The sequence below is a fragment of the Arachis ipaensis genome, chromosome B5 (genome assembly GCF_059453495.1).
Source record: "Arachis ipaensis isolate K30076 ecotype BB chromosome B5, ASM5945349v1, whole genome shotgun sequence".
NCBI lineage: Eukaryota > Viridiplantae > Streptophyta > Magnoliopsida > Fabales > Fabaceae > Arachis > Arachis ipaensis.
Window position 1 is genome coordinate 37,986,641 of NC_142440.1, and position 71,714 is coordinate 38,058,354.

Genomic DNA, 71,714 nt, shown 5'->3' on the forward strand with positions numbered 1-71,714 from the left:
TTCTTGAAATTGATACCCTGAATGTCATATTGGCTCAGAACAAAATATTGACTCAGCAAGTCAATATGATTTCTCAGAGTCTGAATGGATTGCAAGCTGCATCCAACAGTACTAAAGAAGCATCTTCTGAAGAAGAAGCTTATGATCCTGAGAACCCTGCAATAGCAGAGGTGAATTACATGGGAGAACCCTATGGAAACACCTATAATCCTTCATGGAGAAATCATACAAATTTCTCATGGAAGGACCAACAGAAGCCTCAACAAGACTTCAATAATAATGGTAGAAGAAATAGGTTTAGCAATAGTAAGCCTTTTCCATCATCTTCTCAGCAACAAACAGAGAATTCTGAACAGAGCCATTCTGGCCTGGCAACCATAGTCTTTGATCTATCTAAGACCACACTAAGTTTCATGAATAAAACTAGGTCCTCCATTAGAAATTTGGAGGCACAGGTGGGTCAGCTGAGTAAGAAGATTACTGAAACTCCTCCAAGTACTCTCCCAAGCAATACAGAAGAAAATCCCAAGAGAGAGTGCAAGGCCATAACCTTACTTGGTGTGACCAAATACCCAGAGGAGGAGGAGGACGTAAATCCTAGTGAGGAAGACCTAATGGGACGTCCTCTGGACATAAAGGAGTTTCCATTTGAGGAACCAAAGGAATCTGAGGCTCATACAGAGACCATAAAGATCCCATTGAACTTCCTTCTACCATTCATGAGCTCTGATGAATATTCTTCCTCTGAAGAGGATGAAGATACCATTTAAGAGCATGTTGCTAAATATCTAGGAGCAATCATGAAGATGAATGCCAAGTTATTTGGTACTGAGACTTGGGAGGATGAACCCCCTTGTTAACCAATGAACTGAATGCATTAATGAGGCAGACATTACCTCAGAAGAAACCGGATCCCAAAAAATTCTTCATACCTTGTACCATAGGCACCATGACCTTTGCGAAGGCTCTGTGTGACCTGGGGTCAGGTATAAACCTCATGCCACTCTCTGTAATGGAGAAACTGGGAATCTTTGAGGTACAAGCTGCAAGAATCTTACTAGAGATGGCAGACAAATCCATAAAACAGGCTTATAGACTAGTTGAGGACGTCGTAGTGAAGGTAAAAAGCCTTTACATCCCTGCTGATTTCATAATCCTAGACACTGGGAAGGATGAGGATGAATCCATCATCCTTGCCAGACCCTTCCTGGCCACAGCAAAAGCAGTGATTGTTGTTGACAGAGGAGAGTTGATCCTTCAGTTGAATGAGGACTACCTTGTATTCAGAACTCAAGGTTCTCCTTCTGTAACCATGGAGAGGAAGAATGAAAAGCTTCTCTCGGTACAGAGTCAAACAAAACCCCCACATTCAAACTCTAAGTTTGGTGTTGGGAGGCCACAACCAAACTCTAAGTTTGGTGTTGGGAGGCCACAACCAAACTCTAAGTTTGGTATTGAGAGGCCCCAACATTGCTCTGATTTTCTGTGAGGCTCCATGAGAGCTTACTGTCAAGCTATTGACATTAAAGAAGCGCTTGTTGGGAGGCAACACAATGTTATTTAATTATATCTATTTATTTTCCATTGCTATTCTATGTTTTCTTTAGGTTGATGATCATGTGAAGTCACAAAAACAACTGAAAAATCAAAAATAAAATGAAAAACAGCATTGAAAATAGCTCACCCTGGAGGAAGAGCTTACTGGCGTTTAAACGCCAGTAAGAAGCATCAAACTGGCGTTTAACACCAGAAAGAAGCATCAAGCTGGCGTTAAACGCCAGAAATAAGCACCAGACTGGCGTTTAACACCAGAATAGAGCATGGAATTGGCGTTTAATGCCAAGAATGGGAGAAAAGCTAGCGTTAAACGCCAGAAACAAGCAGCAAGCTGGCGTTTAACGTCAGACATGCATTCTAAGGGCGTTTTGCACGCTTAAATGGAGCAGGGATGCTAAGTCCTTGACCCCTCTGGATTCGTGGACCCCACAGGATCCCCACCTATGCCACCACTTCTTCTCTCCTCTTCACACCTTTTCATAACACTCTTCCCCAAATACCCCTCATCAATCACCTCCATACATCTTCCCCAAATACCCTTAACCACTCACATCCATCCACTCCTCCCCATAAACCCCACCTACCTCCAAAATTCAAATTCTTTTCCCTCCCAAACCCAACCCTAATTGCCGAAACCTACCCTTCCCCCCACCCCTATATAAATCCCTCAACACTATTCCATTTTCACACATTACAACCACCACTTCTCCCCCTTGGCCGAAGACACATTCTCCCTCCATCTCCTTAATTTTCTTCTTCTTCTACTACTTTCTTTCTTCTTTTGCTCGAGGACGAGCAAACATTCTAAGTTTGGTGTGGTAAAAGCGTTGCTTTTTGTTTTTCCATAACCATTTATGGCACCTAAGGCCAGAGAAACCTCTAGAAAGAGGAAAAGAAAGGCAAAAGCTTCCACCTCTGAGTCATGGAAGATAGAGAGATTCATCTCAAAGGTCCATCAAGACCACTTCTATGAAGCTGTGGCCAAGTCATCTGTACCCTATGCAATTCAGCTGGAATTATCATAGAGGGAGACATCCTCATTGAAGAGGACAAACCCATCACTAAAAAGAGGATGGAGCAAACAAGAAAGCCCACTCATGGACCTCAACAAGAGCATGAGGAAATTCCTCATCATGAAATCCCTGAGATGCCTCAAGGGATGCACTTTCCTCCACAAAACTATTGGGAGCAAATTAACACCTCCCTAGGAGAATTAAGTTCCAACATGGGACAACTAAGGGTGGAGCACCAAGAGCATTCCATCCTCCTCCATGAAATTAGAGAAGATCCAAGAGTTATGAGGGAGGAGCAACAAAGACAAGGAAGAGACATAGAGGAACTCAAGAACACCATTGGTTCTTCAAGAGGAAGAAGACGCCACCCTCACTAAGGTGGACCCGTTCCTTAATCTCCTTGTTCTTATTTTTCTGTTTTTCATTTACTATGCTCTATGTTTATTTGTGTTTATGTCTTTATTACATGATCATTAGTATTTAAGTGTCTATGTCTTAAAGCTATGAATGTCCTATGAATCCATCACCTTTCTTAAATGAAAAATATTCTAATTACAAAAGAACAAGAAGTACATGAATTTCGAATTCATCCTTGAAATTATTTTAATTATTTTGATATGGTGACAATACTTTTTATTTTCTGAATGAATGCTTGAACAGTGCATATGTCTTTTGAATTTGTTGTTTATGAATGTTAAAATTGTTGGCTCTTGAAGAATAATGAAAAAGGAGAAATGTTATTTGATAATCTGAAAAATCATATAATTGATTCTTGAAGCAAGAAAAAGCAGTGAAGAACAAAGCTTGCAGAAAAAAAAATAGAAAAAGAAAGAAAAAATTGGCGAAAAAAAAAGAAAAATAATAATAAAGAAAAAGAAAAAGCAAGCAGAAAAAGTCAATAGCCTTTAAAACCAAAAGGAAAGGGTAATAAAAAGTATCCAAGGCTTTGAGCATCAGTGGATAGGAGGGCCCAAAAGGAATAAAATCCTGGCCTAAGCGGCTGAACCAAGCTGTCCCTAACCATGTGCTTGTGGCGTGAAGGTGTCAAGTTAAAAGCTTGAGACTGAGCTGTTAAAGTCGTGATCCAAAGCAAAAAAAAGAGTGTGCTTAAGAACCCTGGACAACTTTAATTGGGGACTCCAGCAAAGCTGAGTCACAATCTGAAAAGGTTCACCCAGTTATGTGTCTGTGGCATTTATGTATCCGGTGGTAATACTGAAAAACAAAGTGCTTAGGGCCACAGCCAAGACTCATAAAGTAGCTGTGTTCAAGAATCAACATACTGAACTAGGAGAATCAATAACACTATCTGAATTCTGAGTTCCTATAGATGCCAATCATTCTGAACTTCAAGGGATAAAGTGAGATGCTAAAATTGTTCAGAGGCAAAAAGCTACTAGTCCCGCTCATCTAATTGAAGCTAAGTTTCATTGATATTTTGGGATTTATAGTATATTCTCTTCTTTTTATCCTACTTGATTTTCAGTTGCTTGGGGACAAGCAACAATTTAAGTTTGGTGTTGTGATGAGCGGATAATTTATACGCTTTTTGGCATTGTTTTTACATAGTTTTCAATATGATTTAGTTAGTTTTTAATATATTTTTATTAGTTTTTAAATAAAAATCACATTTCTTGACTTTACTATGAGTTTGTGTGTTTTTCTGTGTTTTCAGGTAATTTCTGGCTGAAATTGAGGGACTTCAGCAAAAATCTTATTCAGAGGCTGAAGAAGGACTGCATATGTTGTTGGATTCTGACCTCCCTGCACTCGAAGTAGATTTTCTGGAGCTACAGAAACCCAATTGGTGCGCTCTCAACTGCGTTGGAAAGTAGACATCCAGGGCTTTTCAGAAATATATAATAATCCATACTTTGCCCGAGTTTAGATGACGCAAACTGGTGTTTAACACCAGCTTCCTGCCCTATTCTGGCGTTAAACGCCAGAAACAAGTTGCAAAGCAGAGTTAAACGCCAAAAACAAGTTACAAACTAGTGTTTAACTCCAAGGAAGACCTCTACACGTGAAAGCTTCAATACTCAGCCTAAGCACACACCAAGTGGGCCTGGAAGTAGATTTCTGCATCAATTACTTAATTCTGTAACCCTAGTAACTAGTTTAGTATAAATAGAACTTTTTACTATTGTACTAGGGGTCTTTTTCCCTATTTTCGAATTCATATGCCATTTGGGGAGGCTGGCCATTCGGCCATACCTAGACCTTGTTCTTATGTATTTTCAACGGTGGAGTTTCTACACACCATAGATTAAAGTGTGGAGCTCTGCTGTTCCTCGAGTATTAATGCAAAGTACTATTGTTCTTCTATTCAATTCATGCTTATTCTTATTCTAAGATATTCATTCACACACAAGAACATGATGAATGTGATGATTATGTGACACTCATCACCATTCTCACTTATGAACGCGTGATTGACAACCACTTTCATTCTACATGAAAACAAGCTAGAGTGTGTATCTCTTGGATTCCTGGTCCACGACACATGGTTGCCTCTCCTGACAACAGAGCCTTCCATTCTGTGAGATCAGGGTCTTCGTGGTATAAGCTAGAATCAATTGGCAGCATTCTTGAGATCTGGAAAGTCTAAACCTTGTCTGTGGTATTCCGAGTAAGATCTGGGATGGGATGACTGTGACGAGCTTCAAACTCGCGACTGTAGGGCATAGTGACAGACGCAAAAGGATAGTAAATCCTATTCCTACATGATCGAGAACCAACAATTGATTAGCCATGCGGGAAACCGTAGAGGACCATTTTCACTGAGAGGACGGGAAGTAGCCATTGACAACGGTGACACCCAACATACAGCTTGCCATAGAAAGGAGTATGAAGGATTAGATGAAGGCAGTAAGAAAGCAGAGATTCAGAAGGAACAACGCATCTCTATACGCTTATCTGAAATTCTTATCAATGAATTACATAAGTATCTCTATCTTTATTTTACGTTTTATTTATCTTTTAATTATTAAAACTCTATAACCATTTGAATCCGCCTGACTGAGATTTACAAGGTGACCATAGCTTGCTTCAAGCCGACAATCTCCGTGGGATCGACCCTTACTCACGTAAGGTTTATTACTTGGACGACCCAGTGCACTTGCTGGTTAGTTGTGCGAAGTTGTGAAGAAGAGTGATATTACAATTGTGCGTACCAAGTTGTTGGTGCCATTGAGATCACAATTTCGTTCACCAAGTTTTTGGCGCCGTTGCCGGGGATTGTTCGAGTTTGGACAACTGACGGTTCATCTTGTTGCTCAGATTAGGTAATTTTATTTTATTTTTAAGTTTTTTATTTCTTATTTTCGAAAAATACAAAAAAATTTAATAAAATCATAAAAACCAAAAATTTGATGTTTCTTGTTTGAGTCTAGTGTCAATTTTTAAGTTTGGTGTCAATTGCATATTTTTTATTTTCATAAAAAATTTTCTAAAACTCATGCATAATGTTCTTCATGATCTTCAAGTTGTTCTTGATGATCTTCTTTGTTTGATCTTTGCATTTTCATATTTTGTGTCTTTTCTTGTTTTTCATATGCATTTTCAATTTGTTAGTGTGTAAACATTAAAAATTTTTAGGTTTGGCGTCTTGCATGTTTTTCTTTTCTTGAAAATTTTTCAAAATAAGTTCTTGATGTTCATCATGATCTTAACATTCATAGTGTTCTTGCATGCATTAGTTGTTTTGATTCATGATCTTTATCTTTTGCTTCAAATTGGTGTTTTTCTCTCTCCTCATTAAAAATTCAAAAATAATAAAAAAATATCTTTCCCTTTTTTCTCTCATATTTTCGAAAATTTGGTTTGACTTAGTCAAAAAGTTTTTAAAATTTAATTGTTTCTTATGAGTCAAGTCAAATTTTCAATTCAAAAATTCTATCTTTTTCAAAAATCAAATCTTTTTCATTTTTTCATTCATATTTTCGAAAATTTCAAGTTGATTTTCAAAAATCTTTTTCTTATTTTGTTTCATAATTTCAAAATCTTTACTAACAATTAATGTGATTGATTCAAAAATTTTAAAGATTGTTACATGCCTATTAAGAAAGGTTCAATCTTTAAATTTTAGAATCATATCTTTTAGTTTCTTGTTAGTCAAGTAATCAATTTCAATTTTCAAAATCAAATCTTTTTAATTTTCAATTCAAATCTTTTTCAAAATAATTTTCAATCATATCTTTTTCAATTCCAATCATATCTTTTTCAAAATCAATTTCAAAATCTTTTCTAACTTCTCACCCTTTCAAATTTGATTTTCAAATCTTTTTCAATTAACTACTTGACTTTTTGGTTTATTTTTAAAAGTTTTCTATTTCAATCATATCTTTTTCAAAACCACCTAACTAACTTTTTTCTCACCAATTTTTGAAAACCCTTCCCCTCTTTTTCAAAATTCCTTTTTAATTAACTAATTGTTTTAAATTTTAATTTAATTTAATTTTTTTTTTAATTTTTGAATTCTAACTAATAATTAAAATAAAAACAAAAATATTTTCCTTTTATTTTAATTTAAATTTCAAATTCTTCATCTTCTCACTCCTTCCTCTATTCTTCTCTTCTTCTACTCACATAAAGGAATCTCTATACTGTGACATAGAGGATTCCTCTTCTTTTCTGTTTTCTTCTTTTTCATATGAGCAAAAGCAAGGATAAGAACATTCTTGTTGAAGCTGATCCAGAACCTGAAAGGACTCTAAAGAGGAAGCTAAGACAAGCTAAAGTACAACACTCTGGAGAGGACCTGACAGAAATTTTCGAAAAAGAAGGTGACATGGCCGAACCTAATAACAATGGTGGAGATGCAAGGAAGATGCTTGGTGACTTTATTGCACCCTCTTCCAACTTCTATGGAAGAAGCATATCAATTCCTGCAATTGGAGCAAACAACTTTGAGCTTAAGCCTCAATTAGTTTCTCTAATGCAGCAGAATTGCAAGTTCCATGGACTTCCAATGGAAGATCCTCATAAGTTTTTAGCTGAATTCTTGCAAATCTGTGACACTGTCAAGACCAATGGAGTTAATCCCGAGGTCTACAGGCTTATGCTTTTCCCTTTTGCTGTAAGAGACAAAGCTAGAACATGGTTGGATTCACAACCTAAGGATAGCCTGAACTCTTGGGATAAGCTGGTCAGTGCTTTTCTGGCCAAATTCTTTCCACCTCAAAAGATGAGAAAGCTTAGAGTAGAAATCCAAACCTTTAGACAGAAGGAAGGAGAGTCCCTCTATGAAGCCTGGGAAAGATATAAGCAACTGATCAAAAGGTGTCCTACTGACATGCTTCCAGAATGGAGCATCATATGTATATTCTATGATGGTCTGTCTGAGTTGTCAAAAATGTCATTGGACCATTCTGCAGGAGGATCTCTTCACGTGAAAACCCTGCAGAAGCTCAGGAACTCATTGAAATGGTTGCAAATAACCAGTTCATGTACACCTCTGAGAGGAGTCCTGTGAACAATGGGACGCCTCAGAAGAAGGAAATTCTTGAAATTGATACCCTGAATGCCATATTGGCTCAGAACAAAATATTGACTCAGCAAGTCAATATGATTTCTCAGAGTTTGAATGGATTGCAAGCTGCATCCAACAGTACTAAAGAAGCATCTTCTGAAGAAGAAGCTTATGATCCTGAGAACCCTGCAATAGCAGAGGTGAATTACATGGGAGAACCCTATGGAAACACCTATAATCCTTCATGGAGAAATCATCCAAATTTCTCATGGAAGGACCAACAAAAGCCTCAACAAGGCTTCAATAATAATGGTGGAAGAAATAGGTTTAGCAATAGCAAGCCTTTTCCATCATCTTCTCAGCAACAGACAGAGAATTCTGAACAGAGCCATTCTGGCCTGGCAACCATAGTCTCTGATCTATCCAAGACCACACTAAGTTTCATGAATGAAATTAGGTCCTCCATTAGAAATTGGGAGGCACGGGTGGGTCAGCTGAGTAAGAAGATTACTAAAACTCCTCCCAGTACTCTCCCAAGCAATACAGAAGAAAATTCCAAAAGAGAGTGCAAGGCCATAACCTTACTTGGTGTGACCGAATACCCAGAGGAGGAGGAGGACGTGAATCCTAGTGAGGAAGACCTCATGGGACGTCCTCTGGACAAAAAGGAGTTTCCATTTGAGGAACCAAAGGAATCTGAGGCTCATACAGAGACCATAAAGATCCCATTGAACTTCCTTCTGCCATTCATGAGCTCTGATAAATATTCTTCCTCTGAAGAAGATGAAGATACCATTGAAGAGCATGTTGCTAAATATCTAGGAGCAATCATGAAGCTGAATGCCAAGTTATTTGGTACTGAGACTTGGGAGGATAAACCTCCGTTGTTAACCAATGAATTGAATGCATTAATGAGGCAGACATTACCTCAGAAGAAACCGGATCCTGGAAAATTCTTCATACCTTGTACCATAGGCACCATGACCTTTGAGAAGGCTCTGTGTGACCTGGGGTCAGGGATAAACCTCATGCCACTCTCTGTAATGGAGAAACTAGGAATCTTTGAGGTACAAGCTGCAAGAATCTCACTAGAGATGGCAGATAAATCCATGAAATAGGCTTATAGACTAGTAGAGGACGTGCTAGTGAAGGTTGAAAGCCTTTACATCCCTGCTGATTTCATAATCCTAGACACTGGGAAGGATGAGGATGAATCCATCATCCTTGGCAGACCCTTCCTGGCCACAGCAAAAGCAGTGATTGATATTGACAGAGGAGAGTTAGTCCTTCAGTTGAATGAGGACTACCTTGTATTCAGAACTCAAGGTTCTCCTTCTGTAACCATGGAGAGGAAGCATGAAAAGCTTCTCTCAGTACAGAGTCAAACAAAACCCCCACATTCAAACTCTAAGTTTGGTGTTGGGAGGCCACAACCAAACTCTAAGTTTGGTGTTGAGAGGCCCTAACATTGCTTTGATTTTCTGTGAGGCACCATGAGAGCTCACTGTCAAGCTATTGACATTAAAGAAGTGCTTGTTGGGAGGCAACCCAATGTTATTTAATTATATCTATTTATTTTCAATTGCTATTCTATGTTTTCTTTAGGTTGATGATCATGTGAAGTCACAAAAATAACTGAAAAATAAAAAATAAAATGAAAAACAGCATTGAAAACAGCTCACCTTGGAGGAAGAGCTTACTGGCGTTTAAATGCCAGTAAGAAGCATCAAACTGGCGTTTAACGCCAGAAAGAAGCATCAAGCTGGCGTTAAACGCCAGAAACAAGCACCAGACAGGCGTTTAACGCCAGAACAGAGCATGGAATTGGCGTTTAACGCCAAGAATGGGAGAAAAGCTGGCGTTAAACGCCAGAAACAAGCAGCAAGCTGGCGTTTAACGCTAGACATGCATTCTAAGGGCGTTTTGCACGCTTAAATGGAGCAGGGATGCTAAGTCCTTGACCCCTCTAGATCTATGGACCCCACAGGATCCCCACCTACCCCACCTCTTCTTCTCTCCTTTTCACACCTTTTCATAACACTCTTCCCCAAATACCCCTCACCAATCACCTCCATTCCTCTTCCCCAAATACCCTTAACCACTCACATCCATCCACTCCTCCCCATAAACCCCACCTACCTCCAAAATTCAAATTATTTTCCCTCCCAAACCCAACCCTAATGGCCGAAACATACCATTCTCCCCACCCCTATATAAATCCCTCAACACTATTCCATTTTCACACATTACAACCACCACTTCTCCCCCTTGGCCGAATACACCTTCTCCCTCCATCTTCTCAATTTTCTTCTTCTTCTACTACTTTCTTTCTTCTTTTTCTTGAGGACGAGCAAATATTCTAAGTTTGGTGTGGTAAAAGCATTGCTTTTTGTTTTTTCATAACCATTTATGGCACCTAAAGCCAGAGAAACCTCTAGAAAGAGGAAAAGGAAGGCAAAAGCTTCCACCTCTGAGTCATGGGAGATGGAGAGATTCATCTCAAAGGTCCATCAAGACCACTTCTATGAAGTTGTGGCCAAGTCATCTGTACCCTATGCAATTCAGCTGGAATTATCATAGAGGGAGACATCCTCATTGAAGAGGACAAACCCATCACTAAAAAGAGGATGGAGCAAACAAGAGAGCCCACTCATGGACCTCAACAAGAGCATGAGGAAATTCGTCATCATGAAATCCCTGAGATGCCTCAAGGGATGCACTTTCCTCCACAAAACTATTGGGAGCAAATTAACACCTCCCTAGGAGAATTAAGTTCCAACATGGGACAACTAAGGGTGGAGCACCAAGAGCATTCCAACCTCCTCCATGAAATTAGAGAAGATCCAAGAGTTATGAGGGAGGAGCAACAAAGCCAAGGAAGAGACATAGAGGAGCTCAAGAACACCATTGGTTCTTCAAGAGGAAGAAGACGCCACCCTCACTAAGGTGGACCCGTTCCTTAATCTCCTTGTTCTTATTTTTCTGTTTTTCATTTACTATGCTCTATGTTTATTTGTGTTTATGTCTTTATTACATGATCATTAGTATTTAAGTGTCTATGTCTTAAAGCTATGAATGTCCTATGAATCCATCACCTTTCTTAAATGAAAAATATTTTAATTACAAAAGAACAAGAAGTACATGAATTTCGAATTCATCCTTGAAATTATTTTAATTATTTTGATATGGTGACAATACTTTTTATTTTCTGAATGAATGCTTGAACAGTGCATATGTCTTTTGAATTTGTTGTTTATGAATGTTAAAATTGTTGGCTCTTGAAGAATAATGAAAAAGGAGAAATGTTATTTGATAATCTGAAAAATCATATAATTGATTCTTGAAGCAAGAAAAAGCAGTGAAGACCAAAGCTTGCAGAAAAAAAAAAAGAAAAAGAAAGAAAAAATTGGCGAAAAAAAAAGAAAAACAATAATAAAGAAAAAGAAAAAGCAAGCAGAAAAAGTCAATAGCCCTTAAAACCAAAAGGCAATGGTAATAAAAAGGATCCAAGGCTTTGAGCATCAGTGGATAGGAGGGCCCAAAAGGAATAAAATCCTGGCCTAAGCGGCTGAACCAAGCTGTCCCTAACCATGTGCTTGTGGCGTGAAGGTGTCAAGTTAAAAGCTTGAGACTGAGCGGTTAAAGTCGTGATCCAAAGCAAAAAAAAAAGTGTGCTTAAGAACCCTGAACACCTCTAATTGGGGACTCTAGCAAAGCTGAGTCACAATCTAAAAAGGTTCACCCAGTTATGTGTCTGTGGCATTTATGTATTCGGTGGCAATACTGGAAAACAAAGTGCTTAGGGCGACGGCCAAGACTCATAAAGTAGCTGTGTTCAAAAATCAACATACTGAACTAGGAGAATCAATAACACTATCTGAATTCTGAGTTCCTATAGATGCCAATCATTCTGAACTTCAAGGGATAAAGTGAGATGCCAAAACTGTTCAGAGGCAAAAAGCTACTAGTCCCGCTCATCTAATTGAAGCTAAGTTTCATTGATATTTTGGGATTTATAGTATATTCTCTTCTTTTTATCCTACTTATTTTTCAGTTGCTTGGGGACAAGCAACAATTTAAGTTTGATGCTGTGATGAGCGGATAATTTATAAGCTTTTTGGCATTGTTTTTACATAGTTTTCAATATGATTTAGTTAGTTTTTAATATATTTTTATTATTTTTTAAATAAAAATCACATTTCTTAACTTTACTATGAGTTTGTGTGTTTTTCTGTGATTTCAGGTAATTTCTGGCTGAAATTGAGGGACTTGAGCAAAAATCTGATTCAGAGGCTGAAGAAGGACTGCAGATGCTGTTGGATTCTGACCTCCCTGCACTCGAAGTATATTTTCTGGAGCTACATGAACCCAATTGGCGCGCTCTTAACTGCGTTGGAAAGTAGACATCCAGAGCTTTCCAGAAATATATAATAGTCCATACTTTGCCTGAGTTTAGACGACGCAAACTGGCATTTAACGCCAGCTTCCTGCCCTATTCTGGCGTTAAACGCCAGAAACAAGTTGCAAAGCAGAGTTAAACGCCAAAAACAAGTTACAAACTGGCGTTTAACTCCAAGGAAGACCTCTACACATGAAAGCTTTAATGCTCAGCCCAAGCACACACCAAGTGGGTCCGGAAGTGGATTTTTGCATCAATTACTTAATTCTGTAACCCTAGTAACTAGTTTAGTATAAATAGAACTTTTTACTATTGTACTAGGGGTCTTTTTCCCTATTTTCGAATTCATATGCCATTTGGGGAGGCTGGCCATTTGGCCATGCCGAGACCTTGTTCTTATGTATTTTCAACGGTGGAGTTTCTACACACCATAGATTAAGGTGTGGAGCTCTGCTGTTCCTCGAGTATTAATGCAAAGTACTATTGTTCTTCTATTCAATTCATGCTTATTCTTATTCTAAGATATTCATTCTCACACAAGAACATGATGAATGTGATGATTATGTGACACTCATCACTATTCTCACTTATGAACGTGTGATTGACAACCACTTCCGTTCTACATGAAAACAAGCTAGAGTGTGTATCTCTTGGATTCCTGGTCTACGACGCATGGTTGCCTCTCCTGACAACAGAGCCTTCCATTCTGTGAGATCAGAGTCTTCGTGGTATAAGCTAGAATCAATTGGCAGCATTCTTGAGATCCGAAAAGTCTAAACCTTGTCTGTGGTATTCCGAGTAGGATCTGGGATGGGATGACTGTGATGAGCTTCAAACTCGCGACTGTAGGGTGTAGTGACAGATGCAAAAGGATAGTAAATCCTATTCCTACACGATCGAGAACCAACAGCTGATTAGCCATGCGGGAAACCGTAGAGGACCATTTTCACTGAGAGGACGGGAAGTAGCCATTGACAACAGTGACACCCAACATACAGCTTGCCATAGAAAGAAGTATGAAGGATTGGATGAAGGCAGTAGGAAAGCAGAGATTCAGAAGGAACAACGCATCTCCATACGCTTATCTGAAATTCTTACCAATGAATTACATAAGTATCTCTATCTTTATTTTACGTTTTATTTATCTTTTAATTATTAAAACTCTATAACCATTTGAATCCGCCTGATTGAGATTTATAAGGTGACCATAGCTTGCTTCAAGCCGACAATCTCCGTGAGATCGACCCTTACTCATGTAAGGTTTATTACTTGGACGACCCAGTGCACTTGCTAGTTAGTTGTGCCTAGTTGTGAAGAAGAGTGATATTACAATTGTGCGTACCATGTTGTTGGCGCCATTGAGATCACAATTTCGTGCACCAGTAACCTTCCCATCATAGTCATTATTCGGTCCACGTATATATGACTGCAGAACTTGTTTATTAAGAATGGTCGAGAAGCATTTGCTTAACTTAGTCAGGGTAATATGTTTTCACAGTACCTAACAAAAAAATTTAGAAAAATATGTCGAAGATCAAAAGCATCTGCAGGAAGCATCAAGCTAATGGCCTGTGGGGCCTCCTGTGGAGCATCGTATGGTAACACATGTAACAGGTGAGCGTCACACTGTGACATGAAATGACTGTGGCACATTCGGCACCATCGGGTAAAATAGGCTCGCGAAGGGCGTAGGTCTGTCGTGGGTAACACTATCACCTATCGCAGAGGCTCGAAACGGTCTCTCCATGAAGAGTACCACAATGCAAGCTCAGTTGGCCACCATTTATTCTCTAAACTGAAGGTCAAGGTAAGTAGCCCGTCAATATTTACCGGTGCCTCAGATATATGCTGTTCACTTTAAACTGTTGAACAACTCAATCTGGGTGATGGAACTCAATGAAATAAAAACAAACCAAAGCCACCACTGCAGTATATGTTAGCCTTTCTTTGTTGCTATGCACCTGCTGAGGAATGATATCATGCAAAGGTTGTATGTTATAAGGTGTCCACCGGAACTACAAAAAATATGCACATATAAATTAGTTGTGAGTATAAATAAATAGAATTTACTAAGTACTTTATATGTAAACCTAAATACCCTATCATAAGGGACCAAGTCAAATTGCTACCTTTAGTGCAATAGTTTCTGACCCATGTCATCTCTATGCAACTACAAAAAATGTATTGTAAATATAAAGACATACCTCACAGCCAATGAAAAATCTACCACGTCCCTACCTTCAAGGCACCAATCTAGGAATCTGTGGTAAATTCAAGAAAGCATAAGTAGGATGCATCCAGCCAAATCACCCATCTCTGAATTGATAGCCATGCACAAAGAATGGTAGGTCCAAGCGAGCATAGTAGAACTCCACAAGTACTACTTGCATCTCTCGAAATTAGCAATCAATGGGATCCATCTAACATATATGGTGATGCTAGATTTTTCTGTCATTAGTAGCCCGCTGATCAATCTGAGTATGTAACAACACACATACTGTTGGAGTACATCTGGTTTAGCATTAGCAGACATTTGTCTTAGGCGATCCTTTAACCACATCATCTTAATGGTGAAAGACTCGCGTGACAATGCTTCAAGTGCCTCTGCAACCATCTCTTATATCTCACGACTATAATAAGTCTGAAAATCACGACTGCAACCACCTATCAGCTCCCTATGTGTCTACAAGCCAAGGTGATAAGTAACATCTTGAAGGATGATGGTACACTCACCCGATGGCATGTGAAATGAATGGGTCTCTGGATGCCATCGCACGACAAAGACTGACAGGAGCGAGTTGTCGAAGTGAAAATCTCTAACTCGAGCTACATGGACGAAACTAGTCTCCTCCAAATAAGACAACAATGCATCAGACGGTCCTTCCACTCCCGAGTCCATATTTCTCCTCAGAAATAGAACCCGTCGACTCTATGTAATTTCGACATCAAGCTCAATTTAAATCACCACTAAAAATAATACATATTATCTAAAGTACCTCTAAAACTCTGTCAACCATAAATCACCATTCATTTCAATCATAATAAACTACAACAATTAGCCTAAATCCAAAGATTTCTACGTCAAATTTTAACCAATACTACTAATAACATCTATTATGTAAAATATCTCTAAAAATTTATTACTCATAAATAAACGTTTATCTCATTTCATAATAATTACATGTAGACTAAATCCAAAGATTTCTACATTAAATTTAAAAGTCTCCCTCATTTATATATTTATAAATGAGGAGTGCTACACATACAAGTCATTTTTGTTTACAAGTCTTACAAGTTGGACCTAACACGCGCGTTATTGAACCATCTTCGTTTCCTTTTTTACGAAAAAGAAGAAGAAGAGACATAGAGAAAGAAGAAGAAGAAGAGGCACAAAAAAAACGTGAAAACGGCGTGAATATAAATGACTTGTATGATTTGTATGGAAAAGCGTTCTCTCTTTGCCTTCGATCTCCTTCTGTTTTTTTTTTTATTTTCATGGTTTCTGAAATCAAGCTTTGAAATTGTTTTGAAGATGATGGAATTTCAAAAATACACCCGAACGATTACAAAAATACACCCAAACGATTACAGAAATACATCTAAATGATTACAAAAATACACTCAAACAGTTACAGAAATAAACCAAACGATTACAGAAATACACCCAAAGGATTTAAGAAATACACCCAAAGGATTTAAGAAATACACCCAATATAGGGGGAGATAGTATATTTCTTCTTGAAATCTTTTAATGTTTTGCTGGTTAAGGATTAGGCACATGACAGAGACAATCTAGAAAAAAATCTAGAAAAACAGTAAAACAGTACCTTGAATAATGTTTCTTCGTTTTTTCTGGTGATTTTGATGAAGGAGAAAGAGAAAACGAAAAGAGGAGAAGAAATTTCAATAAAAAAAGAGGGAGGAAGAGGTGGTGTTGATGACGAAGATAACGAGAGAGAAAAATTACGAAAAAGAAGAAAAAGAGACACGGAGAAAGAGGAAGAGGAAGAGGAAGAGGAAGCAAGGAGAAAGAAGAAGAAAAAGAGGCACAAAAAAAACGTGAAACGGCATGAATATAAATGACTTGTATGACTTGTATTGAAAATCACTTGTATGTGGAGAATTACTCTTTATAAATATATATTTTCTAATATATTAAAATTATCCTAAACTTATAACTACTAACTGACCAACTAACAACTATAATATAATAAACAAAAAATTAATTTAAATTCTAACCTGATAATCAAGTTTTTTCACTAAAATAAAATAAAAAATTATTATTTCCCCAAACACCATTTTTAAACTTTAATTCTCCAAATACGATTTTTTTTTTTGCATTTGGGCAAGTTCGCCGCATCTCGGGCGAACTCTATAAAAATTAGCAAGTTTGCCTTACCCCGGTGAACTTTATAAATTTTATTTCACTTCAAGAGTACACAAGAGTATACAGGAATAAGTCGTATTTTATTTTTGAGAAATAGTTATTTTTTTAATTTATAAATAAAAATTTCTTGTTAAATATGGTATTCCAGTGTACCTGTGTATTTTTGAAGACGATGATCATGGTTGCCATTGTTAAATATAGCTTTTTTTTTAATTTATAATTAAAAAATCCTTGAAGAATCCATGCTTGTTGTCTATGTATTTTTGTATATTCCTATATACTGTTTGGAGATATATATACTATTTTTAGAGACAATGATATGGATTAAAAACGTGGATTTTGAAAATTTTGAATGAAATTTGCTGGGGTAAGGTATAGAGTTCCCTGGGGTGCGGTGAACTTACTCTAAAAAGATAAAAGTGTATTAAGCAAATTAAAGTTAAAAAATGGGGTTTGAGAAAATAATAATTTTTTTTATTTTATTTCAGAAAAAACCCTGATAATCAATATGGCCCGCAATATGTTTGCCTTCATTCAAATAGTTAATGTTGTTACTCCGAATCAGGAACTTTTTAATTTTAATGTGGAGAGAGAGTTGGTGTATAGCAGAATTATGAAGGTATATGCATGGTGTTTTACCAGGGTATAAGGATTGTGCAAGACAAATCGGACCGTCCGATTGGAGGTACTGAAAACTCTGGGTCTGATTTGTGTATTGGCAGAAAACCTTGGGTCCGATTTGTGTACTGACAGAAAACCCTGAGTCCGATTTGTGTATCCACTCTCTCCAATGAAATCGGATGGTCCGATTTCTCCCCACTAAAACAAAAAATTGAACGCCGTCACAATCGTGTATATCTCCCCAATACTCTATAACTCAGCATAATTCACATATTAACCTCATATAAAAAAAATTAGCCGCCGAATCATTGTGACAAAAGCGTTTTTCCTCGTGTTTGCTTTTTTTTTTCTATTTCTTTCTCTCTCTTTTTGTCTCAATTCTAACAAGTTTTAAACTAAACAAATGATTTGAATATAATGCGCAATTGCTTTTGTTTTATAGTGTGGTTTCTCTTATTTCGCAGACAATATTTGTGTAATTGCTTTGTTTTTCTGTTGTGTAAATTTTGACAGTGAAATAGTCTCGGTTTACAAAATTATTAGTGAATGTTTAAATGGCTAAAGTTTTTTTATAACATTTAAAAGCAGTGTTATCAGAATTGGACCGACTCGTCCGATCGGACCGGAAACCCGGTGAACCGACTGGGTTAAAACTCGAACCGGTTCGTTGCATTTTTTTTTTTTGCCCCTTTCCCCAACGAAACTACGTCGTTTTGGCTTTCTGAAGGGAAAAAAGTGAAACCTAAAAGCTACCCTCTCCCTCTTCGAGCAGCAGCAGCCCCCATCCCCCTACCTCTCTCTCAATCTCACTCAAGAAGGAGAGCCTCTGACTCTCACACTCCCAAAAAAGCACCGCCCACCGCCACCGCCACCGCCACCGCCACCGCCACCGCCACCGCCGGGCTACTCTGCTTCGTCTCGTGACTCTCGCGTCGGCCCCTGTGCATCTCCTTCCTGGCTCGTCGCCTCCTCTGCGTGACAGCGTCTCGCGTCGTCGTCGTCGTCGTCATCGTCGCGCCCTCGTCCGGCGTGGCTCACCGTCGCTGCTGCCTTCCCCTTTCCAGACTCTGCTTCGCCGTCCTTGGTCTACCTCTTCTCAGGTATATTTTTTAATTTTATTTATTTATTCAGTTATTAACTTATTGCCTCATTGGGCTATAATTTGATTAACTGAAGAACTGATTAATGATGTTGATTAACTGAATCTGTCGATTCTGTAAGGGTTTTACAATGTATGATAAGAAACGTTGAGATGAGAACTAACCAGACCTGTAACTTATCAAACCAATTTCTAACCAATTTCTACTTATCAACCTTACTTTTCTTGTTTTGGAGTCAAGCTATTCTGCTGTGTACTAACAGATTCTTTATTGTTGTTGATTGTATTTGGTTGATTGTAATTTTGTTGATTCAGGCAGATTATTCAACAGTGTAATATATTGTTGTTTTATATTATTGTTGTTCTAGATGGTTTCATCAAATACACCATCAGAAACACCATCCTCCCAAATTTTGTTGGCAGATCATTCAAATTTTATTGATACATTGTAATATATGTAGGTTTAGTGGTTGATTGATGCTTTTGTTTTTCTGATTATTAGTGTTTAGGGTTGATTTGTTGCTGATTGATGCAATTTTTAAAATTTACATTTACAACGCAGAAGTGACTACAGATATTATCTAATTCATTTATATTTACATTTACCTAAACCCTAAACTCTAATATTACAGTCGAGTCTGTAGATGTTTTTATATCATTCTTTTTAATATTGTGCCTGTTAGCTTGTTGAATAGACGAGGATGAGTCGTGATAGCCAAAATGAAATAGTGCACATAAGAAAGTGTATTATTTAATCCTTGGAACTTAGGGTTTGGAAATCAGATGAATGGGAGGTTCAAGGGTTCAAGTGATTTCTTGCCAATGAGATGATTATTAAGAACCATCTAGGTAATTGTTTTCGTGCTGTGTCCAACACTGCAAAATTTAGAATTGAAGGCTTGAAGGGATTTATGCAGATTCAGGAAAGAGAAATATAGGTATTAAGGAAAACAATCTGAGCGATATGTAGGCAAGTAAGCAATTATTCGGGATAAAATTTAAACTAAATGGATTGAAAAAGATGACAGGTTATCTGAGGTTGCTTGGGTCTACACCTTAGAATTTCTTATGGTTAATTGGCATCAGGTTATGGATTTTAATTTTCATTTTTATTATCCTGATGATAATACCTTTGCGTGTTGCAAGTTTGTGTATTTGTATGGAAATATTTGAGTTTATCAAATGACGTCGTTCCAGGGAAGCACAACTGCACAAGTTCCTTTCTTCTTCATAGCTCGCAGCCGCTGTTCCTGCAACTTCTTGTTTACACGCGCTGCCGTCAACTCCATTGCCAAACCACTGGAATCAAAAGTCCCCTTTAAAACCCCAATCCAAAGATGCAGCACGATGAGGTTATATGGCACGTTATCAGGCACAACCATTGTAGTTTCATGGCCAAGTAAAGAAACACTACCATTCTCTGCTTCAATTATTTTCATTACTCTCACGGTTCTTTCTCCTTGTTTTTGTCAAAAGTTCCAAATTTTCACAGTTTTTTGGTTTATTTTTCTTTTTGTGTAGAATTACGACGGGGAATTTTTGTAGAAACCCTTACAATGTTACTGGACTTTGCAATCGAAGCTCATGCCCCTTAGCTAACAGTCGCTATGCTACTATACGAGAGGAAAATGGTAACTTTGCTCATAAACCATATTTGCTTTTTATTAAGCTCTTCTTTTTTATTTGTTCTCTTGGATTTTTTAAATTTATTGTTTGGTGAGTTTTTTTTCTTGAAATTAGTGCATAGTGAACGATATTATGCTTGTGGGGTTTGTGATTGTCAAGCATATTCTAAGCTGATGTTAAACTTTGTTTCCTTTGGAAAGAATCACTATATTACTATAAGAAGATGGCATATTAAGACCATGCTTTACAGCGAGTTTGATATGATACCTTGATGTGGAACTTGTTTTCCATATTTCAATATAGTATAGGAGGTTAATTTTGATGCATTGAGAATGTAAAGGTTTTTTGCACAATGAATCCATCATATTAGTTTATTTTGCATGATTATTCAAGTAGTAGTGGGTGTGGGACTTGAACCATATTTTGTGATATAGTCATGTGATAGAATGATAGTATAAGTTTTGGACCGTTTGTGCATCAAAATTAAATTCATAGGGTAGGAGAAATTGATTCTGGTTGGTGCATAGTGTGTCAGTTATTAAATGGTGACCTTGCAATAAGTTGAGTTTGGTGCGAATATGTAGATAGTAATGGAATTATGTTGGGTACTGCAGGTGTGTTTTACCTTTACATGAAAACTATAGAAAGAGCTCATATGCCAAACAAGTTGTGGGAAAGAGTTAAGCTGCCAAGGAATTATGAAAAGGCACTTGAAGTCATTGACAAACATCTGGTACTGCAGATCCATGCGTGTTTTTGTTTGAAAATTTGAATATTCGATGTTTTTACTCGTACTTTTCAGAATTGGTTGTCTCACCTTTTTGCATTGACTCATTGATAGATGTATTGGCCTAAGCTTCTTATACACAAAACAAAGCAACGATTGACCAAAATGACCCAGATGCGGATACGCATGAGGAAACTTGCGTTGAAGACAAGGTATGAACTATGAAGTTGAATTGTTTGTTGTTTATTGTCTTTTAATGTGAAGGAATGCTTAATTTCTCCATAGTAAGGTCATCTCTTTGGTGCTCTAAATTGTTTATTAATTGATTTCTGCTTGTGGTTTGGAAGATATAGGGTCAGTTTGGATTGGCTTTTGAAAAAAGTACTTATTTTTTTCATCTTTTTTAAAAAGATCTTTTTTTAATAGACAAAAGCTATTTCACATTTGGATAGGTTTTTTTTTAAATTGTTTTCAAGTATTAAAAACGTCTTTTGCTTGTTTTTTTTTTAAAGCAAGGTATTAGAAAAAGCAAATAATTTTCTTTTTTTAATAAAAGTACTTCTTTAAAAAGATGTTAAAATTGAATAAAAGTACTTTTTAAACTCAAAAAAGCGAATCCAAACCAACACAAATTATGATTAGTCAAGATCTGTATGTGGGAGGAAAACATATAATTAGTTATGATTTATGAAGAAATGAAATTTTGTTGGAATGAATTTACCATTTAAATTCAATCTTGTGGACATATCAATTAAATCTGAGTGACGAAGATTGTCTACTAACAGTGAGTTTGGGTACGCATTATAGAATAATGAAATTGTATTTGATTCTGAGGCTTCATTTAGATCCAAGCTATCAATATAGTCTGATATATATGTTTAAGCAGACATAAAGTATGTGTGTGTTTTTTTGTTTTTAATTTAAAAAAAACTGTGTGGGGGTGTGTTTTTTTTTTTTTTTTTTTTTTTTGGGGGGGGGGTGTAGATGACATATCTCAAGCCCTCAGGGTTAGTGTATCACAGACCAAATTTATGGCATGTTTGATTTTTGTTTGAACTACTGGACATCATTGTGGAAACCAGATAAGCGAAATAGATGTTTGGCTGCTACCAACATGCTTAATTCTGTGTTACAATCTCATATAGTGTCTGGAGTCTACCCCACCTGTTTCCACCCCAGGAGAGGTTATGATAGGATAGGATATACAAGTTTGATAATCATTGAAGATGTGAGAAACTTGAAATATACTTGTGCATATATGCAGCTTGTGTCTTCCTTGGGCTAATATTGTTTGTGATTATAGGGATTCATCAGATTTTTCTAATTGATCTGTTTTCCTACAATTACAAAATTACATACATATAACAAATTTTCTTCTCCTTCATCAATTATTTATTTATTTTTTTGTGTGCTCTCGTTGAAAGTTAATTTCAGTTTCTCCATATTACTGATCTAATTTATCATGTTTATAATGGTTGTCTTAAAGGGAGAAAATAATGACAACTCCAAGGAAGGAGATAAAGAGAGAGGCTAGAAGACAAGAGAAGGCTGAAAAGGCAGCTTTGTTAGAAAAGGTTATAGTTAATACTAGTCTTTTCTGTACACATGAATTTTGTGTTGTATTTGGTTACCTCACCAGTGCTTATATTTTACTTAGTCTATTGAGAAAGAGCTACTGGAGCGCCTTCAAAAAGGAGTTTATCAACAAAGTGACATTTACAATTATCCTATTGAACAATACAATAAAGTTCTTGATATGGACAACCTTCAACCTGCTGAGGAAGAGGAGGAGGTATGCATCTGCATTTTCTATTGTCATATATGTTTCATGCAAAACTGTTTGAAATTTTACTTGAACAATATGTTGTCTTGTATTTAATTTCTTTTTTCGTTTTTGGTTATTAAACAGGAAGCAGAGATAGAGTATGTGGAAGGTTATGATGAACTTGAAGAGGAAGATGACATGGAGGATTTTGTTAATTTTAGAATTGATGATGCTGGTGATGATGACAATGATGAAAATGGTAAGGATTAGACAGTTCAGTTTAGAGAATAGATCTTAAAGCAATTTCAAAAAATATTCTTTAATGGAAAGAAATTTTTATTTTGCATTGTTCAAACCCAGTTGCATGGATTTTGGATATGATATGATTGTGTGATGGTTGCAACCTATTCACCTAGTGATTTCAGCAAAATATATTTCTCAATGTTTAATTGAGACCCGAAAACCAAGTCATATATAAATCCAATACCAATATGCAGAATTACAAGAGTGATAAGAAAGTTTAGGAAGTTGTAGAGAAGTATTTGTGGGGTTTTCTATGTTATATGTATAAAGTACGGTGAAGGGATAGTGGGATACAGAGAAGTAAAGATGTGAACTAACCGGAAGTAGAATTGGAGGATATATTCAGGAACAAAACTGAGCTATACGACATTTGAGGCATGAGCAATGTCATACCAACCTCCCTCATATAGTCACCAAATAGTCTCTCAGCTTGGAGTTGGTTATTTTGGCTGAGACCTTTGCCCATTTCTACTACTTGTGAATCTACAGCTGTGTTCCTCAGTATTTTGCTGGTTGTTTCTGTTATTGCCCTTTTGTATCACAACAGATTGATATTTTAGCGAGTCAAGTGATTCATTTCACCTGAGCTGGATAAACATCATAATCACACATATCAGAGAGTGGTATTTTCTCATCAAATATACTGTAATTTTGAGGCCATTTGTTGTACATTCCAACATATTTGTTGGCTTCTAGCAAATAAAATAAAATAAATGTCATATAAGTTACCATGATACAATACATTTCTTTTGTGACTAGTGTTTATTATTTTTCTTATATGTTGGAGGTGAAAAGTTGTGCATGTGGAGTTGGAGCTCTGTGGTTGAGTTTAGAAAAATGAAATGAACTAGGAAATGAACGCATTTGAAAATCAAAAGCATAACAGTTTTCTAATGCAGCTGGAAGCTCTGAAGATGAAGAGGCAGAAGCAGCTGCTCAGAGAAGGGTGAAACGGAAGAATAAGTTAGCTTCAATGAAATCTGAGAAGGATTCTGTTGATCTTAAATCAAAGAAGGCAAAGGTCCTTGTTGAGGTAAATATATATTGCTCCCTTCAATTGCTAAAATGATATCATTTCTCTTTTAAACGCTGGTTTTTGTTCTGATAAGAATTAATTTCTGTAAACGAAAACTTGTCCAGAAGTTAACCACTTCTTAATGGTGCTTTAGGGTATAGGGATTCCAAAATTAATAAATAGATGATGCCATAGACTAGATCTTTTATTGATCTGCCTGTATGTATATACTCAATGTTTGCAGAATGCATAATTTTCCTTAAGATTTTGGGATTGAAAAAAGAATTGAATGCTCCACTTAAGGAAACTATTTACAAAACCCAATTGCTTCAGCTTTCAGCTTTATGTTATTTGTACTTCCGTTATCCATGTACTAACAATGATTTGTGATTGGTCAAATCCTTACTCGTACAATCCTACTCGTGATTGATATATAAACTTCTGTGATTGATATATAAACTTCTGGTTATGTTTTGCTTATAACAAGAACATACCAATTGTGTTTCTTTGCAACCTGATATTACAACCATGATTTCTCATTTCAGGTTGAGCGTGATGATGCCGATGAAAGACAAAGGGAGGTATCAGTACGGTAGTTGCACTTGGTGACTCGGCACTGGTCATTCATAGGAGAGGAAAGGAGAGGTGCGATAGGAGAAACAAAATTTTGGTTCAGTTTTATTAGTTTGTTTTGTACCCAGACGAGAAGAAAGCGCAGAAATTCATTTTTCTTTTTTATTTTTAATTTTATTTCCAACTTTTGAAGGGCAGTGTTGTCAAATTTCATAACACGAGTCTAGGTTGGTTGGAAATTGGAATGGCATGGAGCTTCAGCATCTCAATCCAATGTTGGTCTCCGTTATATGACGGGGAGTAATGGTGTACTAGAATCTTGGATAACATGTAACGTGGTGTTTGACTGTTTGCTATATTTAGATCCCTTAATACTATGTACCAAAACAAAGCTGAGACTCCTTAAGGTAAGACATGTTATATTTTACTAATATGAATGAATACAAACTCTCTTGGAAAAGTATTTGATGGAGTTATCCATAATAGTTCCATTTGATGAAACTATCAAAAATATTTAAAAAAATGTCTCAATTCATTTATCTGTATTTATTAATAACAATATTTTTGAAAACCGCATATGGGCTCTACTACGTCCTTAACTCATGGAATCCCTCTGCCTCCGCAGACTCCTCCAACTTCCCTACTTGGGAGGGAGTTTGTGACGAGGTATCCAAAAACGTAACTGCCATCATCCTCGACCGCCTCTGCCTAGGCTGCGAGCTCAAGTTTCATACTCTTACTCTGCAATTTTAGCCTCTCTGGTAACCAACTCACCGGTCGCCTATCTGCCTCCTTCTACGCCCACCACTTCGATCTCTCACAGATCTTCTACAGCCGCATCTTGCACGGATCAATGATCTAGGGGCCTTGTCAATGTCCAGCTCTCCCTTAACCACTTTAAGGGTGGCTTTCCCAGCACTCTCCAAAACCTCCCCGACTCAGGGTCCTCCATTTACACTCAATTGAACGCTGGGATGACATAGCTGACGTTCTCGTTGCCGTTTACTATGTAGAACATGTTGATTTGAGCGCACGGTAGCATCTCCTTTTTCGCGGAGAATGCTCTTCAGTCTTCTATTGCTAACGCCCTTCATTTCTTGAACCTCAACGGTAATGGGCCTTTCTTCGGTGGGGAATCCAATTAGCTATTTGGAACTTGTAACTGATGGATTTGGGAATAACTCCATCACAGAAAAGCTTCCCTCTTTCGGACTGTCGTTGGGTGTGGATCACCCTCTTTTGGAGTTTAAAATTAGAGAAAAGGACAAATAAGTTCCTGACCTTTTAACCCGCGGACATTTTCGTCCCTGATCATTGAAAAATACTTTTAAATCCCTGACCTTCACAAAAATTAGACGGATGAGTCCCTCCGTCCAAATGCCTCCGTTGAGTCACGGAAAAGTCTGACGTGGCTCCCGTTCTGATGACTTGGCATCATAGATACACACGTGGACTGATGAGTCAACAGGATAGTTTCAAAAATTGGACAAATAAGTCCCTCAACCCTAAAACTACGTCGTTTCTCGTTTGGCCCTAAATGGCCCATTCTTCTTCCTACTCCTCTTCTGTAAGGGCCCGCTTCGAGAAGATGATTAGAGAAGCTCAGGACCCTGTCTGCACCGCCCTTGAGGCCGCCGATGGCGGGGCCAACTTCAAGGAGGACGTTTGGTCCAGGCTCGGCGGCGGTGGCGGCATCATATTACTAATGTTGTCTGTCATATAGCTCAAAATCTTACTTATGCCAATTTCTAAGGTTATTGTCTTGCAAATAAATATCTACATAAATTTGCTGCTACTGACTGTGTAACCCTGTTGCATTCTACAGATGCTCCCGGAGCACCTAGGCAGTGGTGGTTTGGCCGGGGGGAGGGGGAGGGGGAGGGGGGGGCTGACTTGACTCTTGCTTACATTTTTTAGGAGGATGTTAAACACTTCCATTCGGTATATTCTCAATGCAAAAATATTAGTTCATGACATTTTTGTGATTTAGATTTAGAATTTTAGGGAGAAAACAAGTCAAGTAAAACACTAATGAACCATAGTTCTGCTGTTTTAAAATGGCACTTCACATTCATGTATTGCTTCTTATGTTTTTTTTTATAGATAGATTTGAAGTGTTGGATGGGTTTACCTGAATCTGATTCCTATAGCTAGTTTCTTTTCGTAAATAAGGCATTTAAAACAACCTTCTTTAGTAGGTTAAAAGAAAAAAGAGTGAGCTTATTGTTGTTGAAACAAGAGCAACTTGGAGGGCTGCCAATGACTTATACTCAGGTAAATGAGAATCTCTTCAAGTGAATCAATTACTAGATTTAGGCTTTGTAGGATATGCTTACACTTGGTCTAACAATCAGATTGGGGAAGTAAATATTCAAGAAAGGCTAGATAGAGCAGTGGCAATAATAAATTGGAAGGAAGCATTCCTAGAAGGAGTGGTAAAGCATTTTCAAAGATACAGATCAAACGATTGTCCAATCCTAATCGATGTTCATGGGGAGAGCTTAAAAAAGAAGAAGCCATATATTTTCAGATTCGAAGAATGTGGCTTAGAGACTCTGAATGCAAAGAGATTATCAAAAGAAGCTGGGCTGTGAACTATGATCAGATTGAAGAGAAACTAGGAAAGTGCAGCAAAGCATTGCAAGAATGGAGAAAATAGAAATTGGGGAGCTTCCGAAACAAATAAAGGAAAACAAGAACTCATATGACAACTTACATCTCACTCACAAATTGAAGAAACAATTCTGAATTTGAAAAGGGCACAGGCAGACTTAGACGAACTCTTCTATCAAGAAGAGATTAAATGGGCCCAAAGATCTCGTGCGAACTTGTTGAAAGCGGGGAACAAGAACACTCGATTCTTTCATCAGCAGGCATCTCAACAAAGAAGGAATAAAACTGAAAGAATCACTGATGATGAAGGGAATCTCTATAAAGAAGACGAGAAACAGAGTATATGGTTCTCCCTCTTCGACAGCGAATGCACACCGGAACCTTCTCAGTCTGGATGGTGGTTTTTTTGGAGAGAGAAACAGAGTATTCCTGCGTTTAATCTTTGGTCTTCCTTAGGGTTTAATGTAATTCTATAAAAGCTCTGTGGGTGTAATAGGCATTGTACACAAGGAAAGAGATGAGAATGTATATAAGGGGCAGCACACAAAACGACGTCGTTTTGAGTGACAGGGACTTATGTGTCCCTTTTTCAAAAGCTCCATCCCACTAACGTGTCACGTGGGAACGCCGTTAAGCCAGGTAAGCATAGGGGGAGCCAGGTCAGTCTTTTCCGTTGGGTCTGACGGTGGCTTATGAACGGAGGGATTGATCCGTCTAATTTTTAGGGACGTCAGGGACTTAAAAGTATTTTCCAATGGTTAGGAACAAAAATGTCTGCGGATTAAAAGTTCAGGGACTAATTTACCCTTTTCTCTTAAAATTAACTTTCAGAAGTTGGTGATTATTAATAAATATAAGAAAGTGAGGTGGGACAATCCTGTAATTATTTTTGTAGTTCATCAAATAAAACTCTCACATGCAACTCCATCAAATATTTTGCCAACTCTCTTTATCCAACAAGCAGAATATTTATATCCCCGAGTAGTCTTTTTGTATATGGTTAGGAAATTATTTTATAAGATATTGTTGTAAGAGGAAGTTACTATATTTTACAAGATTACGTTTATGTTATATAACTTTTATCTTTTTCTACAATTTCTTTGTAGCAATGAGGATGTAGTACCGTAACAATTTAAGTAATACGGTTTTTTTCTTATGAGGATCTTTTATTGAGCAATCTTATATCGCCAGTAAATAATATCATTTTTTACTAACATTTTTTACTAACATTTGCATTTATATTTACCAGAGTTTGCACACATGAATCAATACAGTTTGCATTTACATTTTTCAGAATTTACATACATAAATTAGTAAAATTTCATTTGTTAAACTTCAACTACTATTGAAGAATTTGAGATTTCGAGATAAAGGAAGCTCTAAAGCGGATGAAAAATAGTAGGGCAATAGAACCGATAATATTTCGATTGAAGTTTGGAAGGGCCTTGGAGAGAAAGACATCAGTTAGTTAACCAAGATTTTTAATGAGATTTTTAAGGTAAAAAAAGATGTTAGATGAGTGGAAAAAAAGCACCTTGATACATGTTTTGAGGGTTACCTGAAACGGTGATTTGGGCTGGAATGTGAGGTCCAGGTCCCTTTGAGTGGCAGCGTCCGATCTTTTTGGATGCTGAGGTGCCACCTGTCTGAATTCCTCGTGAGGAGGTGGGGGTGGTACCTGCAAGAGATTCCGATGCTTAAGTTAGTAAGGTCTTTAAGCAGGTTTTTAGTAGATTGGAGCATGAATTATACCTAGGGGGTACCAGTGTATTTATAGTAGAGTAGATAACCACCTTTGTTGGGTAGTTCTATCTTTTCTGATAGATAAGCGTTCCCTTTATCTTGGGAGTTTGTTGGGATTCTCCTTCTGGATGAGGTAGAGATTTAAGGGGGCAGTTACTTGTTTAGTCAAGTAGAGCTGCACCTTTATGTCGATGTCTGACCTCTTTAAAGAGGTCGGGCTTGTCATGAAGTCCACTTTTATTGGTAGGCCTTTTTGCGTCATTGGGCCTGACTTTTATTTGTTGGGTCAGGGTATGAACAGTGCCCTTGCTTGAGTCCGTTCCTTTTACAGGTCGGGCTCAAGAATTCTGTGGCTGTTGTTAGGGAGGTCAAGTCTCGATCTTGTCGGTGATACCCAACTTTGTTTGAATTTTTGAACGTTGGGGTTTTAATGACCGTCGAATTCTGTGCAGTGGTTTGCTCTTGGGGATTCGCGCTCTTTAAAGAGGGGTAAAAGAGCCGTTTCTGATTCGTTGTTCCTAACAAAGGGGAGTTTTTGGCCCCTCTTCTTCTTTTTGTTTGTTTCTGAGAAGCTGTTTTGCTTTCTTCTTTACCAAAGTATTCTCTGTGTCATTTCATCCGGTTCTGTTTCTTTGAGATTTCTCAATCTTGGCGACTTGAAGGGTTATCTGTTCTTGTCGGCGTGAAGAGGATTGTTCGCGTTTTGTTGTTCTTTAGACGCGCTCTTCCTTTCTTCCTTACGGTCTTCTTCAAGGTTGGTTCCTTTTCTTTTTCCTCAGGCTTATCCTTTTTGATTGCACGCGACTTGCTTTGTTGTTGGCTTTGCTTTGACTATTTTTTCATTTTTGTTGTTTTCGGAGGAGGCTTTATGAGCCGTATTTGAAAGAAAGTGTTTTGCTGCTTAAAATATTTGAAAAGGGCTTAATTCTTTTCTTGAAAGGGTCATTGTGTGTGCTATTATAACTGTTGTTGTTTTTTATGTGCTGTATTGCCCCTAATGGTGCCGTTTTTGACATAGTGTCGTGTCGAGAGGGCGCCATTTGGTTGCTGTGTAGAAAATATTTTCGTGAGAATAGCTTTTCCTTTATTTAGTTGTTTTGCCCGACTTGCATTAGCCAAGCTCCGACTTCTATTAGTGTCTGCCTGCTTTATTTTGCACTGTGTAGGTGTAGTGTTTATGTATTGCAAGGTCATTTTGAACATGCCAACTAAGGTTCCTCCTGATCTTCGGGCCTGGGTAGATAGCGTTGTTCTTAGTTGTGTCCCTGTGATTGACAGAGAGTATTGTGACATGTTTCGTAGGTACCATAGCATTTGTGAGAATAGAGAGGATGAGAGAAACTATGCTTTAGAACCACCCAACCCTGAGGAGAGGGTTTGCTTTCCCCCTATTGTAGAGTCCGAGAAGCCCTTCTTTTATGCCTATGACTGTTTCTTTACTAGGCTAGGTGTCCAACTTTCTTTTACTGACTTCGAGATGGAGGTCTTACGATCTTCCAATCTTGCCCCTTTTCAGCTGCACTCGAATTCTTGGGCCTTTATGAAAATGTTTCAGCTCTTGTGTCAAGGATTGGATGTTCATCCTGCTTTGAATATTTTCTTCTACCTTTTTGTATCCACCAAACCGTATAGTTCAACCAAGAAGTCGGGGTGGATATCTTTCTGAGTTGTACAAGGTCGGAAGGCGTTTTCCATCTTTGACTACTCCTTTCACGACTTTAAAAACAACTTCTTTAAGGTCAAGGGTATGGTGGGTGTCCGACCTTTCTTCTTGTCTGAGAACCAGGAAAGCTTGTTCCCTTTGTATTGATAGAACAACTTTGAGATTTTGATCTTTCTAACTTAGATGATTTAGAAAGGGGGTAGTAGACTTCATTCTGGGTACCTGGGGTCAAGATCCTCATTTGGACACAAAGAGGTATTTGGGAGATCCTAGCCTTCTGAAGTCGGACCTTGGTAATGCCTCTTCCCTTGCCTTTTAATTTATTCTCGTTTATTAGATGTTGATTTGAATCATATCATGTTTTGTTATTGCAGAGGTTATAGCTCCTAAATCTGCTATGAAGTTTCTTCGGAACACCAAAAAGATGATGGTGGCTCGGAACCTCCAGCTGCAAAAGGAGGTCGGAGAGTGTCCTTCACAGCAGAAGATTGGTAATTCTACCCGATCTTCGCCACGGAAGAGGTCGGGGTCGAGTCCTTCTGATCCGAAAATTATTATCCCGGCCCCCTTTTCCCAGCTTATCTCTTTAGACTCTACTCCTTCGTCTCCTTCGTCCATAGAATCACCTCCCAAAAAATAGAAACTTGATGAAGAAGAGAGCATCTATACCAAGAATTTTGATGCTTTGGCCTGGGGAGAGGAGAACCTCATCCCTCATCATCGCATGAGTGTGGACGATGTGGCGATCCAGAATCATCTCCAGATCTTGGCTTGTGGGGGTCTCCGTCTCATTGGAGTCTGCTCTCAACATTCTAAGGAGTTGCAGAGTTCTCAAATTCAAGCTACTTCTGGGGCTCTGGTAGCTGCCCGAGCCGACGTGGAGAGGCTGAGTGAAATCAAAGTGGAGTTGGAGAAAGAGAGGGACACCTTGAAGGCTGACTTGGAAAGAGCTCGGGAGAGGACGAACAAGTCAGAAGTAGCTGCTGCATTGGCCGAGGAGAAAGCCAAGAAATACCAAGAAAGCTATACTAGGGTCTTTGGAGAGAGGCTGGCTCAGGAGAAGGAACTGAAGAAATTGAAGGAGGAGTTGGCCGGGTTCCAGGAGACGGCTGCCTTCGGTATGGATGAAATGTTTGAGAACCTTGAAGCCCAAGTTGAGGTTTTGGCTCTGACCTCGATCTATGCTTTTTAGTATGGATAATATAGTGGTGGAAGGGAAGATCGTTCCTGCAGTCGATTCAGAGGATGAGAAGATGCCTACCCAGGATCTGAAGTCTTCTGGAGCTTGGGCCGGTCTGTCTTCCACCTTGGGACCTCCAATAGCTCTGACTTCCTCCCTGGGAGCCTCACCTGAAGATATTGTTGTTGAGGCCTCCTTTGTTGCTGTATCGGCCGTTCCTGTTTCCGTGCTACCTTCTTCTCCCAAAAGGGATGAAGCTACTAGTGAGAAACTTAACCCCCTTTTTGGCAAGGAGCCTTGAGTTCTCTTCAAATCTCTTTTGTTATTTTGTAGTAGCCCGACCTGTAGGCTTTCAAAACAATCTGGTTTGTAGCGGTTGGCAGTTTCGTGAGCACTTTTCTTCTATTGTTTAGTTGTTTGTTTCAGAACCTTTATTAAGCAATGTCCAGAACTCTTTTATGTAGTACCTTTTTGCCTTAGTAATGCACATTGTGCTTTAATTCTTGAGTTTTTGTTTGTTAATTTCCTTTAATAGGCCCGACTTCAAGTAGTCGGTCTTTGCTAAGTTACTTTTGCAACTCCTTTTTTGTTCCGACCTGTTTTGGGGTCACTTTGTACGAGTTAGTTATATAACTTCTTACATTTACTTGTACCTCGTCGCTTTATCTTACCTAGGTCGGTTAATTATTTTTACAGTTTGTCGAGCATAGGTTAATGCGTTTGAGATAGGAAACTTTAAAAAAGAAATAGATCAAGAATCTTTTATTATCGTTTAGAGAATTCCTTTACAGAGCTATATACTAAAAGCTTTGGTACCCCTAGTCCTTGTACTAGTACCTGATGATAGGACTTTTGTGTGGTTTAGAATTCACAAATGGATTCTCGTTGCAAGTATAGTTTCTAAACCAACAATAATCCTTTCATGCAAAAATTTGTTTGTCACTAAAACAAACCCCTAAAATCTATAAACCGAAGTATTTAAACATCGGGTCGTTCTCCCTAGGAATTGCAATAAAGTGTCCTTGTTATTGGTTATGGAGTATGTTTTGGGATTTTTGGGATAAGAGACATGAAATGTAAATAGCAATGAAAATAAACTAATAACTAAAAAGTTCTTGGCAAAGGTTGGTGGTCAAGGATCTCTATCCTTATCACTAACCACAACATGAGAATTTGTAAGGATCAATCCCACTAAGTCATCCCCTAACTAATAGTAGAGGAAAGTCAAGTGAGCTATATCAATCCAAGTCCATAAGTCCTAGTTCTCCACCAAGTCAATTAGTGAGATCTAGTGTTAATGGCTCCCAGTCGTCAATCACTTGGACATTAGTAACTCAAGAGTTCCTAAGTTACCTTCCCAAGCCAAGAGCATAAAATTCTACTCTAAAATCCAACCAAACATTTCATCAAACACTTGGAAGGCATAAAAGGAAAGCATAGTAAAATTGCAAGGAAAGTAAATCTACACTACTCAATTGCAAGAAATTAAACAACAACTAATCAAATCAACAATAAAGGAACATGAATCATAAATTACATTAAAGAAAAATAGAAGAAACAAAAGTGCATGAATATAAAAGTAAAAACTTACAAGAATTAAATGCTAAACTAGAGAGAAAAAAGGTAGAAGAAGAAGAATTACAAAAGAAAAAGTAAATCAAAGCATGAATTAAACCTAGATCTAAGAATTTCTAATCTAGATCTAAAACCTAATCCTAATCCTAGAGAGAAGTGAGAGCTTCTCTCTCTAGAAACTAACTCTAACTACTTCTAAAACTTAAACTATGACTAATGATCAAAAGTATATTTCCCTTCAATCCTTGGCTTAAATAGCATTAGAAATGAGTTGGATTGGGCCCACAAGGCTTCTAAAATCGCTGGCCACGAGTTGCAATTAGTGAATCACGTGGCAACATCGGCGCGTACGCGTACTGTGCGCGTGCGCGCCCTTATCCACGAAGCAACTATGGCAAATCTTATATCATTTCGAAGCCCCGAATGTTAGCTTTCCAACGCAACTGAAACCGCATCATTTGGATCTCTGTAGCTCAAGTTATGGTTGATTGAGTGCGAAGAGGTCGGCTTGACAGCTTTTGCGATTCCTTCATTTCTTCATGAGTTCTCCATTTTTACATGCTTTTCCTTCATTTCCTTGATCCAATCTTTGCCTCCTAAATCTGAAATCACTTAACAAACATATCAAGGCACCTAATAGAATCAAGGTAAATTAAATTTAGCTATTGTAAGACCTAAAAAGCATGTTTTCACTCTTAAGCACAATTAAAGGAGAAGTTATAAAACCATGTTATTTCATTGGATAAATGTGGGTAAAATGTCATAAAATCCCCTAGAATCAATACAAGATAAACCCTACAAATGGAGTTTATCAGTGCCTCATTAAAAAACCCTTATTTCTTGGAAAAAAGAGTGCACCTAGGTACAAGACTTTTAGCTGTAGTATCTTTTTAGGTTACAAGCGTGCCAAGACCTCGGGAGCTCCCGTTCTTGGAGGTCGCACACCTTATACGAACCTTTACTTAGAACCTCTATTATCTTGTAAGGCCCCTTCCAGTTGGCAGCTAGCTTCCCTTCACCCGACTTCTGTCTTCCAATGTCGTTCCGAATCAAGATGAGGTCATTGATGGTGAACCTCCTTTTGTTGTAAAATAGAACTCTATGTGATTTTTCAGCTATTTTTATAGGGATTACTGCTTTCATTCTGTATGCGAGTCGGAAGGGTGTTTCTTCCGTTGTGGAATGTGGAGTAGTTCGATAAGCCCACAAGACTTGAGGGAGCTCGTCAGCCCAAACTCCTTTCGCGTCTTGTAATCAACGCTTTAACCCAGCCAATATGACTTTGTTGGTAGCTTCAGCTTGTCCGTTGGCTTGGGGGTGCTCTACGGACATGAACTGGTGCTTGATTTTCAAGTCGGACACCAGGTTTCTGAAGGTCGAGTCGGTAAATTGGGTTCTATTATCCGTGGTGATGGAACGGGAAATTCCAAACCTTGTGACTATGTTTTTATACAAAAATTTCTGACTTCTTTGAGTAGTGATGGTCGCCAATGGTTCTGTCTCAATCCACTTAGTAAAATAGTCAACCCCTACTATGAGGTACTTGACTTGGCCTGGGGCTTGGGAGAATGGTCCAAGTAGATCCAACTCCCATTTAGCAAATAGCCAAGGTGAGGTAACGCTGATGAGTTCCTCAGGAGGTGCTACATGAAAATTGGCATGTTTTTGGCAAGGTAAGCATGTTTTGACGAACTCGGCCGCTTCTTTTTGTAAGTCGGCCAGAAGAAGCCAACTCGAATTACTTTTTTAGCTAGTGACCGACCGCCTAAGTGATTTCTACATATACCACTATGTACGTCCTCTAAGACTTCTTTCGTGCTGGAGGTCTTAAGAGGGGTGTTGAAATCCCTCTTTTGTATAAGATATTGTGAAATAAGATATAGTTTTGTGCCTCCTTTATAAGCCCTTTAACCTCCTTTTCATCTTTGGAGAGCAAGTCGAATTTGAGGTAACTAACTATGGGAGCCATCTATCCTAGGTGTTGATTGTGTATGGTCAACACTTCTTCTTCCTTTGATATGGATGGCTTTTGCAGGGTTTCCTGAATGATACTTCTATTATTGCCTCCTGGTTTGGTGCTGGCTAGTTTTGATAGGGCATTAGCTCAGGAATTATATTTCCGAGTTATATGTCGGATATTATTTTTAGAAAAGTGTGTCAGCTGTTCTCGTGTTTCATCCAGGTACTTCTTCATAGTGGAGTCTTTAGTTTAGTAGCTGTCATTAATTTGTGAAGTTATTACTTGCAAGTCACTGAACACTACTACCTTCTCTGCCTCCACTTTAGCCAACTTTAAGCTAGCAAATAGAGTTTCATATTCTGTCTGATTATTACAAACTTAACAAATGATCCATATTCATATGACGCCACTAAGATGACACAAAAAAAAAGTGGATTCTTATATTGGCACGAGGTCTACAAGCAAAGCTTTAATGTGCTCTTTCATTACTCCTCCTGCATGTGTATAGCTATTTTCATCTTTGTACATCACAGCCATGTATCTTGCTAAGTTGACCACACGCACCAGAAAAGGCATTGGAATTTGAGTTGGCCTAAGACATTCCTCGTTAATATCCTTCCAAGCATCTGTTACTCTTTTTTGTGATTCTTGAATAGCTTCTTCTCTTGATACACCATGTTCTTTCATATAACATTCTAGAACTGAGACAACATGTCCTCTTTCTTGTTCAAACTGATCAAACAAGATGTTTGTGATTTATTTGCTTAAGTACTTTTATATGACAAATTAAGAATAAGATGAAAAGATTGAAAAAATTAAATTACTCTAATTCATTGAAATTAAATTCCAGAGTAAACACTCATATTGATTCCTAAAATATTTTAAATCAAACACTTTAACCCTCAACAAATTTTCATTTACTTTTAGGTTATCAAAATGAATTGGTCTTTCTAAAGACTAATTATTTGTCTCATAATAGTATTTGTTGAGAATCTTATTATATTATATTAAAAAACTTATTAGAAATTTTATTTGTCCAATATACACATTAAATTAAATATTTTGTTATAAGTTATAGAAAAATTAATCTGTCTTTTAAAGATAATTTATTAATTTTAAAAACCTTTTAAAATGATAAAAATTTATTCAAGATTAAAATATCTAATTTAAAATTTGTTCGGAACCAATTTAGGTGTTATACTGTAAATTCAATTACGCGCATGCAGTCTAATTCTTGTATACTATTTATGTTGTGCATATATAATACCTCATTGGAGACAATGTCGTCCATGATCCTGCAAATAATGGAAGAAGCTTTAACTATTTTGGGTTCACTAGCAACCCATTTGAAAATATATTCTGTGGCACTATCTTCCATGGCTATATAAGAAGCAGTTGTAAGCAATGGGTAAGTGCATGATATGGTTGATGTATGGATGTACTCCTCTGTTGTGGGTGTATAATTGTTGTTGAACCATCTCGCCTCACCCATGTAGGCTTCGACTACTTTTTTAAACTGCCACATCAAACCAATTCTATATTTGGTACTTTGAATTACAATCTGTAATGTGTTTTAATGTGATGGATGATGCATTTGCAGGATAAACATTAACTTTTATGTATATAATCCAAAATAGCGGATATTCCACCAAAAATAGCCTTCAATTATTAAATCGTTAAACTATTATCTAAATTTGTTAACAATAAAAATACTCACAATAAAAGTAACAAAAGGTTTCATCTTTCAAAATAGCGGCGGTTTGCAACGGCCACAAATCCAAACCACCACAACATAGATATAGTAGTGGTTATGCCAATGCCACGAATCCCTTTGCATGCAGACGACATTAAGATTGACAGTCAAGCAAATGTTATGAAATCGTTTAGTAGCAATTTAAAACCATCGCAAAACATAAAAATCGTAGCTATTCCTCATGTTCCTTGTAGTGAAAATAGGATAATATAACAAGAATATAAAATTCTTTTTACAAGTAACAAATGACTTTTGTATTTGATAAATTGTTTGTGTATTTGTTTTGAAAATTTGTTAGAATATTTAGACAACTATTTAAAACATGCATACAAAATCTTCGATCTTTATATTTTTTTCTTGTAAAAACATTTTTTGTAATTTATGAAAAAATTGCAAAAAAAATAATTTTCATTTATTGTAAAATACAAATTTTAAAGATAAAAATATTTAATTTTCTAATCATTTTTACAAATAACTACATCAAAATTCAATCTCTAAAATCTTTTTTAAAAATATTTATTTAATAGTTCGGTATTTTTTTCGTATTTTAAAATATTTTGAGAATATTTTTGTTATTAACAAATTTAAAAGGTGCTTTATTTTGTCAGCAATTTGTGTTCAAGATCATTTTTTGTGGTTTAATAGAAAATAACAAAAACAAATAATGATATTTGACATGTATGTTTTCTATTTAAATTCAATTAGGGACGGAGTCAACTTTTTTCAATTAATTTATTTAAATTTTAAATTCTAAACTCTGAACTCCCCAAAAAAAACTAAAAAATAAGTTTACAATAAAAATAAATTAATATTAACCAATTAAAAATTAATTATCTATAATTATTTGTTAAGAGGGAGGATAGCATTATTAGTTTATTACCAGTATATTTATAAAATAAGTTTGACGATACACGGTTTTGTGAACTTTTCTTATTATATATGAACCTTTTTCCTTTTTTTTCTTTTTTTGTGAATTTCTACCTTTCATGCCTAAATAAAAAAAGAAAGTAAAATTTTAAATTGAGATAGATTTAAGAGCAACTTATAAATTAAATATATCAATCTTTTTAAGGTTAGGTGATATTATGTATATCATATTTTTGATTGATCATAGTTATATTGATATCATTTTTTTTAACAAATTAAAATATTGCAAATGTTTAGTATAATATATCACGCCTCTTTCATCAAAAGAATAAAAAATCATAATGTCACCTGAATCTCAAAGATGTGAGTCTCATCATATATATATTTATAAAATACAAACATGGATATTCGATATATTATCACAAATAATTAACATTTTATAAATCAGGTAATATCGTAAGTTATGTTTGGTTGACGTTAAAGAATATCAATGTCGTATTAGTTTGAATGTTTGATATAGTTGAATGACGTGGTTTAATTTCTAATCAATTTAAGTTGAGAACACAACCAGTTTATTGTCAAACAGCAAAAGGAAAAAATGATACATACTTGTTTTTGGTAATAATCAGTACAATATACTCGCCCTTCTTTCTCCATTTCTTCTGCCATTTCTTCATAAAACTTCAAGAGAGAACTATATGATAATCTCATGTATTCTGGAAGATCATCCAAGCAACTAATATCCCACCTAAGATCATGAAATATTTTTATCTCAAACTTTTCAACTTGAATGAGATGAGACTAGTAGTATATTCAGTATCAAGGTAAAGTATATTTTCTATTCCTAATGTTTATAATTTTCTTTTATAAGACTTTAATTTTAGTATTTAATTTTATTCATTTTTATCTTTAACATTTTCAATTCATTTAACTTTGTTTATTTGAATCAAAATTATCCCTAAATATTTTTATTTAGCCCCAATCATTTTAGATAGAGTTAATATTGTATTTTTGACACAAATAAAAAATATTATAGACAAACTGAATAAAATTAAATATTAAAAATATTTTAAAAAATTCACGAACATTAAAAATAAAATTAAACCATATTTTACTATTCTTTATAATTATATCTAAATCAAAACATATATACTCTAAATATATATATACAGTTAGGTATTTACTAGTAAAATTATTTTTTTAATTATTTTAAAAGATTTAAAATTTAAAATTTAATTTTTAAAATTTTAGGATAGTCGACTATATATAGCAATCACTAGAGGGTGACCGGTGGCAGCAATGTCAGAAGATGGTCAACAATAAAAAAATGAAATTGTAGTAGTATGTTAAGATTGTTAAAAAAAAGAAGAAAAAAAAATAGTAAGAAGACATTGTGAATACAAAGATGATTTTTTTTTTTATTTTTTTTATAAAAAGGTTCATTCAAATTGACTAGCAAAAATTGATTTCCTAATTAATCTTTTTGTCACTGAAGTTCTCTAATGATAAAAATTGATATCCTACCTCTCAATTGCCTGAGTGAAAAGTTCTAGTTCATCAATTGTTCCATATGCATCATATGTATCATCAATGATTGATAACATGCCGAGTGTTTTTGTCATTATTTTTCTTGCTTGAGAAAATTGGGGCTCAAAGTAAACACCCAAACTCCAATAGTAGCATTCCACAATCCTATCTCGCACAAATGGTAGTTTCCTAGGTACATCCAACTCCTTCCACCACCTGAAAATTAAAAAAAAAATAGCGTATTTCAATAAGGAGTAGTATTAGATTCCTGAAAACTAATTTAATTAATTAATTAATAATAATATAATGCATAATAAATAGAAGAGTTTATGGTTAAGGAGCTTACTTGCAAATATTTCCGGCTTCCATTTGGTACAAGTTTTGTAGGAAATTGAAATCCAATTTTGCTAGAGAGAGTATAATTTTATCATGGGTAGGATCTAGTTCATAAATTGAAATATATTTTCGTGCCTCAAACCTAGGCAAGCCATGGTGGAGAGGTTGACTTAAGCCACGATTGACTTTTGCTGAAAGAGAAGTGCTCAATTGGGTTGTAATGGATTTAAGGTGAATCGAAGTGAATACAAGAGCTTCATCTAATATGTCTTCTCCATGAATCCTAAGATGTGAAGCTTCATATAAGCTTAAGAGTCCCTCAACATCTGTGACAAGTTTTTCATTGAAATTTCCATGCACATCCTTAAACCTTTTGAACACATCTGAGAGGTTTTATTGAATAACCACAAGGTTGAGAAATCATTATTAGAGGTGATAAATCAACTACAAAAATTAAGGAGGAGTTCATAGCATAGAACATAAAGTATATAATTTAGTTTTTGTTATAAATATATTGTATATTGAACACAAATTTTTTGTGTCAGTTATTGGCTACTAGCTAATAGATAGAAGAATTATCCAATAACTAATTGAAACTGGCCTGGGTAATAATTTAGAAAAATGCTTTCAAAAATAATTTGCCAAAAGAAAATCTACCAAAATTCAGTGGCAAAAAAATAATACTATATGGTTATATATATGGAGCTTATGAAAAAGTTTGATAATGCTGCTGTAATTAAGTTTGATATTTTATCATAACATGTTTACTTATTTGGTTGTTAAATATTTGATTATTTTAATAACTGATTATTTTATTAAAAAGTTGTGTAAAATAATATGGAAAGATATAAAATTAATTTTTAATATTTATAGAATATTTTTGTAATTCACAGTGCTACTAAGTAACTAACACTATTTAGCCAATTTAATTTTCAACCAACAACTAATGAGACCTGCTAGTAAAATAATTAGAGACAGATGCAGAAACATTCAAATTTAATGTCTCTCGCACCTTCTCTCTCATCTATATAAAATAAAAAAATATATCCCTAATCTAATCTTGAGCACATCAAATAAAAAGCAATGACTGAAATTTTAATTTTAGTATTCATTTAATATATAATTGGGAGCAAATGTACGCATGAAAAATGTATATGAAATTGTGATGAATAAAAAAAAAAGGAAAATGAAATGAAAATGAAAAAAAAGATGTATGTATGCGAAATGTATGTGAAATTGTGATAAAGAAAAATTAGAAAATGAGAACGAAATGAAAATGAAGAAAAAAAAATATAACTGCGATGGAAGATGGTGAATACAAAGCAAATGGTGATAATGGGAAAGAAAAAAAAATTCAATGAAATTGGGATGGAAATGCAAAAGAAACAAGGAAAACAGTAACTTTTAAAGGAAACTTCACTAAAGAGTAAAATTAGGTATGTAGAGGGTGAAAATTTTTACTAAATTTAAAAAATATATATATATGTATTGAACGTAATAAATTTTTTTCATGAGGTTTTTACTAAAAAAATAACTTTCATTCTTCGCCAAAAAGGATTCACAAATGGTTACTTGCTGATTTGTGTGGGATAGATCTAATAAGTTGTTTAACAGAAAATAAAACAACATCAGTTAAACTAAATTAAAGCAATTATATTTTAAACGTTGGATTTTTTGGTCATTTGTTGGCTGATCAAATATTGGTTAACTAACATTTTAATTTCTTGTACTGCCTTTTAGTGGGGAAAAAAATTGACTAATATTTTATGCAAGAAAAAAAATATTAGCCATAAAATTTGTTTCCTTTTTTTCAAACCCCTCAAAAGTTATTAGTTGCACTATTAGTGTTTCCAAATGAAGAAATAATTGAATTTTAATTAATCTTTCCAAATATCTTGTGAATATAATAATCAAATAGAGAAAGGATATGTCATTTTTTAAGATATTGATTATATATCTGTTTTTCTTTTGTTATTTAATGTTCAGAATAGTTATTAGAAAATTGTATCATTATTCATCTGAATAAGAAGAAACAAATCTAAAATAAATAGATAAGCTTGAAACTTACTAGGCGAAACGTAAAATTTTTGTTGCCTTAATAATCTAAAAAGTAAAGCAAGGGAAGCAAGGTTGTCGTCATGATTTATTTCTCCATTTGTGGTGTAATCCTTGTGAATTTGTTGTAACACTTCATCAACTTCGCATTCAAAATGATAGTGCAAGCCCAAACGACATATTGAGTCAATTAGGTTAAGTTTTTCCAAGGGTTTCACAGCTGTTGCTGTAAGCATTTTGGTCACTTCTTGCTTTAGAGTTTCAATTTGTGCTCTAATATGATCAAGCTCCTGCAAATAGTACTTACTTGTATTATTTAACATGTCTATCAAAATAATAACCATTGATTATTTTAGGATAGACTAGTTAATGAGCTGTGAATTAAACTATATTTATTAATAATAGCTACCCCAGCAAAGATATGTTGATGAAGGGATGCCTTAAATATAAGAAAAATGACCAATTATATTATCATGTATTGGTATCAATATAAGACCATATTTGATAATAATCTCGATATACTAATAGAAAAACATTAACAATAATTGAAGAATAACATAAATAATATAGGCATAAATAAAATAATTTTTTTTAAATAAATATAACGACAATTTACATAATTAAAGTAAATTTGTATGGAATTTATCTAATTACAACTTTTTAAAACAGAAGACATACTTATAACTTTTTTTTAGTCTAAGTAAACTGCCACTAGCTATAACAGTTTTAACTTAAAAGTAATCCGCTACAGACTAGCACGGATTATATGTGAAAAGTATTGAGTAAAAACCGATAGAGACTATAGCAGTTTATAAAAAAATATTGGTATGCACAATTCGTAGGAGGCTCTAGCGGTTTAGGTAAAGCTAATTTCTCTATATATATACAAGTGCAAGACGATTGGAAAGAAGTGGATATATTTAGAGATCCAATTAATTAATGGAACATAAAAAGAGAATATAATTTAAGGTAAAAAGAAACTTTATTAAATAGATAAGAACTGGATTAGATGCAAATAGGGAGTCAATGTGGATCACATTGTCAAAATTTTAATTCGATTCGCACTAAAATTATCGGATCCAATATCTACGTTTTTTTAGTTTGGATCTGAACCGCACATTTGCGAATCATATATATTTGCAAAATATAAAATATTTTAAAAAATTATTTTAGTAAAAAATCAATAATTTTTTTTTATTTTTTTAACTCCTAAAATATTATTAAACATATTTTTTTAAATAATAAAATAAAATAATATAACATATATGATAATTATTAGTTAAAATATAACATAAAATGAATATTTATTTATTTATTTATATTTTGTAGATTCGTAGTATATAAGAAAACCTACCTAAAATTCGCAATTCGATCATATTAGTGTGCGAATCGAATTTAATTTTATATCAATATACTGTGTATACACAGATAAAAACAAAATCAAACATATTAAATAAAAAAAATATTGTATAATAATGATATATTTGTGCATATTTTTTGTGATAAAAAAATTTACAAATAAATGAAATATAGAATAATTTGCTTAAATATTTTATAACAATTTTTTTATTAATTTTTTTAATATACATGTTTAGTGTAGAATGATAAAGATCATTATAATGATTATTACTTTGCTTATTTAAGCTTCAAATAAATGATCATCACAAGATAATTATTTAGCATTATCTCTTAACACTCATTATAATTTGAAATAATAATAATAATAATAATAATAATAATAATAATAATAATAATAATAATAATAATATATTTTGATTATGTTACTAATTCTAATTTTTAATTAAATTATTTTATTATTCCAAAAATTCTCATATTTTAATTGCTTGCTATACCTATATATGTCAAATATATATATATATATATATATATATATATATATATATATATATAATAGTGATGATAATTAGTCAACTTAATTCTATTATTTATATTTATAGTAGAAGACTCAAATGTCAATTCAGTCATATTTAGAGATTATAAAAAATTTCACATATTGAAATTTACTAGAAAATAATCAACTTTATGTAAATCGCTAAAACCTCTCATGGATTGTGCATATCAACGTTTTTTCATAAACTGTTATAGCCAGTAACAATTTATCATTTATACATTGCTTGAATTCTTTAGAAACCGTTACAGTCTCTAACGGTTTCTATTCAGCACCTTTTTTCACATAATCTGCACTAATCTATAATAAATTACGTTCAAATTAAAATCGTAACTGTTTATATAAAGTAAAAAAAATTATAAATATGTCTTCCATTTTAAAAAATTATAATTAGATAAATTCCAAACAAATTCATTTTAATTATATAATTTTTCCTAAATATAATATAATAAAAATAGACAATGTCTGATAGTCTCAATTTTTATTTATATATGTATTTCTATTGTGTGTATGTCTACTCTCTCACCTTTTAATAAATGTGAGGCATGGTGCCCCTCTCCAGTAGATATAATAGGTGTACATATGTTTTTCCTTCTCCTATGTGAGGTGATTCAATAATTAATAGAAGTATTTCAAGTATTTTAAGGATATCAGTATTTTAATAATTTTATTCGTTATATTTATATATATATTAAAATTAATATGATGGTTAAAATTATTATAACATTGATATTTTTAAAATATTAAAAAAAATTTAATTATATATATTATTTATTATAATATTTAAAATATATGAGGATTCACATTATATTATTTATTTTTGACATGTCTAAATTGTAATATCTTTATATAATATTATTATAAATTGAATAAATAACAAATTTTTAAAAATTATTTATGATAGAAAAAATAATATATTTATATATTAATGATTTTGATAAAAAAATTATAGTGATTATATATATAATTTTAATAGAAAATATAAGTTATAATTATTAATTTTTGTACACGTAAATTCGTAATTATAAATACATAGTGGCTAATTTTGGTGACTGATTTTGATGTGCAAATAATACTTTTAATAATTTAAACATTGTAATTAAATATAATTGCATAAATTTTTCTCTAAAAACAATCAAGTCAAACCAACTAATTTAGATACAAGCAAATAGATTTTGTAAAATGAGATTAAATGCAACGATACACATTAACTAAAAAGTAATTACACTTTATTTTTTGTTCATTAAACCAATTGAATGAGAAATATAAACAATAACAAATATTAAAGGTAGAAAATCCCTCTAATGTGAAGAGGGAGAACAGAATACCTTCCAAACTTTGGATTAAGCTTTTCTAAAGTAGAAAAAATTGGTAAAGTATAGTGAGAATCTAATCACTTTTAAATTAATATAATAAAACTTATTTATAAAAATTTACAAATTCAGAAATTTAATTATATAATTAATTTTTTACTTTATTATTCTATACTTCTCATTTTAAAGGATTATTTTTTTCCAAATCTTAGAATGCACAGCAGACAGAACCATATGTATTATCAACATTTATATATACCTGCTTTGGTTCTGAAGCATATTCAAGAAAATAGTCCTTCCAAATGCTGGGGTGAAAATTCGCCGTATGGCGAGCATGCTCATGCAATTCAAAGTTTGCATTATTATGATTGAAGCAACTAAGTGTTGAAGCTGCTACACCATACATCTTTCCTTTGTTTTAAGGAATTATTCATCCCTTAACTCCTATATATAGAGATTGAAAAGTCTTATTTTTCAAAATTCTAAGTATTTAAATGTTAATTGTAACGCCACATCATCATCGTGAATTATTAAAGGCACTTCAATTGTTCCATATCCATAACATACATAATAGGAAAGCCACCAAAAAAATTGTTCCATATATCCATCATGTTTTCCATGTTGGTCTTACGTGGACCTCTTATTTTTGGGTCCATAATTCATAAACTGTACCGTACCATCTCACATATAAAATTGCTAATGAGTGAGATCGATCCAGTAATTAAAACCACATAACAAACCTTCACTTTCAGTGATGCTGGAATAATTGTTGGAGATAAAGCTTTGTAGCCTTACGTTATTTTATTCTTGTTTCGCTCTTTGTGTTGTAGTTGTTTTGGTACTATTTTGTCTTTTGGTTTTAAGTTGATTCTAGGGATGTCAATGGGGCAGGGCGGGGGCGGGGGATGCCTCCCTGCTCCCCATCCCCGCCCTCAGATTTGCTCTCCATTCCCGCCCCATTTCCCGCCGTGGGGGAATATTGCTCCCCATCCCCATTTCCCACGGGGCGCCATTTTCCGCGGAAATTCCCCATCTACATAATAATTTTAACTAATTATTAATTTCCATATGAATAGAGTTACAAGTATCTATCTTATACAAAAACTGCAAGATTTTATACAAAAAGTCTAAATGACACGATGGTGACTTCTTTCGAAATAACGCAATGGGGGGACGCAACGATGAGCCAAAGGAAAAAGCAGTGGACGAGGTGGAAGACGCGGGAACAGAGAGGAGAATGGACACGACGGCAGAGTTACGAAAAGGAACGCCGCAAATAGAAATTACGATGCGGTAAGGGTGATGGCACGGTGAGGTGTGACGATGCGGTGAGAAGGGTGACAAAGGGGTGGCTGCAGAGAGGTTGGATGGAGTATGGACAGCCTTAGGGATCTCTGAATTGAAGAGGGGTTATGCAAACAAAGATTAGGAATTTTGGGTTTCTATATATATATATATATATGTGTGTGTGTGTGTGAAAAATGACTAAAAAATATATATATGAGAAATAAACTATTAAGAATAATTCAAGGAATTCATAAATTTCGGGGAATAGCGGGGACGAGGCGGAGATCTCCGCTCAGGTCCCCGCGCCTGCTTCGGAGGAATTTTGTCCCCCATCCCCATCCCCGCAGAAAAAATTCCCCACAATCGGATCCCCATTCGAGGCAATCCCCGCAGGGATCTCCGCGTCTCGGAAAATTTTGCCATCCCTAGCTGATTCCTAATGGTAATGGCATAGGGAATCGAATTTTGAACCATCTAAAATTTCAAAAATCTGTGTGCTTCTTCCTTTTTTAGTTCGAGCTACTTACCAACAATAAGCCTTCACTTTCAGTAGTGAAAACATAATCTAATCATTTTCAAGTGATGTTGTTTGAATATTATAAAATAAATAATATTCATTTAAGATCAATAATAAATTTAAAAAAAAATTAAAAAGGCTTTTTTCAAATAAAAAATTAGAATTTGTTTGTTACCTGGGTTCTCGGGTTATCGGTAGGTGGTGACTAGGAGAGAGAGAGAGAGGGAGGTCCCGAGCGGGCGTGGAGCGCGTGCGGGCAACGTCGGAAGGAGTGGGGGGTGGCCACCTGCAAGGACACTCCAACGATCAAGTCAGAGTCCGTACTAGGGGTGGCAGAATTAGGTAAGGGTATGACGTACCTTGGGGGGAGAGCTGTCATCTCCCCTTATATACCGTGCTGGGTGGGCCTGGTGGTGGCCTAGCCCATTAGTTGAGGTGTCGAGCTGTCTCCTTCCACGTGTGCGCGTCGTCCGTACTTAAGGTCGGGACTCCGGGTACCGACCATGGGATTCCGACCCGAATGGTGGCAGGCTCAGCGTGGTTAGTTAGATCCCCGGGTCGGGCGTGGCCAACCGATTCGTAGGGATCTGTTATGGTTTTTGGGCCTGGGTGGGGCAGTGCCCCGACCCGACGACTTCTTGGCCTGGGCTAACAGCCCGTAACAGTGCCCCCAACGCGCCAGCCTTGAGGTCTGGGCCTCATGGCTGGGCGTGTTTGTCTTACTGAGGCGGCGGGTCTTCTTCTTTTTCGGTGGCTCATTGGTGTCGTTTTGCTTTCCTTGCGTTTAGTCGCTTCGATTTTCGTGTTGCTTTCTTGGTTTTGGCGCCGGGCATTAAATGTCCATCACTTCATTGATTTGAGATTTTGGGCGAAATGGCAAATATGCCTCTGTCTTTTGGCGCTCTTCCTCGGCGGTTACGCTCTCCTCCCTTTATTTTCATTTCGTAACCCCCTCTTTTTTACTTTTTCCTTTTCTTCTTCCTTACTTTCTTACGTTGTTGCTGCTCCTGCTTTTACTGCTGCTGGTGCTTCAAGCGTTCTTGCTCCCTTGTCCGTTCCTTATAAATTTTGTTTCTCCTGGTAAGCTTTCATGGCTTTCCTCTTATTTTGGTTGTTATTTTTTATCTTTCGTGTATTTGCTTTGCGTGTGCTTAGGTCTTTTTGTTTTTTGCTTTTAGAGGGGGTACCACTGGGTTTTATGTTTCTGGGTTTTTCCTGCGTTTTTGCTCATGTTTCTAGGCTAGTACAGGGAGGTTAGGGGGAGATTCGTATTTTTCTTTTTGCTTTCCTTGTTTTGAGGGTTCTCGACTTCTCGTGTTGACTAAGTGGTGCCCCCGCTGTAGGTATGGCCGAGCGTCTTGCTTCCTCGAGTCAGGCTCAGCGCCCTTTGGCTGACTTTGTCGACCACTACGCTTGGGTCTCCTCCGACGTGAAGGATACTCCTTCTAAGATGACCAAGGAGGGGCTCCAGAAGTTACGACAATCCGGGATCTTATGCGGAGGGGGTCCCGAGGAGGCGCTTTATCAGGTTTATGTCCCTGCTGGTCGGGAGCGTGTCTGCCAAAAGAACTTGGCTTCTCCTACGGTTGTTGATTGGCTGTGGGTTTACGAGCCTATGTTCACGACTTTGGGGCTTCGTCTACCCTTTTCTTCTTTTGTTATGAGCTTATTGAGTCGTTGCGACGTTGCGCCGTCGCAGCTTCATCCGAATAGTTGGGCCTCCATCCGTTGCTTTGAGATGGTCTGCGAGTACCTCGAGCTACCGCTCTCAGTGAATGTCTTTCTCTATCTCTTCCTTCTTACGAACCCTTCTGGTCAGGGGATGGCTAAGAAGGGTTATATGTCTTTTAGGGCCCAACAGGGGCGCAGAATTTTTGGCCTCTTTGAGGATTCTTTTCATGATTTTAAGTCTACTTTTTTTAAGGTTAGACCGACTGATGGTCATCAGCCTTTTTGGCTCACGGCTGAGGGGGCTCGGCGGATCCCGACGTACTGGAGTTTTGGTGCGGGGTCTGATTATCTTATAAAGGTGTCTTATGACTGGCTGAGCTCGGAAGATCGCAACATCGCTGATATTCTGTTGGCCATTTTTGGCGAAAAGAACCTTAATCCTTGTGTGTTGATGGGGGACCGAGAGGCCGGTCGAATGTATGTTGGTGGGTTACCTTCCCTTTGAGCTTTTCATGTTTTCTTTTTCTATTGTTGATACCTTTCTCTTTCCTTTTGCTCGCAATTTCTATGGCTAGCGGGAAGAGGACTTTGGCTGACTTGATGAGCCTCATCAAGGGGAATGAAGAGGGTGAGGGTGATCCTCCGCCGACTCCCTCGGTGAGCCCGAAGCAAAGGGAAGCTGGGGAGGCTAGTGGTTGGGTGGATGGGGCTGACCCGGTTTATCGGGAAAGCGCTGTTTCTGCCGAGAAAGTTAAGAGGTCTGCTAGCATGGAGACGAAAATTTTTGAGGAAGATTTTGGTGATGATGAACTGAGGGTTGTGGGTAATCCTAAGAAGAGGAAGCGGGATACCGGCAAGGCCCTCTCGGTTATGGAGAAAAATTTTGATGTTGGGGGCTTTATCGAGTCCCAGCTGCTCCCTGGCACCGAGGATTTTTTTCACGAGGCCGATCTCTCTGGGCAGGCCAGGTGGATTTATCGCAGTCTTCTTCGTGCTGCTGCCATTGCCAAGAAAGTGGAGTCTGTTTTGGCCAACTATCATGCCATGGAGGTGAAGCTTCGGAACTCCCAGAAAGATTTGACGGACTCACGATCTCGGGAGGAGTCTCTGAAGGCGAAGTTGTCCGATCATGAGAAGAAGGCTGAAGAGGACACCAAAGAGATTAATAGGTTGTTGGATCGGGATATGACTTTAATGAAGGACCTGAATACCTCCCGAGGTGAGACTGTGGCCATGAAGAAAAGGGTTGAGGAGTTGGAGGAGAAGCTGAAGTTGGCGGAGAGCTCAGCGGAGGCGGTTTCTCGAGAGATGTCTACTCTGAAGAAAAGGAACAAAGATCTTGCAAAGGGAGCTCGCGATGCCGTTAAGATGACTGAGGAAGGGATAAAGCTTCAGGTGGCTGTGTTGGCTCCCGATCTTGACCTCTCTCAAGTTGGCGCGATGAAGACTGTGGAGGGTGGGAAGATTGTTGATATTCTTTGAGCATTTGGAAATTTCCCGACTTTCTCTTGCTTTCCTTTTGTAATTTGTTTTTTGGGGCTTACTAGTAGGCGCCCTTTGGTTGTATTTGAACACTTCTTTTTGCTTTTGCTTAAGCGTTATTTTGGTTATTGTTGGTTTTTATTCGGGCCGTCGTGGCCTTGCTTTTATTTTTCGCTTGCTCGGGCCGCCGCAGCCTTTTGTTTAACCGTTTATCATGGTGCTTACTACTTGAGTCGATTTGTTTTCGCTTGGTCCCTTATGGTTCCCGGGGTGATCAGTCCCGAGTTACTGTTAGGTCGACCGTTTGCCTTTTTCGCCGTGCTTTTTATTTGAGACTTGCAGAGAGAAAACTTGCAAAAAGTAAAGCTTACTATTTCGTTAAACAAGGAAATAATGTAACGCGTAAGTAAATGAAGGGTAAAAGATAATGATTTGTATAAGACATAAAAGGAGGACGTGGGGGTGGAACCCAGAGGGGGGTTGGGGTCGCGTGATCGCCCCTTCTTATGAGTAGAATCTCTTCTTACGAGTAGAACCTCCTGAGGTTCGCCATGTTCCATGTTCTCGGTACCTCGTTCCCATCCAGTTTTTCTAGCTTGTAGCCCCCTTTGCCAAGGACTTCTTTTACTCTGTAGGGTCCTTCCTAGTTTGCGGCTAGCTTGCCTTCTCCCGGTGTTGGTGGTCCTATGTCGTTACATCGTAGAACCAAGTCGCCTTCTCCCAAGCTCCTTTTCAATACTTTGCCATTGTATTTGAGGGCTACTCTCTGCTTTATTGCTGCTTCCGCTAGGTGTGCCATTTGCCTTGTCTCGTCGGCTAGGTCTTTCTCGATTGCCTCGCTTCCTCCTCCGAGGAGTATCCTCGGGCTTAGCTCCCCGACTTCGACTGGGATGACTGTGTCGACCCCGTATGTGAGTCGGAAGGGGATTTTGCCGGTGGATGATTGAGGGGTGGTCCTATATGACCACAGTACTGAGGCTAGCTCGTCTGCCCATGAGCCTTTCTTCCCTTCGAGTCGCTTTTTTAGCCCCTTTAGGATGACTTTGTTGGCTGCTTTGACCTGGCCGTTGGTTTGGGGGTGTTCGACTGAGGAGAACTTCTGTTTGATCCTTAGTCCCTCTAGAAACCCTTTGAACTTTTTATCAGTGAATTGTGTCCCGTTGTCCGATATGACGGCTTCCGGGATCCCGAACCTTGTGATCACCTGTTTCCACATGAACTTTTGGCAATTTGCTGCGGATATGCTGGCTAGTGGCTCTGCTTATACCCATTTGGTGTAATAATCTATGACCACTATCAGGTACTTCACTTACCCGGGTCCTGGTGGGAATGGTCCCAGGAGGTCGACCCCCCATTGGGTGAAAGGTCAGGGAGCCATCATTAGACTGAGCTCTTCGGGAGGTGCTTTGTGGAAGTTGGCGTTCTCTTGGCACTTTTTACATTTTCTCACAAACTCCTAGGCATCTGACATCATTGTGGGCCAGTAGTATCCTGCCCTGATGATTTTTCTTGCTAAAGATCTTCCCCCGATGTGGTGACCACAACATCCTTCGTGTACCTCCCTTAGGACGTAGTCCGTCTGGTCGGGGCGTAAGCACTTAAGTAGGGGCTGTTGGAGCCCTCGCTTGTATAGTTGTCCTTGTATGATTGTGTACTTGGGAGCTTCCCTTTTAACAGATTCCGCTTCCTTTTGGTCGGGGGTGTTTCTCCATGCTCCAGATATCGGGAGATGGGGTCTATCCATGAGAGCGGGTTTGGTGCTTGAGTCGTGCATATGACAATTGCAGGTTCCGTTACTAGCCCTTGGATCAAAGATCTGTTCCCCGCGCCGGGTTTGGTGCTTGCGAGCTTGGAGAGGAGGTCAGCTCGGGCATTCCTTTCTCTGGGAACGTGTTGGACTGTGACTTCTTTGAAGCTTTTGCATAGCTTTCTTACCTTTTCCAAGTATTTTTGTAGCAGTGTGTCCCTCGCTTGGTAGCTGCCATTCACTTGGGAGGTGACGATTTGGGAGTCGCTGCTAACTTCTACCCTTGATGCTCTGACTTCTTTGGCTAGCATTAGTCCCCCTATCAAGGCTTCATACTCGACTTGGTTGTTTGAGACTGGGAATTCGAACTTGATAGATTGTTCGTAGGCTAATCTTGCCGAGTTTTCGAGGATGATTCTGGCCCCTCCGAACGTTTGGTTGGATGCTCCGTCAACGTGGAAGTCTGCCATGGCTTGGGCTTTGATTGCTTGCCTAGGTTCGTACTGTAAATCGTATTGGGATAGCTCCACTGCCCATGCCATCATTTTTCTCACCAGGTCGGGTTTTTGGAGGACTTGTTGGATGGCTTGATCGGTTCTCAAGACGATTGTGTGCCCTTGGAAGTATTGTTTTAGTCTTCTTGACGAAACTAATAGGGCGTAGGCTAGCTTTTTCAACTTGGTGTACCTCGTCTCTGCCCCTTGAAGTGTTTTTCTGATGAAGATATTGGGTGCTGGGTCTTGTCCTCCTCTCTGACTAGGACCGTTGCCATTGCTTGCATGGTCACAGCCAAGTACAAGTATAGGGGCTCTCCTTCTCTGGGCTTGCTAAGTATGGGAGGTTCCGAGAGTATCCTCTTAAAATGGTTGAATGCCTCTTCACATTCCTGGGTCCATTCAAAGGTGATTCCTTTCTTCATTAGGTTGAAGAATGGGGTGGCCCTTTCAGTCGAGGCTCCGAGAAACCGAGATAGGGCTGTGAGCTTCCCGGTGAGCCATTGTACATCTTTGATGCACCCAGGGCTTGTCATTCTGAGAACGGCTTCGCACTTGTCTGGGTTGGCTTCTACCCCCTCTCTGGGTTATCATGAATCCTAAAAATTTTCCTGCTTCCATGGCGAATGCGCATTTGAATGGATTGAGTCGCATTTTGAATTTCCTTAATGCTCCGAAGACAGCCTGGAGGTCATTTATCAAATTGCTCAGCTCTGCTGTTTTTACCAGGATGTCCTCAACATATACCTCTACCGTCTTGCCGATGAGGTCGGGGAAGACTCTGCTCATCGGCCTTTGGTAGGTGGCCCCTGCGTTCTTTAGTCCGAAGGACATTACCTTGTAGCAGTAAGTGCCCCCTGGTGTAATAAAGGCTGTCTTGTCTTTGTCAGGTCGGTGCATCGGGATTTGATTGTAGCCGGAATAGGCATCCATGAAGCTGAGGAAACGATATCCCGCTGCCGAGTCCACTAGGGCATCAATGTTGGGAAGGGGAATGAGTCTTTTGGACATGCTTTGTTCAGGTCGGAGTAGTCTACGCACATCCTCCATTTTCCACTGGCTTTCTTGACTAAGACAACATTGGATAGCCATGTTGAGTACTCGAGTTCCTTGATGAACCCTGCTTCTAGTAGTCATGCTGTTTACTTAGCGACTTCCTATGCTCTTTCTTGTGACATCTTTCTTCGCCGCTGGGCTATTGGTTTGGCTTCGGGCTTTATGGCTAGCCGGTGAGACATGACTTCGGGATCTAACCCTGGCATGTCTGATGGGGTCCATGCGAAGAGGTCGCTGTTTGCCCTTACGACTTATATGAGGGGGCCCTTGAGTTCATGGGGTAGGTTTCTGTTAATGAAGGTAAATTGATCTGCCGATTTCCCTATCTGGAATTTCTCCATGTCCCCTTCTAGTTCGGGTCTTGGTTTGTCTCCATCCTGACGTCTAGATCTGCTAGGAACACGCCAGCTGCTTTATTGGATTCTTTCCTTAAGGAGAGACTGGCGCTGTCGCAGGCGACTGCCGTTTCTAGGTCTCCCCTTATGGAGCCAATCGTTCCCTTGTCCGTTATGAACTTCATTGTTAGGAACTTGGTGTATATTACAGCTGAGAATTTATTGATAGTTTTTCTTCCTAGGATGATGTTATAGGCGGTGGAGTCTCTAAGGACTACGAAGTCTGCCATAACCGACTTTCTGGCGTCGCCAGTTCCTAGGCTGATTGGGAGAGAGATCATCCCGTCGGGTTTGATGTAGTTATCACCAAGTCCCATGACTCCGTGTTGGTGACTTTTGAGGTCGGATTCTCTGAGTCCCATGGCATCGAACACGTTCTTGAATAGGATGTTTGAGTCGGCTCCCGTGTCGACGAGGATGCGCCTAACTAGCCATGTTCCGACCATTGCTGTAACTACCATGAGGGGGGGTTTCGGGGAGGTCATCGAACCATTTGTCTTCTGGGCCGAATGATATCGTGGGGAGCCTCTTGCTGGTGGTGGGGCTGTCCGTCGAGATGGAGAGCACCCGGGAGTCCTTTCTTGTTGCCGACTTAGATTTAGGGGGACTATCTCGTCCGACTACAATGTTAACTACAAAAGCTGGGGGGTTACTGGCATCTCCTGGGGGTTCTTGTCTTGGCTTGACAGCCCGGTTTCGGTCTTCCTCGGAGCGTTCCCTTTCTCGCCTCCTCGGCTCCCTGATGAGTCGAGAGAATTCACTCAGTTTCCCCTCTCTGATGGCCTGTTCCAAGGCATCCTTGAGGTCGAAGCAGTCTTGTGTTTTCTGACCAAACCCCTTGTGGTAATCGCAGTAAAGGATTTTGTTACCTCCCGTTCTCTCCTTCAGGGGCCTAGGTCTGGATAGAATTCCTTTGTCTGCGATTTGCTGATAGACTTACACTATAGGCGCCGTAAGTGGCGTGTAGTTCGTGAACCTTCCTACCCGTGGTTGCTTGGGTAACTTGTTTAGGGTGCCGTCTCTTGGAACTTCTTTGTACCTTTCGGTCTGATGCGCCTGCCGAGCTGGCGGGGTTGGCGTTTATTGGCTGCCACGACCTGGCTAACCTCTTCATCATTAATGTACTCTTTGGCTATGCTTTGGATTTCCTGCATGGTCCATACAGGCTTGGTTATTAGGTGTTTCCTAAAGTCTTCATTCAGCAGGCCATTTGTTAGGCATAGGCTAGCGACTGAGTCCATGAGGCCGTCGATTTCTAGACATTCGTCGTTAAATCTGTCCAGGAATTTTCTGGTCAGCTCACCGGGTTTTTGGGTAACCCCTAACAAGTTAATTAGGTGCTTTGCTTTGGCTATGCATGTCGTGAACCGTGCTAGGAACTTCTGGGATATGTCTGCGAAGGTCGTGATGGATCCTTGTGGGAGAGTGTTGAACCATCAGATCGCCGGGCCGGCCAGGGTTACAGAAAATACTCAGCACCTGACAGCGTCGCCTACTCCTTCCAGATTCATTCTTGCTTCAAAAGCTGTGAAATGTTCCTGGGGGTCCTTGGTCCCATCATATCTCATGTCCGTCGGCTTGTCGAAGTTTCTCGGGAACCGGACCTTGAGAATTAAGGGGTGAAAGAGGGTTGCTCCGATGATGACGGGATCTTCTTGTCTCCTGGCCTCTTCTTTCTGGGACTGCCAACGGCTTTTCGGCTTGCTTCGAGTGAGTCTGGAAGTTGCTTGTGTATGCGCCTCTTCGTGCCTTGTTAGGCTTCTACCTTGGCTATCGTGCGCACGGGAGGGGGAGCGGGTGTGGGCGTGGGACCGGCTAACACCGCCGTGTGAGTGGCTGGCGTTTCCCTGGGATTGGTCCCTCGTCGCCAATTCCCGCTCGAGGTTCTGTACCCTGTGCTTAAGCTCTTGCATGATCTTAGCGCTATCGGCCCCCGTTCCCCCGAATGGGCGCCTTTCGGGGGTCTGGGTGTACATTTGGTTGGGCTAAGCAGATGGTCTCGGGTGCTCGGCAGCGCGGGCTGTTGAGCTTGCTCTGCTTAAACGGGCTCCGCCTCCTTCGCGGAGCCCCTCTGAAGTGATGTGTCGCTCCATGTCTGCGTCGGGTTCCCACAGACGGCGCCAATGTTCGTTACCTGGGTTCTCGGGTTATCGGTAGGTGGTGACTAGGAGAGAGAGAGGGAGGTCCCGAGCAGGCGTGGAGCGCGTGCGGGCAATATTGGAGGGCGGACGGAGCGGGGGGATGGGGGGTGGCCACTTGCAAGGACACTCCAACGATCAAGTCAGAGTCCGTACTAGGGGTGGCAAAATTAGGTAAGGGTATGACGTACCTTGGGGGGAGAGCTGTCCTCTTCCCTTATATACCGTGCTGGGTGGGCCTGGTGGGGGCCTAGCCCATTAGTTGAGGTGTCGAGCTGTCTCCTTCCACATGTGCGGGTCGTCCGTACTTAAGGTCGGTATTCCGGGTATCGACCCTGGGGATTCCGACCCGAATGGTGGCAGGCTCAGCGTGGTTAGTTGGATCCCCGGGTCAGGCGTGGCCAACTGATTCATAGGGATATGTTATGGTTTTTGGGCCTGTGTGGGGCAGTGCCCCGACCCGACGACTTGTTGGGCTGGGATAACAGCCCGTAACAGAATTCAATAATTTGTTGTTAAACAAGTATAATAAATTGGATGTCTAAGAAAAAATAATACATATAAAGGGAGATGCAAAAGCAAAACAATTGACACAAAACTAAACACACTACAAGAAAATCAGTTTTTTCACTTTTTGTCACGTTTTTAAAGCGTGCCGAAAAGTGCAAAAAAGCATAGTGATAATTTTTTGCCATGATTTTGAGCTATTGGCACGCTTTTAAAAGGGTCACATCCACAAGTGTGCCGGTCGCTCAATCATCACCACGCTTTTGTCGATCTATAGACATGCTTTATTTTTGCCACGCTTTCATCTATTGCCACGCTTAAAAGCATAACCATATGTATAACCCTATAGCCACGCTTTAAAAACGTGTCGAAAAGTAGACATACAACTACGCTTTTGGAAGCATGGCCAATAGATTATTTTGGCTACGCTTCAAAAACGTATCGATAGGGGAAGATAAGGCTACACTTTTTATCGATAGGGTACGCTTGATAAGCGTGGGTTTTGATAACTACAAGAAGATATGGCTACTTTTAAAAAGCGTGCCAATAGCCAAAAATATAACTATAAGTTAGATTAAAATACTTATGGTTACACTTGTTTATGAATCTTCCTAATAAAACATTGCAAAATTGATATATAATTTTAAATCAACTAATCCAATATACATAAACTTTCATCACATTTGTCAACAAAACAATAAAATTTATTATTTGAAAAATACAACAGACACATCATCAAAGCCACGGTAAAAGGAAAATAAAAAATTGTGATTGGTTGAAGAATGAGAAAACTATTCTTGTGTGAAGACCAAAACAACTTTAGCTTACTACTGGAATGCAAGTAATGAACAACCTTATCTTTCTCTCGCTTTAAGCATTCCTCAGCCTAAAATGAATTACACAATATCAAATAGATTATTATTCAATAAAAACCACACACCAACATAATGAAACTAAAATTCTAACGTACAGTCATCAGCACAAAGACATAGTACCTTAAGCATATAATTAGGTCAAGAATCTTCTCGAACCCAATTTAAAGCCTTTCGAGAATAATAAGCATAAGTATCTTTCAGCATGGCTGCTTCAAAATCATTCCCATAGTCATTCATTTGACCCATTTCAATTTCAATAAATATATCTGATACATTTTTTAATAGATGAATCAAGATCGCATAGCAAAATGATTAGGGTTGATATCATGTTTGGAGCTTCATCATCCAAATATAACTTGCTATTTTTTAATAAATATCCTATAAGATATGCAAATGATCTTCTGACAGCAGCCTAGAAAAGAATATTGTCAACAACAAAAAATAGTCTAGAGAAAAAGCCATTCTATCAGCAATTAAAAGAAAAAAATCTAAATGTCATTAACACCTTTCACAAGTTCTTATATGAGTGACTTCATACCTTTCTCATCAATGACCAAAACTACTACTTCAACTATCTCTTTAACTGAAGCTTGAACCTCCTAAAATATAAAATAAATAAAATCAAATTATGCATTAAATCAGTTGAAATACATCTACAATCAACAGAAACACTCATACTTCTTGAAAAAGAGTATGTAAAGATAGAATGTCTTATTAAAAATTTTAAAATATGCAAATTTGGTCTACCTTATCTTCATCACCCATTGTTGATAACAAAGAAGGAAGCATAGTACCAAGATGAAAGTTAAGGCCAGGACTAGCAACCTTTGCTAAAGCCCCTAATGCATGTGCATGGAAGGCACTGTACAGATATAAAAATGTTTTCATTAGAGACTAGAAATATACTAATGCACCTAGAACCATTATACAAAAACAAAAAGACACTTATGACCATCAATTTGTGCTCCAATATGATCAAGCTCCTGCATGCGTTGAAAAAGATAAAAAGAATAGTACTTGTATTATTTAACATGTCTATCAAAATAATAACAATTGATTATTTTAGGATAGACTAGTTAATGAGCTGTGAATTAAACTATACTTATTAATAATAGCTACCCCAGCAAAGATATTGATGAAGGGATGCCTTAGTATAAGAAATGACCAATTATATTATCATGTATTGGTATCAATATAAGACATTATTTTGATAATAATCTCGATACACTAATAGAAAAACATTAACAATAATTGAAGAATAACATAAATAATATAGGCATAAATAAAATGATTTTTTTCAATAAATATAATATAAGAATAGACAAAATGTCTGAGAGTCTCAATTTTTATTTATATATGTACTTTTGTTGTGTGTCTACTCTCTCACCTTTTAATAACTGTGAGGAATGGTACCCCTCTCCAGTAGATATAATAGGTGTACATATGTTTTTCCTTCTTGTCCTATATTTTCATTAGTTTGTGAGCCGATTCAATTAATAGAAATATTTTAAATATTTTAAATATTTTAAAATTTTAATAATTTTATCCATTATTTTTTTATTATAATATATATATTAGTTGAAATTAATATGATGGTTAAAATTATTATAACATTGATATTTTTAAAATATTTAAAAAAAATTTCATTATATATATTATTTATTATAATATTTAAAATATATGAGGATTCACATTATTATTTATTTTTGACAATTCTAAATTGTAATATCTTTATATATTTTATTATAAATTGAATAAATAACAAATTTTTTAAAATTATTTATGATAGAAAAAAATATATTTATATATAATGATTTTGATAAAAAAAATTATAGTGATTATATAATCATTATATATAATATTAATAGAAAACATAAATTATAATTATTAATTAATTTTTATACATAAATTATAATTTATATATATCAAATTAAAAATTATACTCATGTTATTTAAATAAGTTTGTGATTACAAATACATTATGCGTAATTTTAGTGACTGATTTTTTATATGTAAATAATACTTTTAATAATTTAAACATTGTAATTAAATATAATTGCATAAATTTTTCTCTAAAAACAATCAAATCAAACCAACTTATTTAGATACAAGCAAATAGATTTTGTAAAATGAGATTAAATGCAACGATACACATTAACTAAAAAGTAATTACACTCTATTTTTTGTTCATTAAACTAATTGAGTGAGAAATATAAACAATAATAACAAATATTAAAGGTAGAAAATCCCTCTAATGTGAAGAGGGAGAACACAATACCTTCCAAACTTTGGATTAAGTTTTTCTAAAGTAAAAAAAAAAAAAAAAATTGGTAAAGTGAGAATCTAATCACTCTTAAATCAATATAATAAAACTTATTTATAAAAATTTACAAATTCAAAAATTTAATTATGTAATTAATTTTTTACTTTATTATTCTATACTTCTCATTTTAAAGGATTATTTTTTTCCAAATCTTAGAATGCACAGCAGACAGAACCATATGTATTATCAACATTTATATATACCTGCTTTGGTTCTGAAGCATATTCAAGAAAATAGTCCTTCCAAATGCTGGGGTGAAAATTCGCCGTATGGCGAGCATGCTCATGCAATTCAAAGTTTGCATTATTATGATTGAAGCAACTAAGTGTTGAAGCTGCTACACCATACATCTTTCCTTTGTTTTAAGGAATTATTCATCCCTTAACTCCTATATATAGAGACTGAAAAGTCTTATTTTTCAAAATTCTAAGTATTTAAATGTTAATTATAACGCCACATCATCATCGTGAATTATTAAAGACTGTGACGGATCCAGAAAATTTTGTCTGTGGGGACAAAATATATATAATATAATAATAATTTGTATAATTGTACTATAATATTTTGTCTTTGGTCGTTGTCCTGGATCTGCTATAAGACTCTCTACTTCGAATTCTAAAAACCTCCTTTTATTAGAAGAGGCCGACGAATTGTTTTGGGATCCAACCTCCAACGATAAAGTTCTTTTGAAATATTTCTCCATTACTAATAGGATAAAATTATAAACATAAGTTAATTGACTAATATAAATAATTCACAATTCTACACAAATTAAAAAATACAGTATAAAATTATATATACAAAATTGATAATCATGTGTCATTCAAATTGATTTCTAAATTCCAATAACAATATCTAATGAACTAAACTGCACTAAGAGGAACCAACCAGTGCCTCTGTTTTCTTTTACAACCAAACTCTATCTATCTGAGAAAAAACGCAACAATTCAACAATTAAACAAATGCAGAGTCAAAGAACCATGAACAAGGACAAAACATGGAGTCTTAGAAAGTTCATATATTGCATAATCATCATCACTATTGAATAAGGATTATTAACTTTTTTCTGGTCACAACAACAGATCCATGAAAAGCAAAGAAAATGCATATCATTACATATATATAGTAACAAAATTGATTTCTAAATTCCAACAGCAACAACTAATGAACTAAATTCCAACAGCAACAAAATTGATTTCTAAATTCCAACAACAACAATTACATAGACAGAATCACAGAACTAAACTGCAGAATCTAAGAGGCAATTAATAAAAAATAATTAACAATTATCATTCATGAATCATGAATGTCTGTATGACTGTACCAAAAGGGCAAGCGGCAAGAGTGAACTGCAGAATCTTAAACTCCACGAGGCAGAACCCAGCAGCAGAATCAGCGGCACCCAGGAGCCAGGACCCAGCGGCAGAACCAGCGGCACCCAGCAGTAGAACCAGCGGCACCCAGGACCAGGAGCCAGGACCCAACGGCAGAACCGCAGAACCAGCGGCAGAACAAGTAGCACCCCGCAGTCCTACACCCTGAATTGCTGAAGAGTGAAGACAGAACCAAATGCCGAAGCCTGAAGGAACGGGAAGACAGAACTAGACGAGGATTAAACCTGTGAAGAAGAAGAAGAAGACAAAACCAGACGCCGAAGGAACGCTGAGGCAGAACCAGATGCAGGCATGAGGGCTGAGACCTGAGGCCTGAGGCGATGCAAGGAGAAATCGACGGAGACTGAAAGCGTTAGTGGCAGAGTGGGCGAGTGGCGGCAGACGACGATAACTCTGGAGGGCTGGACTGCTGCCTGCTAGAATCTGGAACTCTGGAAGCATTAGGGTTGGAGACTTGGAGGCGGGAGCAGAGAATTAGAGAAACAAAATTAAAAAAAGGGAAGAAGGAGAGGGAAAAAGGAGAAGGATTAGGGATTTAGAGGATGGGGTCAAAATTAATTGGATTGTGGGAGCAAATTGAATATTTCCTTAAGAATTACTCATTAATTTTTTTAATCTCACTGGGGCAACCCTGATTAAAGGCACTTCAATTATTGTTCCATATCCATAACATACATAATGGGAAAGTTACCAAAAAAATTGTTCTATATCCATAGGGCTGGAAGTGAGTCAAGCCAACTCATGAGCTAGTTCGAACTCGACTCGTTAATAGTTCGATAAGCTGAGCTCGTGAGCTAGTGAGTCAAGTTTGAGCTTGGAATTGAGTTCATAAATTAAATGAACCGAGCTTGAGATTGGATAAGCTCAGCTTATTAGCTCGTGAGCTGACTCGATTATATATATACACATATCCTATATGCATTTAATCTATATTTTTAATATTATATATATATATATATATATATATATATATATATATATATATATATTAATGATGTTAATTATTTGAAATTTTATATTTATTTTTTACATATAATTTTAATGTAGGACATAAATAAAAAATTTATAATTTATTGATAGATAAAAATATATAAAATTGATCTTTTTAAATATTTTTTAAAACATATAAATTATAATTTATTGATATAGAATTATAGATTATGTATTTATGTTTCTATAATTTGAGCCAGCTCGTGAGCTCGAGCCAACTTGCGAGCTTTCGGTGAGTCGAGCTTCAGCTTAAGAAATATGCTCGATTATTAATGAGTCGAGTCATGAGCCAAACTTAATTTTTGTGAGCCGATCTTGAGCTTGATCTAGTTCGACTCAACTCGACTCACTTCCAGTCCAAAATATCCATAATGTTACTTTCCATGTTGGTTTTACGTGGACCTCTTATTTTTGGGTCCTTACGTGGACCATCTCACATATAAAATTGCTAACGAGTGAGATCGATCTAGTAATTAAAACCACATAACAAACCTTCACGTTCAGTGATGCTGGAATAATTGTTGGAGATAAAGCTTTGTAGCCTTACGTTATGTTATTCTTGTTTCGCTCTGTGTTGTAGTTGTTTTGGTACTGTTTGTCTTTTGGTTTTAAGTTGATTCCTAATGGCAATGGCATAGGGAATCGAATTTTGAACCATCTAAATTTTAAAAAATCTGTGTGCTTCTTCCTTTTTTAGTTCGAGCTACTTACCAACGATAAGCCTTCACTTTCAGTAGTGAAAACATAATCTAATCATTCTCAAGTGATGTTGTTTGAATATTATAAAATAAATAATATTCATTTAATATCAATAATAAATTAAAAAAATAAAAAAGACTTTTTTTTCAAATAAAAAATTAGAATTCAATAATTTGTTGTTAAACAAGTATAATAAATTGGATGTCTAAGAAAAAATAATACATATAAAGGGAGCTGCAAAAGCAAAACAATTGACATAAAAGTATAAAACTAAACACACTACAAGAAAATAAGTTTTTTTATTACACTTTTAAAGCGTGCCGAAAAGTGCGAAAAAGCGTACGATAACTTTTTGTCATGCTTTTTGAGCTATCGGCACGCTTTTAAAAGGGTCACATCTACAAGTGTGCCGGTTGCTCTATCACCACGCTTTTGTCGATCTATAGGCATGCTTTATTTTTGACATGCTTTCATCTATTGCCACATTTAAAAGCGTGGCCGTATGTATAATCCTATAGCCACGCTTTAAAAACGTGCCGAAAAGTAGACATACAGCAACGCTTTTGGAAGCGTGCCGAATGGGTTGGTTTTGGCTACACTTCAAAAACGTATCGATAGGGGAAGATATGGCTACACTTTTTAAGCATACCAATAGGGGAAGATATGGGTACGCTTGATAAGCGTGGCTGTTGATAACTACAAGAAGATATGGCTACGCTTAAAAAGCGTACCAATAGCAAAAAATATAACTATAAGTTAGATTAAAATACTTATGGCTACACTTGTTTATGAATCCTCCTAATAAAACATTGCAAAATTGATATATAATTTTAAATCATAGTTTGAATGACTAATTTAAGCAATCGAAAAAATTTGGATATTATTTTAAATCAACCAATCCAACATACATAAACTTTCATCACATTTGTTAACAAAAAAATAAAATTTATTATTTGAAAAATACAACAGACACATCATCAAAGCCACAGTAAAAGAAAAAGTAAAAAATTATGATTGCTTAAAGAATAAGAAAACTATTCTTGTGTGAAGACCAAAACAGCAACTTTGGCTTACTACTGGAGTGAAAGTAATGAACAACCTTATCTTTCTCTCGCTTTAAGCATTCCTCAGCCTAAAATGAATTACACAATATCAAATAGATTACTATTCAATAAAAACCACACACCAACATAATGAAACTAAAATTGTAACGTACAGTAATCAGCACAAAAAAATACTAAGCATATAATCAGGACAAGAATCTTCTAGAACCCAATTTGAAGCCTTTCGAGAATAATAAGCATAAGTATATTTTAGCATGGCTGCTTCAAAATCAGTCCCATAGTGATTCATTTGACCCATTTCAATTTCAACAAATATATCTAATACATTTTTTAATAGATGAATCAAGATCGCATAGCAAAATGATTAGGGTTGATATCATGTTTGGAGTTTCATCATCCAAATATAACTTGCTATTTTTGAATAAATATCCTATAAGATATGCAGATGATCTTCTGACAGTAGCCTAGAAAAGAATATTGTCAACAATAAAAAATAGTCTAGAGAGAGCCATTCTATCAATAATTAAAAGAAAAGTATCTAACTGTCATTAACACCTTTCACAAGCTCTGATATGAGTGACTCCACACCTTTCTCGTCAATAACCAAAACCATTATTTCAGTTACCTCCTTAGATGAAGCTTGAACCTCCTAGAATATAAAATAAATAAAATCAGATTATGCATTGAATCAGTTGAAATACACCCACAATCAACAGGAACACTCATACTTCTTGAAAAAGAGTATGTATGAAGATGGAATGTCTGATTAAAAATTTTAAAATATGCAAATTTGGTCTACCTTGTCTTCATCACCCATTGTTGATAACAAAGCAGGAAGCATAGTACCAAGATGAAAGTTAAGGCAAGGACTAGCAACCTTTGCTAAAGCCCCTAATGAATGTACATGGAAGGCACTGTACAGATATAAAAACGTTTTCATTAGAGACTAGAAATATACTAAAGCACCTAAAACCATTATACAAAAACAAAAAGACACTTACTACAATGGAAGATGAACTAGTTTAGGCAAGATGTGTGGCAATACTGCACTTGTTCTGACACTACAAACGAATAAATAAATAAGATGAAACAAATAGTAAGATAACAAGAAATTATTACAAAAAATAACATTAATATACACGATCTCCATGGAAATGATGGCAACAAACAAGTTACCTTAGAATCTTTGTAAGGCCATCAAGTGTAGTATCGGAAGTTTTATCATCTTCCAGTGCATGTAAAAGAGTGGGAACAATTTCATCAATAGCTTGCAATCCAACACTCTACATTGCAAGATTCAGATGGAAAGATGTTGTAAATTCTCTAGTATTATCTAAGATACCACAAACTAAAACATCAGAAAGAAAGAATAAATAAACAGTATAGAGTGCAACCTTATAAAGAGTGTTCAATGCAAGCCAGTTGATTCACAAACCTCAAGCACACTATAAATACATTGATCTAATTTATTATTAGAAAATGCAATGTAACAACATTATCAAAAGTCCGATGCAGAATTCCAATCAGCTCCTCGAATTCTGACACAAATTCACAAGTATTGTGCGATCGAAACACCAAATTGTCGAATCTCTTGCTTCTCGGCTCCAATAGAGGCTCGTCTTAGCTAATCTTGATATGTGTATCCCTCCTCTTTATGTTCTTACTCTAGCGTTCTAATATATATTTTGGTGCCACTTTATCTACTCACTCAAAGCTTAAGACCCTTAGAGAATGACGGCACAGTATACCCCTTGACTCAAACAACAAGCGCTGGCACTTTACTTTGCGTTATATTGCGTTGTAAGTAATAACAAACTTGTTGAATGTTGAGTTAGAAACCTGCTCTACAACTTCGTATGACGTAAAACCTAGAGTCGTGATGCGCGAGAATTGTGCTGGTTCGAATTTTTCCACAAAAGTATAGAATTTCATTGCAAGTATAGACCAAACCGGCAATTAACTCCCACAATCAAAGTTTAAATTCAATGATTTGTCACAATACAAACCAATAAAAACCGAAAATTTTAAGTCCCGGGTCGTCTTCCCTCGAACCATGCAATTAAGGCGTCAACACTCTTGGTTGAGAAGAAAGGGGTTTCTTCAAGCAAGGAACGGAAGATTAAAGGAACCAAGAAATAAAAGAACTAACAATTGATCAAAAAAACAATTAATGTAATTAAAAAAAAAAAGAAACAAGATCAAAACTTAGTGAAAATGCTATAATGCATAAAAGAGCCTTGACTTGGGAATGAGAATTAAGGAATCCTATCATCGTCATAACCACAACTATGGCAATTATGATGAGTTAATTTCACTTCGTCAACCCCTAACATCGAGGAGTAAGTCAAGCAAGTATAATTGACTTTAATCCATAAGTCCTAGCTAACTTACTAATTAACTTAGTGAAATGCTAGCGTCAATGGAAACAAGAGCCAACTAACAACCCAAGAATATTACCACTAAATGTCGGACATTATGACTCTAGTATTCTAGGAACTCATTTCCCAAACCAAGGTGTGAAAATCTACTCAAAATTACCAAGTGGCATTTTCACAAACACTTGGTGGGCATAAAAGCAAAACATAAAAAATTGCAAAGAAAAGTGAAAACTATAACTAAACTATTCACAAAATCAACAATAAACATTCAATCAAGCAAATAGAAATCATAAAACACTAAATTCATCAACCAAAACTTCAAGGAATCAAAAATGCATATATTAACAAAATAACTTGAACTAGCAGAAAATGTAGCAAGAGTAGTGTAAATTAAAAAGGGAATTAAAGAGTACTTACAATGAGATGAGCAAAATCCAAGATTAAAAGCAAAACTATAAAATGCTACAATAAAAATTAAGTAAAATCCTAAGAGAGCATTTGAGAGAAAACTACTCTACACTACTCCTACTCCTAATATGTTTTCTATCTAATGGTGAGCTCCCTTTGATATGGAATGATGTCCCCTTCATATAGCACACTCCAAAATGGCTTCAGCATTTCCAAAATTAGGCCAAAGAACCCCATAAATCACGAGCCACGTGCTTCATTAATGAAGTCACGTGCTTCATTTTGGCTGTAATATCAGTTTATACCTCATATGTTTGTATCTTTTTACATAGTTTATCATAATCCGGAGCAAGTGGGGCGAGACCACAACCCTTGCGTCTACCCGGGGAGCCTCTATACTAACCAACCTGGAGCAAGTGGGGCAAAACCACAACCCTTGCGTCTTCTCAGGAGGTATGTTCTCATATGCCCAGGAGGAACTAAGGAGGGGATCCTAACCTCCCACCATCTCGTTGGAGACAATTTTACAATACCAGGAGGAATAAAGAAGGGGATCCTCACCTTCCACCATCTCGTGGGATTGCACTTTCAAGAAAGAGTGCTCAAATGCAACATTTATTCCTTTCATTAGCCAGTTTCATAATTGAAATGGTATATATATATATATATATATATATATATATATGCCACCTATTTTCTTATACCTAAATCATCACTTTTTAAACTTTTCTTCACCTCTAAGTTACCACCTATTCCTAGCTTCATCTAATTACAAGGCTTACTAATCAAGTATAGAGCTAACAGTATGGAAATAGAGGTTTAGGAGGTCAAATTGGTTTTGAAAACACAAAATAATGATTTGCTGAAAACTGGGATGTCACGCGTACGCGTGAGCCACGCGTACGCGTGGGTACCTAACTGAAGCACCCAATCGCGCAAGGACATTTCGTGTACGCAAGGGCCATCCGTACGCGTGGACATGCATTCTGACCCAATACGCGTACGCATAAGCTTCTCCACGTACGCATATGGGAAAGGAAATGGCAACAGTCTGCAAATGCAGTGTATGCATGCGCAAAATTTTCATGCCACGCGTACGCGTGGGTGTACGCTTTTCTAAAAATTGGCTAAGTCTAAAATCTGCAGAAATTAGATTCAAACTCTCAAACTTCCGACAAACATAACTTTTCCACTTTAAATCATTTTTCCTCCGTTCTTCGAATGGCGTAAACTTCACGGATCCAATTTTCATATAAAATAGATTTGGAATGATTTGAGAGTCCGGAAGCCAAATTATGGCCCGCCGAAATTCATCCAAAAACCAATTTTTTTACAAAACTTCAAAAACCTCATTTTCCATACAAACCAAACCTAATTTTCAACTTTCTTACACATGCTCAACACTACAATACACCAATTTAATTACCACAACTTTCTTTTCCTTTAAAACTTACTTTACTATTTCTACAACCATCAACATAATATACCTTCATCAATACCATATCCTACCTTTTCTCAATTTCAACAAAAACATGCATCAACAAGGTTCTCATTCATCTAATCAACATATATACATACACTCATCATCATCAAAACTTCATTTACCATTTATCCAGCAAAGGTCACTAAGCATTAAACATATTCATACGTTCCAACCTATCTTATGGTCATCTAGCCTAAGTTTTCACACTACATTATATATTAAATACGCGAAACCTAAACCATACCTTGGCCGTTTTTTACGTATTAATCAAGGCAACCCACTAAGCCAAAACACAGCTCCAAGGTCCAAAATCACCCAATCAAAAGCACTTAGCCTCCACCAAGTTCCAAGGCTTACACTCCAAGCTCCAACATATACATATATATACATCTAATAGACATATACATCACATACATACCCAAATCACATAGGCTAAGAAATTGTAGAATTTGAGAGTCCTTACCTTTTCTATGTCTTGATTGAACAAAGACCCACAAGTTCCTCAAGCTAAACTTGAACCTAGAGAACCAAAATCACAAATTCTCAACATGGATTCTCACTAATTTTCAAAAATTAGGGGTAGAAAGGTTGGAGTGAGATGGAATATTACCTATGAAATTAATCTGATAGAATCGTAGAGCTCGACGCGATGGACACGTGGCTGCAAACAGTGCGGCGATCGGAGCTCGTATGAAGAAGTTATGGTGGATTAATGGTATAGTTAGGGTTTAGAAGCTTCAAACGTTCTTCCTCTTCATGCTGAGCTTCCCAGCGTGTTGCATGCCAAATGAGGAAGAAAATGCGCTTCAGCTCATTTAAGTGATGGGTTCGGTTGGCTTCACGGGCTCGGTTTGGGTCCGGTTCGACTGGTTCGGTTCGTTCGGTCCAATCTTGGGCCAAATTCTTTGAAATTAGTGTCAAAATTCTCGTTTTAATGAACTTTATCCTAATTTAATATAATATTCACATTTTTATTTTCTTTATTAAAATTTAATTTATTGACTAATTATTTACTAATTTAGCGGGGTTTACAAAAAGCGATGGAGAGACCTGTTACCTAGATTATTTTTTTATTAGTTTAATGCTGATGGTAATTAATTATAGTAGGAGTAAATAAGGAGTACATAAGATTTTTTACTTTTCTATTTTTCATTCATTGGAAATTATCAAAATGAGAAGAACCAATTTTTCTCCCTTTCTCAACTTTCACTCTTCTTCTCTCTCCTGATTCGTCAAACCATTAACATCGCATCTTGAATAGCTCAGGACATGAGATTTTTTTTATGGTGCGATGAGCGTGTAGAGTAACCAAATTGTGAATCGATTTAAAAAAGTTGTAAATTGCCAATAGTTGCCAATAACACCATTTTCTTTCTTTCCCTTTTTTTTCTTCGACATTCTCTTTTCCCCTTTCTTATCTCTTCCTTCAAATTCATCTAATAGAGTTTGATAAGAGGCTATTTCACAAGATTCTTTTTTGGTAAACATAGTTGTTCTGATCAACGAGTTGGAAAGAAGAAGATCTGAATCCTTATTATTCTGTGATTCATTGGTTTCTCAAAATGGCGGACATGGTAAACAGATCCTTGAGTAGTGATTTTGACAACCAGAGCAATGCCAATCTCCTCCATTAACTCACGAATCTTCAATCTCAAATTTTGAAGAACAACACAAGTCCAATTTAAGATCAATCAAACCCTTATTTTCTCCGCCCTAGAAAAAATCTAGGTAGTAGAGATCGTCGAACTACAATGGCATGCTCTTGGACCAGCAAGGCTACACAAAAGAGAAGATGTGTGCTATAAAAAGTATGAGTACTCCTCTCATTTCTAGCAACGACAGCAACATAACACCACAATCAGTCACGTGATCACTGATGTGCATGATGATATACTCAGTGATAAATAATCCCAACTCAATTGTCTCCAAGAGAATATTAGAATATCAAGATTTGAGTTCATTCTAGAGCAAAGATTTGTCTTGTTAGAATTTATCAAAGACAAAAATGTGTAGCAACAACTTCATAGTACAAACCAAGTTTTGACTAATTTCATTCAGACCCCACTTCAGATAAAACCATTGCATTATATTTTAATGCAAGAATTATGAGCATTATCACTCCAAAATTTACATTATATCTGACGAGAGAAATTCTCAAAGAATTCCAATAAATAAAAATTTGTTAAAAATTAAAGTGTCTTGATCTAAAATTTTTTTAAGGTCCATTTAAATATTCACTCAAAAAACATTTACAAGATTAGTAACTATATAGAATGGTAAAAATCCAAGAAATAAGGCTATTTGTTTGTTTCACACACACATGATCGGCTACCGATGATTATTAACTACATGTATACTAAAAATTACTTACTAATTAACTATCACATATAAAAAAAAAAATACATATTTGACATATCAAAAGATTTTCATTATACTATTGCAAATAAGTTTTATTATTTTATTATAGCAGGTTTGATTATCATGAATCCTAATGAAATAAGTGAAATTTTGTCTTAAAAATTATTATCTCCTTGATAATTTTTTATAAACAAATATGACACTATATTTAACGGTATATAAGAACACCATTAATAAGTTTTACATGATGAATTAAAAAAATGACATAATATGTATATCCATCATTTATTATTGTAAATGATTTAATTAGTATTTTTTTTAGAGATTAATTTTTTCAAAGTTAAAATCTGATCTTTAGGATACCTAATTATTACTTTACTGAAAAATTTATCTATACCTTTAAAAGACAATTAGTGCTTAACAGGCCAGCACCTCTTTAGCCACTTTTCTATTATATTTAGGAAATTAGTTTTGTAATTTTTATTAATATATTATTCATTTTTTCAATTTTATCATTTTAATATTATCGTAACCATGTTTATATTATTGTGATTGAAAATAAAATCACAATAAAATTTTTAGAATACTCAACTATAAAAGCACATAATAAGCATTATATCTATCTTATTAAAAACAAACATAGATAAAAAAAAGTAATGGTCATAATATCATGTTGATCAAAATAAAATAAATATAGACAAAAATATATGTTAGTTATTTATAAAAGATAAATTATATTCAAAAGTCATAGATATTCATTTTTTTTTAATCTTTTTTAAGTGTGATAGGTCAAAATATGAATATGAATTTGAAGAGGTTTTTTGTTTTTTTGGTGAGTAAAGCCTAACAAGAAAAAAAAAAAAAAAAGCAAAACAATAAGAGCGATAAACAAAACAAGGATGAACTGCCTAAGTTATGTCATCCATGAGCAATCGAAGCATAGCAGATGGTGGTTGCAGTCAATCTACTGTATTATAGCTACCACGTGCCCCAAAATTTGCCAAACAGTCAGCAACATTATTTTGCACCTCGTTGTAACAACACAAAATGCAGTTTCCAACTTCTATGGTTTTTGAGCTCAAAAATCTTTTGTTGCAATTCCTTCTCTTCATGTTCGTCTGGGAAGCACCAATAACTAACAAGAAGAAACACATCCATTAAGTCCACCTTACAGATAACATGGTTTGCACCAACCTCTGAAGTCATCAACAGACCACTCTAAATTGCCCAAATTTTTGCACGAAGGACACTAACTCTTGGCACTTTACTAGAGCTGGCATGAATCCAGTTACCATATTCACCTCGGAGAACATAACCAAATTCCGCCCACTCTTCTTCCTTGAATACACTATCGTAGCAGATCAATTTCAAAAATCCATGCTCAGGACAAGATCATGAG

The 71,714-nt window shown here is 36.5% G+C and overlaps 5 protein-coding genes and 1 non-coding gene across 7 annotated transcripts; 2 read left to right on the forward strand and 4 right to left on the reverse strand.

Moving 5' to 3' along the window:
- Positions 1-7,761: 7,761 nt before the first annotated feature.
- LOC148563887 (small nucleolar RNA R71) lies at positions 7,762-7,869 on the reverse strand. The gene has a single exon (XR_015885235.1). It is a non-coding gene; the product is annotated as a small nucleolar RNA R71 (small nucleolar RNA).
- Positions 7,870-18,158: 10,289 nt separating this feature from the next.
- On the forward strand, positions 18,159-25,018 carry LOC107643534 (uncharacterized). Of its 2 annotated transcripts, XM_088488337.1 has the most exons (11): positions 18,159-18,547; positions 19,744-19,945; positions 20,068-20,177; positions 20,787-20,905; positions 21,014-21,111; positions 22,386-22,473; positions 22,557-22,691; positions 22,809-22,923; positions 23,867-24,000; positions 24,528-24,627; positions 24,754-25,018. In XM_088488337.1, exons 2-10 carry the CDS (start codon positions 19,884-19,886, stop codon positions 24,576-24,578), a joined length of 912 nt encoding a protein of 303 aa, XP_088344463.1. In that variant the 5' UTR covers positions 18,159-18,547; positions 19,744-19,883; the 3' UTR covers positions 24,579-24,627; positions 24,754-25,018. The 2 variants fall into 2 exon arrangements, with proteins under 2 accessions (XP_088344463.1, XP_088344462.1); XM_088488336.1 differs by having other exon boundaries at positions 18,172-18,547; positions 24,528-25,018.
- Positions 25,019-35,704: 10,686 nt separating this feature from the next.
- On the reverse strand, positions 35,705-45,463 carry LOC107641830 ((-)-germacrene D synthase). The gene is made up of 7 exons (XM_016345268.3): positions 45,309-45,463; positions 41,841-42,117; positions 39,783-40,155; positions 39,434-39,652; positions 38,519-38,657; positions 36,557-36,805; positions 35,705-36,021 (listed from the first exon to the last, which is right to left on the reverse strand). Exons 1-7 carry the CDS (start codon positions 45,453-45,455, stop codon positions 35,728-35,730), a joined length of 1,698 nt encoding a protein of 565 aa, XP_016200754.1. The 5' UTR covers positions 45,456-45,463; the 3' UTR covers positions 35,705-35,727.
- Positions 45,464-48,198: 2,735 nt separating this feature from the next.
- LOC148563888 (uncharacterized) lies at positions 48,199-50,006 on the forward strand. Its single transcript, XM_088486971.1, has 2 exons — positions 48,199-48,932; positions 49,031-50,006. Exons 1-2 carry the CDS (start codon positions 48,199-48,201, stop codon positions 50,004-50,006), a joined length of 1,710 nt encoding a protein of 569 aa, XP_088343097.1.
- A 643-nt stretch (positions 50,007-50,649) lies between these two features.
- On the reverse strand, positions 50,650-52,295 carry LOC148563889 (uncharacterized). Its single transcript, XM_088486972.1, has 2 exons — positions 51,662-52,295; positions 50,650-51,263 (listed from the first exon to the last, which is right to left on the reverse strand). Exons 1-2 carry the CDS (start codon positions 52,293-52,295, stop codon positions 50,650-50,652), a joined length of 1,248 nt encoding a protein of 415 aa, XP_088343098.1.
- Positions 52,296-60,116: 7,821 nt separating this feature from the next.
- Positions 60,117-61,585, reverse strand: LOC110262822 (uncharacterized). Its single transcript, XM_021103492.2, has 2 exons — positions 61,160-61,585; positions 60,117-61,079 (listed from the first exon to the last, which is right to left on the reverse strand). The coding sequence occupies exons 1-2, from the start codon at positions 61,226-61,228 to the stop codon at positions 60,831-60,833; spliced, it is 318 nt and encodes a 105-aa protein (XP_020959151.1). The 5' UTR covers positions 61,229-61,585; the 3' UTR covers positions 60,117-60,830.
- Between the last annotated feature and the right edge of the window lie 10,129 nt (positions 61,586-71,714).

Bases quoted from the DNA above. Each gene is read 5' to 3' on its own strand.
- LOC148563889 (XM_088486972.1), bottom strand. From the start codon at position 52,295: ATGGCATGGGCAGTGGAGCTATCCCAATACGATTTACAGTACGAACCT. The intron at 51,264-51,661 runs GTACACAATCAT...GGGTATAAGCAG, and splicing joins GTTAAAAGGGAAGCTCCCAA to AGCCACTAGCCAGCATATCC.
- LOC107643534 (XM_088488337.1), top strand. From the start codon at position 19,884: ATGCAGCACGATGAGGTTATATGGCACGTTATCAGGCACAACCATTGT. The intron at 20,178-20,786 runs GTAACTTTGCTC...TGGGTACTGCAG, and splicing joins TACTATACGAGAGGAAAATG to GTGTGTTTTACCTTTACATG. The intron at 22,692-22,808 runs GTATGCATCTGC...GTTATTAAACAG, and splicing joins CTGCTGAGGAAGAGGAGGAG to GAAGCAGAGATAGAGTATGT.
- LOC148563888 (XM_088486971.1), top strand. From the start codon at position 48,199: ATGGCCGAGCGTCTTGCTTCCTCGAGTCAGGCTCAGCGCCCTTTGGCT. The intron at 48,933-49,030 runs GTTGGCCATTTT...CTTCCCTTTGAG, and splicing joins CGCAACATCGCTGATATTCT to CTTTTCATGTTTTCTTTTTC.
- LOC110262822 (XM_021103492.2), bottom strand. From the start codon at position 61,228: ATGCCTGCATCTGGTTCTGCCTCAGCGTTCCTTCGGCGTCTGGTTTTG. The intron at 61,080-61,159 runs GTTTAATCCTCG...TCAGCAATTCAG, and splicing joins CTTCTTCTTCTTCTTCACAG to GGTGTAGGACTGCGGGGTGC.
- LOC107641830 (XM_016345268.3), bottom strand. From the start codon at position 45,455: ATGTATGGTGTAGCAGCTTCAACACTTAGTTGCTTCAATCATAATAAT. The intron at 42,118-45,308 runs GTATATATAAAT...TACTATTTGCAG, and splicing joins ATGCTTCAGAACCAAAGCAG to GAGCTTGATCATATTAGAGC. The intron at 36,806-38,518 runs GTATGTATCATT...TTGATGTGGCAG, and splicing joins CTGATTATTACCAAAAACAA to TTTAAAAAAGTAGTCGAAGC.